At 42.4% G+C, this 63,007-nt stretch overlaps 1 long non-coding RNA gene and 1 pseudogene across 1 annotated transcript, besides 2 other annotated features; both read left to right on the plus strand.

Moving 5' to 3' along the window:
* Window positions 2,577-6,208, plus strand: CBX1P3 (chromobox 1 pseudogene 3; annotated as a pseudogene).
* Window positions 33,174-33,869: an enhancer, noted in NCBI's record as "OCT4-NANOG-H3K27ac hESC enhancer chr1:203954123-203954818 (GRCh37/hg19 assembly coordinates)". NCBI's record gives its function as "activates a minimal SCP1, AML or CMV promoter by ChIP-STARR-seq in naive and primed H9 embryonic stem cells {active_cell/tissue: H9 hESC(naive and primed)}" and the evidence as "EXISTENCE:reporter gene assay evidence [ECO:0000049][PMID:30033119]".
* Window positions 44,716-45,279: an enhancer, noted in NCBI's record as "NANOG-H3K27ac-H3K4me1 hESC enhancer chr1:203965665-203966228 (GRCh37/hg19 assembly coordinates)". NCBI's record gives its function as "activates a minimal SCP1, AML or CMV promoter by ChIP-STARR-seq in naive H9 embryonic stem cells {active_cell/tissue: H9 hESC(naive)}" and the evidence as "EXISTENCE:reporter gene assay evidence [ECO:0000049][PMID:30033119]".
* LOC105371689 (uncharacterized) lies at window positions 44,965-57,109 on the plus strand. The gene is made up of 3 exons (XR_922443.4): window positions 44,965-45,021; window positions 53,761-53,881; window positions 56,047-57,109. It is a non-coding gene; the product is annotated as an uncharacterized LOC105371689 (long non-coding RNA).
* Window positions 57,110-63,007: the final 5,898 nt, after the last annotated feature.

The following is a 63,007-nucleotide window of genomic DNA, read 5'->3' on the forward strand; positions in this document are numbered from 1 at the left end:
TGAGAATAGTCCATATTCCCCACAATCAAAGTGGAGCAACTTTACAATACACAGGGCTAGGGTAGAGTACTAAGAAGGACTGTCTCAGTAGTGAAGTCAATTTCACTGCAGAATAAAGGCTGCTCTAATTTCACTTAAAAAACTAAAAACTGGCCAGGCATGATGGCTCATGCCTGTAATCCCAGCAGTTTGGGAAGCCAAGGTTGGAGGGTCACTTGAGCTTAGGAGTTCAAGACCAGCCTTGGCAATATAGTGAGACCCCATTTCATAAAAACAAACAAACAAACAAACAAAAACCTGAAAAGCGATCATTGAAATGACCAATATGTTTGCAAATAATAGCATCCCAGAATGAATACAATAACATTTTAAAACTACAAAAAAATTCAGCACCCATGAATATAAAATTCAGTTTGTCATCCAATAAAAAATTATCAAGCATGCAAAAACAGCCCATAATGAGGAGAAAAATAAGTCAGTAGAAACAGACTCAGAAATGACACAAATGATTGGCATTAAACTAGCTATCATAGGCCAGGTGAGGTGGCTCACATCTGTAATCCCAATGCTTGGGGAGGCTGAGGCTGAAGAATTGCTTAAGGCCAGGAGTTCAAGACCAGCCTGGGCAACACAGCAAGACCCCATCTCTACAAAAAAATTTTTTTAATTGGCCAGGCATGATGGCATACACCTGTAATCTTAGCTGCTTACCTAAGCAGGAGGCTCATGTGAGCCCAGGAGTTTGAGGCTGCAGTGAGCTATGATTACATCACTGCATTCAAGTCTGTACAACAGAGCAAGACTCTGTCCCTAAAAATATAAAATAACTATCATAAATATATTCCATGTTTTCAAGAAGGAATTAAGAGCATGCTGAAACACATGGAAGGTTTTTTTAAAAAAAAAAATCCTTATAGAACTTACAGCAATATACTGGATGGGATTTGTATTATTAGTCTACTAGGGGTGGCATAACATAATACTATGGACTGAGTGGCCTAAACAAAAGAAGTTTATATTTATTTATTTATTTTTTTTCTTGAGACAGGATCTCACTCTGTCATCCAGGCTGGAGTGCAGTGGTGCAATCATGGTTCATGGCAGCCTCGACTTCCTGGGCTCCAGAGATCCTCCCATCTCAGTCTCCTGAGTATCTGGGACCACAAGCACGTGCCATCATGCTTGGCTAATTTTTGTATTTTTGGTAGAGATGGGGTTTTGCCATGTTGCCCAAGCTGGTCTTGAACTCTTGAGCTCAAGCAATCCACCTGCCTCGGCCTCCCAAAGTGCTGAGATTACAGGCATGAGCCACTGCACCTGGCCAGAAGTTTGTTTTCTCACAGTTTTGGATGTTGGAAGTCCAAGATCAAGGTGCCAGGGTTGGTTTATCATGAGGCTTCTATCCTGGGCTTGTGGACTGCCAACTTCTTGCTGTGTCCTCACATAGTTGTTTATCTGGGTGCACACACACAGAGGTGTCTCCTTCTCTTCTCATAAGGACATCAGTCCTATTTGATTAGGGTGTACCCTTCTGACTTCTTGCAAACTTCATAGCCTCTATAAAGATCCTTTCTCCAAATACAGTCTCATGGGGAGTTAGAGCTTCAACATATGGACTTTGGGAGCCACAATTCAGCTTATAGCAGGATTAATAGCCGATTAGACACTACAGAAAAAAAAATGATTGCAGAATTTGAAGGCATGGGAACTATACAAAGTAAAACATGCAGAAGGAAATAGATCACAGAAAAAGGTACACAGAACATTGGTGAGATGTGTGAAAACTTCAACTGGCCTAACATGCACATAATTGGAGTCCCAGAAAAAGTGAGGGATAGGCAGAAAAAATATTTGAAAGACTAATAGATAAAAATTTTCTAAATAGGCCAGGAATGGTGGCTCATGCCTGTAATCCCAGCACTTTGGAAAGCTGAGGCAGGCAGATCATTTGAGGCCAAGAGTTTGAGACTAGCCTGGCCAACATGGCAAAACCCTGTCTCTACTAAAAATACAAAAAATTAGCCAGGCATGGTGGCATGCACCTGTAGTCCCAGCTATGTGGGCAGCTGAGAAAGGAGAATTGCTTGAACCTGGGAGGTGGAGGCTGCAGTGAGCTGAGATCACACCACTGCACTCCAACCTGGGTGACAGAATGAGACTCTGTCTCAAAAAAAAAAAAATTCTAAGTTGATGAAAAGTATAAATCAATGGATCTAAGAAGATCAATGAACCCCAAGCTCAACTAACATCAACAAAACTAGCATGCCAGTATGCCATATTCAAATTGCTTAGAACTACTTATAAGAAGAAAAATTTTAAACTTAAAATCAGCCAAAGGAAAAAAGAGATCTTATGTACAGAATGTAAAAAATAGCAAAAGATTTTTGCTGCAAGTAATGCAAGCCTAGAAGACAGTGAAGCAATATACTTAAAGTACTAGAAGACAATTGTCAATCTAGAATTCTATTCCCAGAGAAAAATTTTCAAAAACATAGGACACAAGTTTTTCAGCATGCAAAAGCTGGAAGAATTTAACCAGCACACTTGAACAATAAGAATGTTGAAAGAGGGCAGGAGGCGGGCAGTGCAGAGTGCGAGGTTGTTTTGTTCGGCTGACGGGAGGGCCCTTGGCCAGGACCTGCAGTAGGCCACTTCAGGGAGGGGCTCCACTGTGGCCACCCAGCTTGCTGCTTTCCTGGGTGCCACTCCCTCTGCCGACCCAATGCAATGGGCCAGTAGCATGGCACTGATTCCTCTTGGACTCTTGGGCACTGCTCTGAGTAGTGTCACCCTTTACACCAGAAAGCTAGCAGGCACTATGAGGAAAAAACAAAACAAGAAGAAAGTGGAGGAGGCTCTAGAAGTGGAGGAAGAGAAATATGTGGTGGAAAAAGTTCTTGACTGTGGAGGGGTAAAGGGCAAAGTGGAGTAGCTCCTAAAGTGGAAGGGGTTCTCAATGAGGACCACACATGGGAACCAGAAGAGAACCTGGATTGCCCTGACCTCATTGCTGAGTTTCTGCAGTCATAGAAAACAACACATGAGACAGATAAATCAGAGGGAGGCAAGCGCAAAGCTGATGATTTGAAGATAAGGTGTTGCGGGAATTAAAGGGACAGGAGAGACCAATGGGTGGCTCAGGAGGATTTATGTAGGTGCTCCGGCTCAGCAGATTAACCTCCAAAGGTTGAGCCCCAAACAAAGACAGGGCTTGACTTTTATACATGCAACCAAAAGGGGTTGGCCAGCTAGTGGTGCAAAACCTGCAGGGTGGCAAGCAAGCTTACAGAAGCAGAACAAAGGCAGTTTATCAAACAGAGACAGGTGTTGCAACTCAGGCACGTCTTGTGACCTTTACCATACTGCACAGATGGGAAAACAGGAACTTACAAAATCCTTACCAACTTGCAGAAATAGTTACAAAGATAGTTAGGAGAGCAGAACAAAGAATAATGGTATGGGGAGATAATTTTAAAAAGGGGAAACTGATAAGAACTTGTTTTTCTCATCCCTGCTCCTGGAGCCCATTCCTTCTGGGCCCCGGCTCTGCTGATAGCACTATGAGAGCCCTCACAGAGCCTTGCTTATTGCTGGGCCTTGGAGTGAGTCAGCCTGTACAGAAAACTTGTTTTCTTCTCTCTCTCTCTCTTTTTTTTTTTTTTTTTTTTTTTTTTACATCTCCTGCTTCATAGGGAGAGGAGGGCAAACCAAAGAAGAAGAAAGAAGAGTCAGAAAAGCCATGAGGCTTTGCTGGGGGTTTGGCGCCAGAGCAGATTATTGGAGCTACATACTCCAGTGGAGAGCTCATGATCCCGATGACATGGAAAAACTCTGATGAGGCTGACCTGTTTCCTGGCAAGGAAGCCAGCATCAAGTGCCCACAGGTTGTCATATCTTTCTATGAGGAAAGGCATTCCTACCCCAAGAAGGAGGATGAGAAAAAAGATGACAAGAATTGACTCTCCTGAGTACCAGCCCCTGTCACATCTGAATGTGGGTTTCCAGTGGGAAGGGAAGGAGTTCTACTTGTCTTGACAGCATAGAGGTGGCTTGAGAAGATGTCCTTTGAAGAGCCAGTATAGTTTCTGTGCCCTGCAGCAGCCCAAGTGCTTTAAAGCCATTCCAAGCTCTAGAATTTGCACACCCATCCCAGTGGAGGGGAAGGGGGATAAGTGTTTCAAGGCAACCTTTTCTTCATTTTGCTGAGAAAAGCAAAGGGCCTTCTATGAAGGACAAAACTTGCAGAGTTGGGTGTGTGGGAGAGCAAACAAAAATACTGTAGATCTTCAAAGAGCATCTCCACAACACACAGCCTACCTCCCAATAGTGTCAACTGCATTTTTACAGCATAGCATGTGTGTAGTTTTTGGCTATTACTGGTGTATTATTTGGGGAGGGAGGGATGGAGAGAGGAGGAAGGGAGATGGGTAGCATCATTTTGATTAAAATTTGGGGCTTGATAGGGGAAATGGTGAAGCAATGGAAAGAACAGACAACTAATGATTTCCTTCTATGTCTAGAATATTTTACCTTTGAAAGAAATGTCATTAGCATCATAAATAAGGACTATAATTAAAAGCTGTGAATGCCTAGGCCCAGGGCGGGTCACCAGGCAGGGGGCTGGAGCGTGACCCGCAGCCTGCAGGACCTCATGCCACCCGAAGGGCTGAGCCTGACCCCATGAGGGTGTCCTGTCCCCTGACAGGGCCAGTGCAGTTTGGTGTGTTCCTCCGCCTCACCAGAAGACCCTGAAGAATTATTTTTCATTATTGATTTTCCAATCATTTGACTAATAGTCTCTATTTAAATAAAGTTTTTAAAATGAAAAAAAAAGCCATGAATGTCTGAAACCTATATAAGCCAAGGTGTTCCCTGCCTAAACCTAATGCTGTTCCCCACAAAGGATAAGCTAGTTGATAAGTTACCAAAGTTGCCATTTTAGAGATGGAAATTGACTGAGGAGGGAAGGTCTTTTATTGGAGAGTATATAGTATGAGCAGATCATTCTGTCTCAGAGGGGTTAATTCCTGAAATTAGACAGAAGACCCTTTTCTTTCCAATAATGAAGTTATAAATATCAGCTTGTTGAAGCCACTGGCTGAGGTATTGGGGAAGGGGAAGAGGGTGGTAGAGGAGATAAGACAGTAGGGAAAGACAAGAGCCCATACTCTTAGTGGGGAGAACTCTTGGAGCAGTTCTCTTTTTGGATCTTTGAACTCTGAAACCGTTGGCGGCAGCGTTCAGTCACTGACAGCACAAGTTCCACTGAATTGATTCGAGTTGAGTGATTTCAAAAGCCTTGGTCTCAGGAGATTTAACTTTCCTACTGGGCAGTGGTTCACTTTAAAACACAAAAAAACAAATAAAACCTTTTTTTTTGTTTTGTTTTAGATGGAGTCTTGCTCTGTTGCCAGGCTGGAGTGCAGTGGCATGATCTTGGCTCACTGCAACCTCTGCCTCCTGGGTTCAAGCAATTCTCCTGCCTCAGCCTCCTGAGTAGCTGGGACTACAGGTGCCCGCCACCACGCCTGGCTAATTTTTGTGTTTTTAGTAGAGATGAGGTTTCACCATTGTTGGCCAGGATGGTCTCGATCTCTTGACCTCGTGACCTGCCCGCTTCAGCCTCCCAAAGTGCTGGGATTACAGGCGTGAGCCACCGCACCCAGCCAACAAAACCATTTTTTTTTTTTTTTTTTTTTTTTTTTTTAAGACGGAGTCTCGCTCTGTCGCCCAGGCTGGAGTGCAGTGGCACAATCTTGGCTCACTGCAAGCTCCGCCTCCGGGGTTCACGCCATTCTCCTGCCTCAGCCTCCCAAGTAGCTGGGACTACAGGCGCCCGCTACCACGCCCGGCTAATTTTTTGTATTTTTAGTAGAGATGGGGTTTCACCGTGTTAGCCAGGATGGTCTCGATCTCCTGACCTCGTGATCCGCCCGCCTCGGCCTCCCAAAGTGCTGGGATTACAGGCGTGAGCCACTGCGCCCGGCCAACAAAACCATTTTTTAAGAAATCCTAAGAAGTAACTGATACCTAAAATGCTCTGTCTTGAGTCATGAGATCCATCAGTTCTTGATATTGCCTAGACTTGCATCTAGAACTACATTGTAAAATCTTTTTAGGCATGTGTTAGATTTCTGTGAAAACTTTTTTTAAATGTAAACTTCATACCACGCTGTCAGTTTTTGTCTTAATAAAACTATAGGTTTATTAAAAGAAAAAAAAAAGAATGTGAAAGAGCCCAGGCATGGTGGCTCCCACCTGTAATCTCAGAGTTTTGGGAGGCTGAGGTGGGTGGGTCGCTTGGGCCCTGGAATTCAAGACCAGCCTGGGCAACATGGTGAAACCTCGTCTCTACATAAAATACAAAAATTATCCAGGCAAGGCATGGTGTTGCACACGTGTAGTTCCAGCTACTTTGGAGGCTGAGGTAGGAGGATCATCCGAGCCCAGGAAGGTCAAGGCTGGAGTGAGCCATGATCACATCACTGCACTCCAGCCTGGGTGACAGAGTGAGACCCTGTCTCAAAAAAAAAAAAAAAAAAAAAAAAAAAAAAAAGAATTTGAAAAAAGTCACCAGGTAGAAGCAATATATTGTGGGACAAAAATCTGAATCTGGCTGGGTGTGGTGGCTCATGCCTGTAATCCCAGCACTTTGGGAGGCTAAGGCGGGTGGATTCACAAGTTCGAATCCGAGCTGGCCAACATGGTGAAACCCCATCTCTACTAAAAATACAACAATTAGCTGGGCATGGTGGTGCACACCTGTAATCCCAGCTACTGGGGAGGCTGAGGCAGGGGAATTGCCTGAACCCGGGAGGTGGAGGTTGCGGTGAGCTGAGATCACACCACTGCACTCCAGCCTGGGTAAGAGTGCAAGACTCTGTCTCAAAAAAAAAAAAGAAAAATCTGAATCTACCCCCAAAACATGAAGAGCACTGGAAATGGTAAATATGTGGGCAAATATAAAATAATTTTAAAACTTATTTTTACAATTTTTAAAAAAGGTGGGGCCAGGCATGGTGGCTCACGCCTGTAATCCCAGCACTTTGGGATGCCGAGGGCAAATCATGCGGTCAGGAGTTCGAGACCAGCCAGCCTGGCCAACATGGTGAAACCCTGTCTCTACTAAAAATACAAAAATTAGCTGGGTATGGTGGTGCATGCCTGTAATCATAGCTACAAGAGAGGCTGAGGCAGGAGAATCACTTGAATCCAGGAGGAAGTTGCAGTGAGCCAAGATGGTGCAACTGTACTCTAGCCTGGGTGACAGAGCAAGACTCAGTATCCAAAAAAAAAAAAGGTAACTGAGTATGAAATTAAAAATAACAAACTGAAATGTGGATCTTATAACATGTACAGACATTATATGACAGCAATAGGGCAAAAGCCAAGAGAGGAGAAATAGAAAAGTACACTGCCATGTGTTCTTATACTATTTGTGAAATAGTATAATTTTACTTCAGAGTAGACAATGGTAAGTAGAAGGTGTATACTAAAGACCATAAAGCAGCCACTAAAAACAAAACAAAAAAACAAGGAGAAAACTCAAAGTAGTATAGCTTATAAGGCAATGAAAAGGATAAAATGGAAGCATAAAAAACAATCTAAAAGAAGACAAAAAAAAGAGAGACAGAGAGAGAACAAAGAATAGATAGAACAAATGGAAAGAAAATAGAGCGAGTAGCTTTACATTTTACAATATTAATAAACACTTTCAAATTAAATCTTCTAAAAAACAAAATTAAGTCAGCTGGGTGTGGTGGCTCACGCCTGTAATCCCAGCACTTTGGGAGGCCGAGGCAGGTGGATCACCTGAGGTTGGGAGTTCAAGGCCAGCCTGACCAACATGGAGAAACACTGTCTCTGCTAAAAATACAAAATTAGCCAGGCGTGGTGGTGCATGCCTGTAATCCCAGCTACTCAGGACTGAGGCAGGAGAATCGCTTGAAGCCAGGAGGCGGAGGTTGCAGTGAGCCGAGATCACACTATTGCACTCCAGTCTGGGCAACAAGAGCAAAACTCCATCTTGAAAAAATAATAATAATAATAAAATAAATAAATAAGTCAAATTAAATCCTCTAAACATCCTGATTAAAAAGCAGAGTTTATCAAATTGGATTAAAAAGGATGATCCAATTACATACTGTCTACTTTCAAGAAACTCTATTTATTTATTCATTTATTTTAATAACATCAACAGGGAAGAAGGAAACTCATTTTAAAATAAAGACACAATCAACCCTGTGTGAAAACTTGAAAAAATAAAATAAAGGCACAAATAGAATAAAAGTAGAAGAATATAAAATAATACAACATAGTAACAAAAAACAAATGAAAGCTGGAGATCTTTCCAACTTTCAGAATGGTAGACTAAGGACTTCCAAAAATTTGCTACTCTATAAAAGCAATAAGATCTTCAAAACCCATCAGAATTAATTTTTTTAATTTTTTAGACTCTAGAAATTAAACAGAAGTTTGCAGCAATGTGAGCAGTGTTTAGTCAAGAAAAATGACTGAATCTTGGTAAGAACTATGAGATTTGGTTTTTAAGCTTTTCCTAATTCTAACTCCTCTTCAAAGTAGCATTAAAAACCAATAGCCACACTATTACAATAGCTATGAAAAGCAGCAGACTAGCATCTACTGGAGGGGGAAGAATGGACTTGGAGCTCCAGGAAAGCCTCAATCCCAGAGGACTGTCATTATTTGACTTGTCTGGCAGCTCAATGAAAAGTTCCATTCTCAGAGCTTGTCTTTATTGGTCTAAATATTGGTCACAGCTCAGTCTCTCTGCATAGTCCTATCCATGTGACATTTATTGAAAACAATCATTGGCAGTTGTTTAACATCAAAGCTGCCAGAGGTGTTGTTAACAGTTGGGGATAAAAAGATGCTGATGAAAAACTTAAAAGGAAAAAAAAACTGAAGAATAAGATGTCCATTGGGAGATTTGGAAAGCTCTGATACAGTCCTAGGAATCTATAAGGCCATGCACATGATGTGTGCATGCCCAGAAAAGACCTGAGAAGACCCCAATGTCTTACCTCTGGCCAACCTTAAGGCTTTTCCTAAGCAAGAAATGAAGGCTAAAGAGAGATGTAAACTGCTTGAGAGAGAATCGAAACTATACCCCAATACCGAGTGAATCAACAAAATTTGGAAGACTTATTTATTCAAGATAGTTTAGGAAATCTGTGTTCAATCATTAACTGGCCATTAAGCTAATTGAACAGAGACTTTACATTACAAAGAATACAGACTTTACAGAATTAGTCCAGGAAAGTCACTAAACAAAATAATAGCAACAACTAGCAACAATAACAAACCCTGCTCCAGAGATCTATTATACAACATGGTGACTGAGGTTAATAACAATGCACTGTATTCTTGAAAATTGCTGAGAATATGCTATAAGTGTACTTACCACAAAAAAAAATCAGTATGTGAGGTAATGCCTATGTGAATGAGCTCTCAATTTAGCCATTCCACAGTGTATACATATTTCAAAACATTTTATACACAATAAATATATATGTCAACTTTTAAAAAATTAATTAATTAAAAAAGGAACAAATAGAAGTTCTGAAGTTGAAAAGTAAAATAACTGAAATGAAAAATCACTGGATAGACTTAACAGCAGATTTCAGCAGAATATGAAAGAATCCAAGAACTTAGCCAGGCACAGTGGCACACACCTCTAGTCCAAACTACCTGGTAGGCTTTAGCAGGAGGATCACTTGAGCCAAGGAGTTTCAGTCCAGCCTGGGCCCCTTAGCAAGACTCTATTGCTCTAAAACAAACAAACAAACAAACAAAAATAAGCCAAACAAAGGATCTGAGAACTTGAAAACAGAATAATTGAGGAGATTACTCATTCTGAGGAACTGAAGGAAAAAGAAAAAAACAAGGGCCTCAGAGATATATGGAAAACCATAAAGTGTGTCAACATACACATAATGGAAGTCTCAGAAGGAAAGACAGAAAAAATGGTCAGAAAGAATATTCAAACGAATAATGGCCAAAACCCTTTCAAATTTGAAAGAAACAAAACAACAACAAACAAAAGTCAGCACATCCAAGAAAATAAACTCCCAGTAGGATAAACTCAAAGGGATCCACACCTTGACATGTCATATAAAAACTTTTAAAAGAGACTGAGAATGTTGTCTCACACCTATAATCTCAGCACATTGGGAGAGCAAGGCAAAAGGATCACTTGAGGCCAGTAGTTTGAAACCAGCCTGGTCAACATAGCAAGACCCCCAACTCTACAAAAAATAAAAATATAAATAAATTAGCTGAGTATGGTGACATATGCCAGTAGTGCTAGCTACTTGGGAGGCTTAGGCATAAGGATCAATTCCAGACTAGAGTGAGTTATGATAGTGCCACTGTACTCCAGCCTGAGCAACAGAGCAAAACCCTATCTTTATTTAAACAAACAAACAAACAAACAAACAAACTGAAATTACCAAAAGACGAAGAGAGTCTTGAAAACAGCAAGAGAAAAGCAACTCATTACATACAAGAGTTCTTAAGTAAAATTAACAGCTGATTTCTCATCAGAAGCCCTGGAAGCCAAGGCCGGGCACAGTGGCTCACACCTTTAATCCCAGAACTTTGGGAGGCCAAGGCAGGTGGATCACCTGAGGTCGGGAGTTTGAGACCAGCCTGACCAACATGGAGAAACCCCATCTTTACTAAAAATACAAAATTAGCGGGGTGTGGTGGCACATGCCTGTAATCCTAGCTACTCGGGAGACTGAGGCAGGAGAATCGCTTGAACCTGGGAGGCGGAGGTTGCAGTGAGCTGAGATTGCGCCATTGCACTCCAGCCAGGACAATAAGTGAAACTCCATCTCAGAAAAAAGAAAAAAGAAACCCTGAAAGCCAGAAAGTCCTGGGATAACATATTCATTGCTAAAAGAAAGACTGTCAATCAAGAGTTCTATATTCAGCAAAACTATCCTGCAAAAATAAAGGAGAAATTAAGATATTTTCAGTTAAAGAAAAACTGAGAGATTTCATCGCCAAATATCTGCCCTATAAGAAATACTAAAGTTCCCTTTAGGCAAAATGGCAGACATATTCTACCTCGTCAGTAATTACACTGAATGTAAACTGACTAAATATTCCAATGAAGGCCGGGCACAGTGGTTCACACCTGTAATCCCAGAACTTTGGGAAGCTGAGGTGAGTGGATCAGCTGAGGTCAGGGGTTCGAAACCAGCCTGGCCAACATGGTGACACCACGTCTCTACTAAAAATACAAAACTAGCTGGGTGTGGTGGCACATTCCTGTAATCCCAGCTACTTGGGAATCTGAGGCAGGAGAATCACCTGAACCTGGGAGGCAGAGGTTGCAGTGAGCTGAAATTGCACCATTGCACTCCAGCCTGGGCAACAAGAACAACACTCCATCTCAAAAAAAAAAAAAAAAAAAAATTTCACTGAAGAGGAAGATATTGGTGGAAGGGATAAAGGAAGATGTGATCCAACTATATACGGTCTACAAAAGACATACTTTAGTTATCCTTTTTTTGCTGTTATTTCTTTTATAAGAGACATACTTTAGATTGAAAAACACACAGAGTTTAAAAGTAAAAGGAGAGAAAAAGATATACCATGCAACAGTAACTAAAAGATAGCTGGAGTGGCTATGCTAATATCAGACAAAATAGATTTCAAGACAAAAAATTGTTACTGAAGACAAAGAAGGACATTTTAGAGTGATAAGTGTCAATTAATCAGAAACACATGTCAATTATAAACATATATACACTTAACAATTGAGCCTCGAAATACACAAAGCAAAAATTGACATAATTGAATCAAGATATAGACAATTCAAAATAATAGTTGGAGACTTCAATATCCCATTTTCAATAATAGATAGTACAACAAAGCAGAAGATCAGTAAGAAAATAGGAGAACAGCACTATAAACCAAGTAGACTCAACAGACATCTATGGAACATTTCACTGAACAAAAGCAGCATGCATGTTGTGTCAAGAGCACATGAGACATACTTCAGGATAGAATACGTATTAGGCCTAAAACCAGCCTCTTTGAGAGAACACAGTGCACCAAGGAGACTATTATTATGACTATTGGGAGGATAATACCAAGAGTTTGAAGTATGCTCCTCACCCAAGGTCCCCATAAACCAAACTTCTTAAAATCAAATAGATCAAAGAATGATCTATTTGATGATGAGTCTACTCGCTTAACTAAGTGGTCTTTTCATGAATCCTTTAAAACTGAATTTATATAATCTACATTTGATGTATTTCTCCATAGGCCACAGGTGCCAGCAGCTGCACATCTACTTTTCTGTTTAGCCAATTCTATAATTTAACATAACTTTCACAAGAGAATTTAAAGTCTGTTGTGTAACTGTAGCCTTTACAATAGAATCTGCTAGAGAGCCTATCATGAGGGACACATTTCTAACCATTGCCTCTTTTATTCCAAACCATGGAAAAAGGGCCTAACAATTGATGCACTTCTAGAAGAGTGCCTCCTGGCAATTTCTCTTTAACCCATGATGTGGGATAAGAGGAGTAAATCAATGTTCTATTTCTGACTGATTATGAGGCAAGGTATGTACCATTAAAGTTTCTCACCGATATTGGGCCTTCATCTTTTATCTATCAAAGTATAAGTTTATCCATGTGTACGGCTGGCTGCAAAATCCTTCACAAATAAAAGTATACACCGTAAGTGCATGCAACAGACCCCTTTTTCATTTCTGTTGTTCATAGAGGCATAAACAAGGAAAAAAATATTCAAAGATAAGAGTCTCATGACAGTAGAAGTCTTGATCCATGATCTTAGGAAGAACTGTTCACATCAAAGATGCCATTTTCTTCTGGGGAGACACTTCCTTGGTTAGCTTTACCTTAAGGGTTCCAATGAGTGTACAGTTCCAAGAGTGTGGAGGGATCCTTCTCAGTTGTGAGATTATGAACCCAAGGTTCAGGATCCCCAAGTTTCATTGCAGTGTGGATGGCAAGGACAGTCCTTCTCTGATGCTCTCAGAAGAGCCAATCTTCGGGTTCTAGATTGTGAAGGGGCTGATTGTCCTCAGTGAACCAAAAAAAGCTTTTTTTAACCTGGTGAAAATACACTGTAGCATAATAATCTACTGTTATAACATCAGCCCTCTTGCATGGGAGAGCATTTATACAACTAGAAAACATGTATTAAAAATGATAATTGAATGGGCTGGGTGCAGTGGCTCACGCCTGTAATCCCAGCACTTTGGGAGGCCGAGGCGGGCGGATCATGAGGTCAGGAGATCGAGACCATCCTGGCTAACACGGGGAAACCCCGTCTCTACTAAAAAAATACAATACAAACAAAAAAGATAATTGAATGAAATCCCTTTATAAAATGTATAAATGGCCCATCCGGTAACCAAATATACATGAACCTTGATTGTTTTCCCAGGAATTTGGGTTTGACAAACCAAACATTAGTTATAAATGATTTTAGCAATTTATAAATTACCACACCAGTATATTTAATTTGGATTATTTTATCTTTTGCATGATGAGTCATGGAATGCAGAATACCAGTTATTTCTCCAAATTAGGTGCTAAGCACTAACTGATGGGTTATCATAGGTAATTTGACTTAGACCATGGATTTTATTCAAATTGTACATCTAAACAATTTCATTGTCAGCTTATTTAACACTAAAATTTGGCAAAGTATTTTCTAGGTATTCAGTTAATTTCTGTTCTACTTGGGTTAGCAGTTTTATAAACCAGTCAGTCTTTTCAGTCAGTTCCAGGAATTCTTACCCAGTTCAAATGATATAATTCTAAAGTTACTAGAAACCTGGATTCAAGAGTGCTTTTTAGGGTCCTTTCCATCCCTTCATGAATCTCCTAAAACACACCATATTCTAGGATTTTGCATGCTTGTGAAGTTTTCAGAAACTGCATCAGCATTAAGCAATAAACTGTGAAAATAAATTTAAGTAGTTATAGTTAAAGGCACAATAGACAATGAAATTTTGTTATTTCTGTGGTCTACAATAACTTAACATCATAACCATAATTATGATTGATAGCATATATTCAGACATATTAGAATTTTATAAATCCCATACGATTTTGGAACATAAATTAATGTAATTCACTAAAATATAACCTGAAGAAGGTTAAACATTATTTTTTATTTTGACAGTGCTTCCTATGTAACTTAAAATGTCAAATAGTCCTGTTACCTCTCTTTTGGATGTTTCAGGGGCCTTCTGTTGCATCCCAAAGTTAGAAGTCAGAAAAGGCAATTTTGAAGCTGAAATTTAATTTTGGGAAGGCTATCAAATATGTTAAAGGTTTAAAACACCTTGTGCTTAACCAGTTTGACGATGAGGTGAGATTCTTATAAATCTTTTGTAGCCCTTTACAATTTTTGTGAAAGAGGAGATCAGTGCTTTAAGAAAAGCCAGTTGTGCTTTTATTTTGATGTCAATTTACAGAAAAACTGAACAATACCCCTTTAAATTTAGTCAACATTTTCACACACAGAATTTTTTTTACAAGATTAATTTTTACAAACCTTCCACAACTTACTCAAACTTTTAGCTTTATCTTACCTAATTTAAAAATCCTTTAACCCTCTAAACTAGGCAAAAATTTACATTCCTGGGCCAGACGTGGTGGCTCACGCCTGTAATCCTAGCACTTTGGGAGGCTGAGGTGGCCAGATTGCCTGAATTCAGGACTTTGAGACCAGCCTGGCCGACATGGTAAAACACTGTCTCTACTAAAAATACAAAAAATTAGCTGAGTGTGGTGGCACGTGCCTATAGTCCCAGCTACTCGGGAGCCTGAGGCAGGGGAATTGCTTGAACCCAGGAGACAGAGGTTGCAGTGAGCCGAGATCATGCTGCTGCACTCCAGCCTGGATGATGGAGCAAGACTCTGTCTCAAAAAAAAAAAAAAAATTTACATTACCATGCCTTCTTATAGTCTTTTACCAAAAACACATTTCACTCTCCTCACACACCTTACACGTACAGTTATTTTTTTATTAATTTCAATTACATGTTATAATGGTAATTCTTAGCAACTTTTACTTTTGGTGTATAAATTTCCTTTCACAACTTACACAGACTATCTACAACATGCTTGGACTTTCTGACTTGTCCTAAAAATCCTTTTTTTTTTTTTTTTAAATGGAGTCTTGCTCTGTCGCCCAGGCTGGAGTGCAGTGGCGCGATCTCAGCTCACTGCAAGCTCCACCTCCTGGGTTCATGCCATATTCCCACCTCAGCATTCCGAGTAGCTAGGACTACAGGTGCCCACCACCATGCCTGGCTAATTTTGTTTTTGTATTTTTAATAGAGACGAGGTTTCACCATGTTAGCCAGGATGGTCTCAATCTCTTGACCTCATGATCCACCCGTCTCAGCCTCCCAAACTGCTGGGATTACAGGCATGAGCCACCTTGCCCAGCCAACATCTTTCTTTTTAAACAACCAGTTATTTTACTTTAGGACAAGATTTTACCATACAAGATTCTTTTTTTTTTTTTGAGGTGGAGTTTCACTCTTGTTGCCCAAGCTGGAGTGCAATGGCATGATCTTGGCTCACTGCAACCTCTTCGTCCCGGGTTCAAGTGATTCTCCTGCCTCAGCCTCCTGAGTAGCTGGGATTACAGGCGCATGCCACCACGCTTGGCTCAGTTTTTCTATTTTTAGTAGAAACGGGGTTTTACCATGTTAACCAGGCTGGTCTCAAACTCCTGACATCAGGTGATCTGCCCACCTCAGCCTCCCAAAGTGCTGGGATTGCAGGTGTGAGCCACTTCACCCAGCCACAAGATTTTTTCTTTTCTTTTTTTTTTCTTAGAGATGGAGTCTCGCTCTGTTGCCAGGCTGGAGTGCAGTGGCGCAGTCTCGGCTCACTGCAACCTCCACCTCCTGGGTTCAAGCGATTCTCCTGCCTCAGCCTCCCAAGTAGCTGGGATTACAGGCACGTGCCACCACACCGGCTAATTTTTATATTTTTAGTAGAGATGGGGTTTCACCATGTTTGCTAGGCTGGTCTTGAACTCCTGACCTCATGATCTGCCCGCCTCAGCCTCCCAAAGTGCTGGGATTACAGGCGTGAGCCACTACGCCCAGCCACAAAATTCTTTCTTATATAAAATACATTTTCTTTATAACTTTCTTTGCATAGCTAGGGGGCATGGCTAATTCCACATGCCCCAGGACTTATCTAGAATCTAATGTCTCCAAGCTAGGCAAATTGAACAATTTTGAAAAGTCAAAGCAGTTTATGACCTTAAAACATTTAGCAAACCTAGTATCTAACCTCCCTAATTTAGACCAAATGTCTTTATTTTTGCCAATAATCTTTAAAACTTTTTATTTCCCAAAGATTACTAAAGTTACATGAACTAAAAGGCATTATAGTTTTTATTTTTCTTTCAAAATATTTGATTTAAGTGCTTATTTTTCTTAAAGCCAATTAATTAGAGCTCTTTTATATAAACATTACACACACAACAAATATATAACTACACAGACAGACAGAAGAAGATCCAGTAGTTGCAGTAGTTGTAAGATTTTTCATTTACCAGTTTCTAAGTTTCTTTTTTTTTTGGATGAAGTCTAGCTCTGTCACCCAGGCTGGAGTACAGTGGTGCAAACTCGGCTCACTGCACCCTCTGCCTCCTGGGTTCAAGTGATTCTCCTGCCTCAGCCTCCTGAGTAGCTGGGATTACAGTTGCATACCACCATGTCTCGCTAATTTTTGTATATTTAGTAGAGACGGGGTTTCACCATGTTGGTCATGCTGGTCTTGAACTCCTGACCTCAGGTGATCCATACACTTCGGCCTCCCAAAGTGCTGGGATTACAGGCGTGAGCCACCACACCTGGCACCAGTTTCTAAGTTTCTTAATTGGATTACTGGCTTTACAGTGGAGTCCTTGGAAGAACAGGGCCAGGAAAGCATACAGTTTCTAGGGCCTAATATAAAAAGCAGGCACAGCCAGAAAGCAAAACATCTCCAATAATTAAGTCCCATTGTTATACCAGATCCTGGATCCCCTCCAAAAAAGAGGGCGTCAACCCATCCCCATGGGAGTCTTATTTCTCAGTCGGGGGTGGAGACATCTCCATACTTCTGTGTGGCCAAGAGCATGCTTCTCTGGTCCAAATGTGCAGAGCTGAGTATTTCCCCATAACTGTAACTAGACATCCCTAAAAGTATATTGCCTACTTAGTTATTACACAACAAAGCTCTCTCATAATGTGAAATAATAATTTCTGATACTCCCAAAGTAAAAAATGTCAGATAATGCAATGCAAAACAGAACACAGCCTTAGATTTTGAAAAGCATCTATCCACTTCCAATTCTGAAATCCCAGGAATTGGAAGCAGAGGAAAACAGAGGTTTTTCCCAAAACAGAATCTCTTGTATCTATTGTTTTTCCCAAGGAGTCCCAGGCTGTTAGAGCTTGAATATCCACTTTTAATTAAGCTGACTTTAAAAGTCCTTTTAAATTTCTTATTACCTGACTTTAGCCAGAACAAATGGCTGATATTTCTGGCTCTTAAACTTTACCAAAAGTAACCTCACAGGTGCTCTGATAAAGGAAAATTCAAGACAGTTTGTGGAGGGGAAGAGAATCAAAAAATGGCAAACGTTACCCAAATATCAACCAGAAAGTACTCATTCCCTAAGCTGGGAATTGAACCTGGGCCACAATTTTAAAATGGTGGAGACCAAAAGAAAGTACTGCCACGTAGTTACAAGGTCAAGCACCAAGGACATACTAGACAAGATAGAGACTTCATCCAGTTTTTTTTTTCAAGGACCTGCAGCAAAGTTTATTGCTGACCAGTTTTGCTGGGCCCTCCTGATGGGGTCCTAAGCCCGCATTCTATCCTAAGGTACCCCTCGTTATGACACAACAATATGGAAAGACACAAAAAGCACAATACAGCTTACGATTAGCCTCATGAATCATTTTTTCAATTAATCAAAACTTTACAGAGGAGATAAACAATGATTTTTACCATTCATTCAGCCAGTCTGCACAGAGAGAGAGAGGAAGAGAGGGGCCAGAAGCCTGACTAGTAAGAAATTCTTACCCTTTGGCCTGCATGCCAGGCTTCTGGGTTCCCTTTCCCTTCGTGGCCCTAGTGACCAAGATCTCCACACCATAGCCCTAGGGGCCAAGCCACATCATAAAGGAAAATCATATTTTTCTGTTTCAAGGAACCACAGGCAAAAGCCTCTGAATTTTGCAAGATGCCGCTCAACCGGTTGCATGGAGGCACCAAATATCAAACTGGCAAGGCTCAAACTTGACCCTGATTGGGCCCTGTCATCTTTAACCCATTTTAACCAAGAGGGACTTTACTGAGGGGAGGGTCTCTAACCCAATCCCATCCTTTACTCAGGTAAATGTACTCCATTACTTATCCAAAGTCAGCCTATTGGTGCTTCAGCAGTCTATTTCCTTTGGATCAGGATGGTAACTACGCTAAAAGGTTATCAGATTTAATATTTGAGAGTCTTTGTTTTAAAATGCACTTCAATGCATTGTTGTTCATTCAGAACATTCCATTGTACGTTGTCTTTAGTAAGATCTTGCCATTTCTGTAAGACTTTGCTGCTTTCTGTGCCTAATGCATAAGCCAGAAGGAACTCAGTTTTCCAGAAATTAAGGATCCCATTTTTACCTAAAATATTGGTTTTACTCTCCAGTTCCCTTGATTAACTTAGCCAATGGGTTTTTTCCTACTGCAAGAAAAATGAAACAAAGGGGTAGAACACAAAAATCCCCACAAATTTTTAAAAGCCAAATTTTACATCCCCTGCAATGTTACCATTTATTACCGGTTTCTTTCTGACCCAGTCAGATATAAGAGGCCTCTAACGGATCCAAGCCAGTTAATTATCAGATCAAATCCGTTCCTGGACTCAGTCCAGTTTCTGTTGCAACTTCCAAACCCAGTTTGGATCAGAAATTTGCTCAAAGAAATTCAGAGAGCTCAAAACACAAATCTGTGGAGCTCCAAAATTGAGATAACTTACTTATGATCCCTAGCTGCTCCAAGAGATCAATGTAGACAAGTGGGTCATGCAGGTACCTTGCTTGTTCACTCAGGACTCCTGGGTGTCGTGAGAAGCTCCACTTCAGACCCCACTTTTGACACCATCTGTTAAAAGAAAAACTTCAGCTGAATTAAATTTAAAGGAGTTTAACTGAGCAATGAATTATTTGCAAATTGGGCAGCCCCCAGAATCACAGAAGATTCAGAGACTCTTGGGTTGCCTTGTGGTCAGAATAAATTTATAGACGAAAAAGGGAAGTGATGTACAGAAATTGGGAGAGAAGTACAGAAACAACTGGATTGGTTACAGGTTGGCTTTTGCTTTATTTGAACACAGTTTGAACACTCAGCAGTCTATGAGTGGTTGAAGTATAGCTACTGGGATTTGCCAATGCTCAGCTATTGTTACAGGTGCATACTCCTAAATTAGGGTTTCAATCTTGTCTACCTATTAAGTTAGGTTATAGTTCGTCCACAAATACTCAAATATAGAAGTCTGGAGTCCTTCTCAGGCCACATAGTTTCCTTTAACAATATATACTATTACATAATACATAATATGTATAAAAAATATATAAAATGTATATTTTATATATAAATAAATATATTATATATAAATAAAAAATATATATAGGGTTTATTTTGTTCTCTCTTTTTGTTCTCTCTATAGAGAGAGAACAAAACAACACAAAAGATAGTGTGATATGGGCATGAGTACAGAAATATAAATCAATGAAATAGAATTGAGAGTCCCAAAATAAACCCATATATCTATCACCAACTGGTTTTTAATAAGAGTCCCAAAATTATTCATTAGGAATGAAAGAATATTTTCTTCAATAAATGGTATGGGAAAAGTTGAATAGCCACATGCAAAAAATGAATTTGAACCCCAACCTCACATCATATACAAAAATTAACTCAAAAAGGCTCATAGACTTAAATTTAAGAACTAAAACTATAAAACTCTTAGAAGAAAACATATGTGTAAATATTCTTGACTTTGGATTAGACAATAGGTTTTTGGAGATGACACCAAAAGTACAAGAGACAAAGAAAGAATAGATGAATTAAAATTCATCATACTAGAAACTTTTCAACCAGGCGTGATGGCTCACACCTGTAATCCCAACACTTTGGGGGGCCGAGGTAGGCAGATTACCTGATGTCAGGAGTTCAAGACCAGCCTGGTTAACATGGTGAAACCCCGTCTCTACTAAAAATAAAAAAAATTAGCCAGGCCTGGTGGCATGCACGTGTAATCCCAGCTACTTGGGAGAGTGAGGCAGGAGAATCACTTGAGCCCGGGAGGTGGAGGTTGTAGTGAGCTGAGATCATGCCACTGCACTCCAGCCTGGGCAACAGAGTGAGCCTCCATCTCAAAAAAAAAAAAAAAAAAAAAAGAAACTTTTGTGTTTTGAAGAATACCATCAAGCAAGTGAAAAAGCCAGGGGCTAAAGCCTGTAATCCCAGCACTTTGGGAGGCTGCGGTGGGAATACTACTTGATCCGAGGAGTTCAAGACCAGCCTGGGTAACGTAGGGAAACCCTCATCTCCACCAAAAAAAAAAAAAAAATTAGCCAGACATAGTGGCATGCATCTGTGTTCCCAGCTACTTAGGAGGCTGAGGTGGGAGGATTGCTTGAGACCAGGAAGTTGAAGCTGCTATGAGCTGTGATAACACCACTGCACTTCAGCCTGGGTGACAGAGTGAGACCTGTCTCAAGAAAGAAATAACAATGAATTATTAGAGAAAAGAAAGAGAAAAAAATAACTCCTGGAATGTGAGGAAGTATTTTCAAGTCATACATCAGTAAGAGGAGTTATATCCAGAATATTTGAAAAACGCTTACAACTCCATAATAAAAAGAGAAATAAGGTGAGTGTGGTGGCTTGGACCTGTAATCCCCACACTTTGGGAGGCCAAGACAGGCAGATCACTTGAGCTCGTGAGTTCAAGACCAGTCTGGACAACAAGGTGACTTTCCATCTCTATGAAAAATACAAAACTTGGCCAGGCATGGTAGTGTGTGCCTGTGGTCTCAGCTACTTGGGAGGCTGAGGTGGGAGGATACCTTGAGCCTGGGAGGTGGAGGTTGCAGTCACCAAGATGGCACCATAGCACTCCAGCCTGGTCAACAGAGCCAGACATTATCTAAAAAACAAAGAAAAATAAAAAAGACAAATAAGCCAATTTAAAAATGGTCAAAGGATTTGAACAGACATTTTTTCAAAGGAGATACACAAATTGTTGATGGGCTCATGAAAAGGTGCTCAATGTCACTCTGTGTCAATAGGGAAATATAAAGCAAAACCAGAAAGAGATACAATACCACTACACACCCACTAGAATAGCTATAAAGAAAAAGAATAATAGTAACAAGTATTGGTGAGGCTGTGGGTAATTGGAGCTCTTTTAAATTGTTATTAGGAATGTAAAATGGTGCAGTTATTCTGGAAAACAGCTGGACAATCCCTCAAAAAGTTAACCATAGAGTTACCATATGACACAGCAATTCCACTCCTAGGTATATACTCAAGGTATGTACCAAGAAAATTGAAAACACGCATCACACAAACAATTAAACATGAATGTTCATAGCATCATTATTTATAATCACCAAAAACTGCAAGTAACCCAAATGTCTATCAACAGATAAATGGCATATTCAGAAAATGGAACATTATTCGGCCATAAAAAGAAAAGAAGTTCGGATACATACTATTACATAGATGAACCTTGAATACATTATGCTAGCTAACTGAAAGAAGCTAGACACAAAAGATCACATATTATATGATCCTTTGTATATGAAATGTCCAGAAGGGCCAATTCATAAAGAGAAAAGGTAGATTAGTGGTAGCCAGGCTTTTAGTTAGGGAAAGTGGGGAGTAGCAGCTGATGTGGTTTCTTTTTAAGTTGATTGAAATGTTATGGATGACAATGCAGTGGCTCATGCCTGTAATCCCAGTATGTTGGGAAACCAAGGCAGGAGGATCACTTGAGGCCAGGAGTTTGAGACCAGCCTAGTCAACACAGCAAGATCCTGTCTCTACTCCATTCATATATATATGTTCATATATATGTTCGGGAATTATCACAAATTTATGTGATGGATGTGAACTCTGTGAATATACTAAAAGTCACTAAATTATACACTTCAAAGAGAGGTATGTGTGAATTTTATTTCAGTAACACTGTTACAAAAAAGGAAAAGTAAGCTCGAGTATCTATGTTAATATCCAACAAAACATATTTCAGATAAAACAATATGACTAGGGATAAAGAGGATCATTTCATGATAAAGATGCCAATTTATCAAAAGGGCATAATAATGTTAAATATTTATGTACCCGATAGCAGAGCATACATTAAGAAAATACTGATATAACTAAAATTAGACAAATCCACAATTATAGCTGAAGATTGTAATGCCTGTCTCTCAATGATTGATGTAACAAATAAACAGAAAATAGGTAAGGATGTAAAAGATGTAGCCTAAGCTATCAACCAATTTTACTTAATTGGCATTTCTAGAACACTTTATAGAACCACAAAATTGTTTAGTAAAAAATTTGGCCTTTCCCAAAGAGAGGTCTGGCCTTTGCTCTCAGCTTCTGGCAGGTAATCTGTGTCATACCAGATAGAAATGTCTTTGTTTAAAGCAGGGGCTGGCCACATCATATCTTGGGGTGGGGCTGGCCATAGCTAACAGTCTGAGAGTAGGGGCTTTGGCTGACCTGGTAGAAGCCAACCTGGAGACTGAATTCAACCATATGGGCAATCAATCATGTCTTTATGATGAGGCCCCAATAAAAACTCCGGACACCAAAGCTCAGGTGAGCATTCCTGGATGGTAATATTTCTTGTGTATTTTCACAAACCAATGATGAGTCCTGATTCCACAGAGAAAGGAAAACAGGAACTGCATGTTGGATACTTATCCTAGACTCTGTTTAACATGCTTGTATCATGCCTGATTTTAATCTGTACCTTTTCCCAATAATCACAGCTATAGCCATGAGTATATTTTTGGTGGGTTATCTGAGTTCTAGCAAGTTATCGAAACTTAGAGTGGTTTTGGGAACACCCTGAGCTTTCAGCTGGTGTCAGAGGTGAGGGCAGTCTTGAAGACTGTGACCTCTAACTTTATAGTTGACCCAAACCCTTGCAAGAATATTCTTTTTTATTTATTTACTTTGTAAAGGTAGGCTCCCAGTATGTTGCTCATGCTGGTCTTGAATACCTGGTCTCAAGTGACCCCCTTCCTCAGCCTCCCAAAGTGCTGGAATACAGGTGTGAGCCACTGTGTCCAGCCTTATTTTCTATTTTATTCATTTATTTTTGAAACTTCTTTTTTTTTTTTTTGAGACAATGTCTCGCTCCGTCACCCAGGTGGAGTGCAGTGGCATGATCTCAGCTCACTGCAACATTCATCTCCCAGGTTCAAGCGATTCTCCTGCCTCAGCCTCCTGAGTAGCTGGGATTACAGGCGTGCACCACTTGTATTTTTAGTAGAGATGGGGTTTCACCATATTGGTCAGACTTGTCTTGAATTCCTGACCTCATGATCTGCCTGTCTCGGCCTCCCAAAGTGCTGGGATTACAGGCGTGAGCCACCATGCCCAGCCTGAAAATTCTTTTTTAGCACACGTGGAACCGTATACCACAGACCATATTTTGGGACATAAAACAAGTCTTAATACATTTAAAATAAATCAAATTATATTAAGTGTGTTACTTTACTTCAGTGGAATTAAATTAGAAATCAAGATCAGAGTAAGGCAAAGAATCCTCCTAAACTCATGCATGACAGTCATGAAGTTCACCTTCCTCTGGAAGGGAAAGAAAGGTGGTGGGGTTTAGGGTATTGCAGTACTGGAAATATATGCATGTTAGAGTAGAAGGATTCCATAGGAGGTTGGTCTAGAAGCACAAAAATGTCGGGTGGCTTTTAGTTGAGTATAAGGCTTGAACAGCATGAGGGACCATGAGGTTAAGTGGAAATCCTAAGACTAAAGCATCAAAGGCTTCAGTTAACTTTGCAGCTGCTGTGACTACACACAAACAAAAAGGGTAGGCTTTTGCTACAGGGTCAAGTGAGAGGCCAAAATAAGCTACTGGACTATGATGTCCATTGAGCTTTTGATTTAGAAGCCTGCAAGATTCGTACTGATCTTTCATGTATACATAGAAAGGTTTATAGTAATTGGGAAATTCAAGGATAGGAATGTTTTGAAGGGAGTCCTTTAAGTTATAGAAAATAGTCTCAAGTGAACCCGTCCAGGGCAAGGGCTCAGGTATTTCTGCTGTTATCAGAACATTTAAAGGGACGCAAATTCTGAAAATTAGGAATGCAATGTCTACGGTTTTCTATGAGGCTGAGAAATCCTTGATGTTGTCTTTTAATAACTGGATGGGGGCAAGTCCCTAAAGTTTTTCAACAAAGAGGCTTTCCATCTCGTGTGATGTCATGGCCTAGATAATGGATGTGATAAACTTGGGAGTTTATTCTTAGAGACATTGTGTGCCTTGTATGTAAACACTCTCTGCAAATGGAGAAAATCAATTTTGGAAGCCTCTTCATCTGGAGAGCATAACAGAGGGTCATCATATTTTATAAGAATAGATTCCTAGGAGAATTGGATGTCTCCAAGGTTATTGTTGAGTTCTTGGGCGAAATAAGAGGATGCTTCTGTAAGCCCTTGGGCATCACTGTCTATATGTATTGTTGGTTTTTCCAAATAAATACTATGAGTATGTTTGCAAGGACATTCTAAAGCATGTAAGGAATAGGCCAATGACTATAAAGTAAGTAGCTGTTTCAGGGATTGAGGGTAGGATGGAATTGGCATTGGCAATTACAGGGAAGCAAGAAAGCAAATTATTAATAACCCTATCTCTTGTATGATGTGGCTGCTAAACCTATAGGCTTTTTTTTTTTTTTTTTAGATGAAGTCTTGCTCTGTTGCCCAGGCTGGAGTGCAGTGGCATGATCTTGGCTCACTGCAAGCTCCACCTCCCGGGTTCACGCCATTCTCCTGCCTCAGCCTCCCGAGTAGCTGGGACTACAGGTGCCCTCCACAGCGCCCGGCTAATTTTTTGTATTTTTAGTAGAGACTGGGTTTCACTGTGTTAGCCAGGATGGTCTCGATCTCCTGACCTCGAGATCTGCCTGCCTCGGCCTCCCAAAGTGTTGGGATTACAGGCATGAGCCACCACGCCCAGCCTATAGGCCTTTTTGATAGGCAGAATGCAGTTAATACAAGGGCTGGTGCAAGGAATAATTTGGGGTTTTTTTGGTTGTTTTTTTTTTTTTTTTTCTGGCAGCATACAGGATAAGACAGCCTAAAGGGCTTCTACATCCTCCTTTTTGTAGCAGTTTTGGGAGGTCATAACTAGATCAGTTGAGATCTTTAAGGATCTAGCCTTTGTTGTGTGTCCCACATCTGAATTGTCTTTGGCCCAGAGTTTATCACAGCTAGGTCCAAGGTTTGAGGTGTTTATAGGGGAGGCATCAGGCAGTGATTAATCAGTCTCTGCCATCATCAAACTATTGACCAAATTATGGTACTCCACTTATAACAAATTCACTGGAGTGAAGTTACTAAGCAGAAAAGTATATTGACTAGTGAGAAAGCCCAAACAGACAGGAAACAGCTGAGACAAAGGCAGAGACTGAGGTGTATTTGAGATTTCTACCACTGAAAACTTTTTGTTACTCCAAGGAAGAGAATGACAGAATGGTGGTATGGTTTACGGTAGAAAGTAAGCATTCTGTTTTTGCAATTGCGTGCAAATTTCTCCCTTTTGTGTTAAGGGCAGTTGTGGACAGACCAGAGCAGCTACTCCTGCAGAGCTGTCATTTGGCAACCAAACTTTGCTCTTTGTCTTTTCAGATCCTATCTTTTGAGCTAAGGTAGAGCAACTGTTCTTTCAGTGTCCCTTTTCCTTATACTATGAACAGGTGTCTTTGTCTAGACTAGACATAGAGGTGTCCTTGTTCTAGTTATTTCTAGTTGCCTAATCTAAAAAGTTTATTTATAAATTTTTTCTAAGTCAAAATATCACAGTATTCTGAAAGATCTTGTAATTTAGAGAAGGGGACATACTATCTTCTATTTTTAAACTAAACCTGCCACCTTGGTTTAGGACCATCCAGAAAAAATTAAATAAGACAGCTGTGATATCTTTGCCCTTGTCAAGACTAGAGAGCTCCTGGAAAGTGGTAGTTAAGTGATCTCTGAAATTAGGATAACTTTATTCTTTCTCTGTTTACAAATTTGATTTTTTTTTTTTTTTTGAGATGGAGTCTTGCTTTGTCACCCAGGCTGGAGTGCAGTGGCATGATCTTGGCCCACTGCAACCTCCACCTCCTGGGTTCAAGTGATTCTCCTGCCTCAGCCTCCTGAGTAGCTGGCATTACAGGCACCCACCATCATGCCTGGCTAATTTTTCTATTTTTACAGATTTTTTGTATTTTACAGATTTGACTTTTTGATCTTTTTTTTTTTTTTCTACAGGAAAGACTTCATGGAAAGCTGCTAAGAGATCTTGTCTCATATATATAATATATATATATATAGAGAGAGAGAGACAGGATCTCTTTAAAAAATCCTGTGCAATTGGCATCACAATGTATGTACGTATGTGTAAGAGGCTGGACCATGATCTGGAATTTCACTGAATGACTGGTGATTGCCCATACCCAAATAATGAGAACATGCAAGAGACAATAGTTGGTCCAGAAAATCTCAGCACTATACCCCACCATGCCTGTAAGAGTTCTGAATGGTGCAAGATAATCAAATCAATAGGCTTATACCAAGGACAATTAAAAAAAAGAATAGAATAGAGGCTTAGACGATGCTTATGAGGAGGGAGGGGCCGGGCGTGGTGGCTCATGCCTATAATCGCAACACTTTGGGAGGCTGAGGCAGGAGGATTGCTTGAAGCTATGATCTCAAGACCAGCCTGGGCAACATAGCAAGACCTCATCTCTACAAAAAAGATTAGCCAGGCATGGTGGTGCATGTCTTTAGTCCCAGCCACTTGGGAGGCTGGGGCAGGATGATGGCTTGAGCCCAGGAGACTGAGCCTGCAGTGAGCCATGATCATGCCACTGCACTCCAGCCTGGGGAACAGAAGACTCTATCTGGAAAAAAAAAAAAAAAGAGAGAGAGAGAAAGGAGGGGTGCATTTACCCAGAGCAGGACTTACTCAGCTCTGGAGTCACCAGTACTCTTAGGAGAGAAAACAGCAAAGTTTCTACCGAATTTTATCCATATTTGAGCAGAAGAGGGTCCAGGATTCAGGTCACAGCATCAGAAACCGTGGGAGAAAATGAGCCACCGCACCACGAAGCCCAAGCGTCCATTCAGAATGCTGCAGCCTGAGAACTGTTCTGAAGGGATGCTTTGCCTTGAGGAAGAAAGTGGAGATTGTATAGAGCTTTAGCCTAAGAAGGTCAAGTTGAAGTTCAACTAGTCTTGAGAATAGTTGGTCAAAAATGCTTCTTGGAAAAATGGTTTTTTTTTTTCAGTTTTTGGCTATTCATTGGGCAGTACAGCCAAAGAATACCAATATTTATAAGTAGCAGGCTACTGAGTGTGGTCTGAGGAATAGGACAGGTATAGCCTCTCAGAAAGTAGAATTTGTGACAAATGAATTATTATTTATTTTGAGATGGAGGCTCCCTCCCCCAAATGATTCTCCTGCCTCAGCGTGCTAAGTAGCTGGGATTACAGGCTCCTGCAACCATGCCCTGCTAATTTTTGTATTTTTAGTAGAAATGGGGTTTCACCATGTTGGCCAGGCTGGTCTCGAACTCCTGACTTTGTGATCTGCCCACCTTGGCCTCCCAAAGTGTTGGCATTACAGGCGTGAGCCACTGCACCTGGTGGACAACTGAATTATTTACCAAGGAAATTCAAACTCATGCTCTGATTAAGGAAACAAATACTAATACCATTGAGATTTGTAGGTGTTGTTATTATTATTATTATTATTATTATTATTATTATTATTATGAGATGGAGTCTCTCTCTGTCACCCAGGCTGGAGCGCAATGGCACTATCTTGGCTCACTGTAACCCCCACCTCCTGGGTTCAAACTATTCTCATGACTTAGCCTCCTGAGTAGCTGGAATTACAGGCACCTGCCATCACACTCAACTAATTTTTGTATTTTTAGTAGAGACGGGGTTTCACCATGTTGGCCAGGCTGGTCTTGAATTCCTGACCTCCAGTGATCCACCCACTTTGGCTTCCCAAAGTGCAGGGATTACAGGTGTGACCCACCACTCCTGGCCATGTAGGTGTTATATTTTTACCTCAGTATCTGTTCCTGCCCAGCAGGACCTGGGTACCTCATTTGCTAACAAAGTGTTGGAGCCGTACTGGAAGTTTCCTTTATTCCCCCTTTCTAAGAGGAAATCTTTATTTTAGCTACACTGATTTTCCCCATTTTTGTAAAGTAGGGCTATTTTTTTTCTTTTTCTTTTTTCTGAGATGGAGCCTTACTCTATCACTCAGGCTGGAGTGTAACAGCGCAATCTTGGCTCACTGCAACCTCTGCCTCCCAGGTTCAAGTGATTCTCCTGCCTCAGCCTCCTGAGTAGCTGGGATTACAGGTGCCCACCATCATGTCCGGCTAATTTTTGTATTTTTAGTAGAGACAGGGGTTTCTTCATGTTGGTCAGGCTGGTCTCTAACTCCCGACCTCAAGTGATCGGCCCACCTCGGCCTCCCAAAGTGCTGGGATTACAGGTGTGAGCCACTGCGCCCAGCCATAAAGTAGGGCTATTGCAAGTGGTTAACTCAATCACTTAGTCCATGTGGAGTTAAGAGTGCTAGGGCTGGAATCCTGGCTGTGCTAACTCTAACTGTGTGACCCACCTTATGGTTATGCTTGACCCGTAGTTGAAATTTTAGAATTGGAGCCCTAAGAGTTCTTTCTCAGCCTGTCTCTATGTTCATGTGTCCATAACTCATGAAAGTCTTTATGCTCATTGTATGAATGTGTAGTATTATCCTACCTCCAGATGGTGTTAATAATTTAGATTACAAAGCCTCTTGGAAGAATTCTATTTTGATTGGCTTAGAGATAAATAAGCACTTATATAAGTGAAGTGTTCCTAAAATTCCCAGAAATTAAGGAAATCTAACCTCTATTTTTTTTTTTTTTCTGACACAGGGTCTCACCCTGTCACCTAGGCTGGAGTGCAGTGGCACTATGATGGCTCACTGCAGCTTAGACCTCCTGGGCTCAAGTAATCCTCTTGCTTCAGCCTCGCAAACAGCTGGGACTACCTACAGGCAAACGTCATCACAACTGGCTAATTTTTGTATTTTTTGTAGTGATGGGGTTTCGCCATGTTGCCCAGGCTTGTCTTAAACTCCTGGGCTTAAGTGACCTGCCTCCCTTAGCCTCCAAAAGTGCTGGGATTACAGGCATAAGCCACTGCACCCAGCCTTCTAATATTTTTAATGTGAAAAAAGAAGTATTCTTATAGAAACTAACTCAGAAACATTTTAAGAACTCGAGTTAACCTAATTTAGATAAATCTCTAGCAAGCAAAACTAGTTTAATACTTTTGGTTTAGTAAAAACAGCTATATTTTCTCTGAATTACAGGCATTAAATATAAGTGTACATTTTTATTCTACTTAGGTATGCTCTTTAATTTATACAGATCTACTGATTGAAGAAGTTAGCCTTAGTTCTACGTAATGTTTAAGATTACAAAACATATAAATTTATGTTTAACCAAATAGAAAAATCATTCCGATAAGCTTTATTTTGACAATAATTAGCTTATAGTTTCCAAGATCTTTGGTAACTTAAAATTTTAGAGTGATTCTGAATTGCAACAATTAATGGATATTCATTAGGCATCTAGATCATTTCCAAGAAACACTGATTACTAAGCATAATTTTAAGTTACGTGCTCCTTATTTTTATATGCAGCAGAGAGAGACTTTATCTTTGGGTTTTTTATGAGTATGTTCATTTCTGCCACTTTGAGAGTATATAAATGCTGTTGTGTGACAGATAATGCACAATTATCCACTGTAGAGGAGGAAAAAACCCTTTTTGTCTACCCTCCTAGGTTCTGCAGCTGGGGCCCCAGAAATTAAACTGAGGTAAGACAGATAAACACCAGAAAAACAAACAGAGCTTATTAACAAATGCAACATGGATACACGCAAGAAGAACTCAGTGATGAGTAACTCAAAGGGGTGTTTAGAACTTGGGGCTTATATAACATGTTAGCAAAGAACAATAAATTTGTAGAGAAGTGACAAGATAAAGGAAAAGCAATTTAGGGCTGAGTGTGGTGGCTCATACCAATAATTCTAGCACTTTGGGAGGTCAGGGCAGGAGGATCGCTTGAGCCTAGGAGTTTGAGACCAGCCTGGACAACATAGGGTCTCTACAAAATAAAAAAGTTAGACAAGCATAGTGGTACGTACCTGTGATCCCAGCTACTCAGGATCACTTGAGCCCAGGAGGTTGAGACCACAGTGAGCCTTGATTGTGCCACTGCACTCCAGCCTGGGCAACAAAGTAAGGCCTTATTTCAAATAAAAAAAAATGGAAAGGGGCCAGGCATGGTGGCTTACGCCTGTAATTCCAGCACGTTGGGAGGCCGAGGCAGTCGGAGTTCGAGACCAGCCTGGCCAACATGGTGAAACCCCATCTCTACTAAAAATACAAAAATTAGCTGGGTGTGGTGGTTGGTGCCTGTGATCCCAGTTACTTGGGAGACTGAGGCAGGAGAATCGTTTGAACTCGGGAGGCGGAGGTTGCAGTGAGCCGAGGTCATGCCATTGCACTCCAGCCTGGGCATCAGGGTGAGACTCTGTCTCAAAAAAACAAACAAACAAACAAACAAACAAAAAACACCAAAAAGAAAAGGAAAAGCAGTTTAGGCCTTTTAGGGATGGCAAACTGTGGAAAGGTAAATATATGGGGGAAACTAATGGATGATAAGAGCTATTTTATAAGGATTTCTATGTAGATTCCTCTCTGTGCCATTTCTGGGCTGTTAAGAGTCTAGAGTTGTCTCTGGTAATTAAGAGTTTCATAGTTGTCCTTCTATTGCTGGTGTGGGAGAGACAGACACCTCTACAAACGAAAATTCATGTCTGACTTTTAGGCAAATGAGGGGGAGGGCGAGAATTTTTTTCAGTGTCTGCTGTTTCTCAATTGCTTTCAGCTCAAAATAATCCTTACGCCAAAGTGGCATATTGTGGGGTGGCATATTCTGATCCCCTACATCACCCCTTAGTTTTCACTGTTAAATACAAGTTACTATGGTTAATTGTCTGGTGCATTCAGTCTTTCACACTTTAAAATATCTAGTATCTCTGAATTCATTCATGTCTTTTTATTTCCATCACAAACACCACCCTCCTTGTCCAAGCCATAAATCTTTTTCACCTGGTGTATTGAATTAGCTTTTTAACCATCCGTACAGTTTAGAGTAATATTTATAAAATTAAAGTCAGAATGTGATATTCAGTTTGTAACTGTCAGTGTCCCACTGCATAGTCTAACCCCACATGATTTCTCCAGCTTCATCTTCTGTCCCTTTTCTTCTCACTCACTTCTCTGGAGCCAGACATGTTTCCTTGGGTCTCCATGAACATACTCCCCAGCCCAGAGCCTTGGTGCTTGTTCTTCTCTCTACCTGAATGTTCTTTGCATGGCTGGATCCTTTTCATCATCTGGTCTTAGAGGAAATATTACCCTCTGTGGTATGATATGACATATCCCAGTTCCTGTCACAGGGCTCCTAAAATCCTTAGAACATCCTGAGTGATAGGGGTGCCTTCAGTTATGCATAATGAGCCCCCTTGGATCACACCTGGGTTCATGATAATGAGTGATTTGGGGTGAAGCCCCTAGATAGCCCAGGATGTGGCCAGTCACCAAAAAGACCCAATGATTAGAGGATTAGAAAGTTGGAACTTTCAGCCCATCCAACAGCCTCCAGGAAAGGGGGCTGGAAGCTAGATGTTAAGCTCTATAAAAACTCCTTAACAAGACCTGATGAGCTTTCAAGTTGCTGAACACGTGGAGGTGCCTTTTCCCCAATGCCTTTCCCTATGCACTTCTGCATCTGGCTTTTCATCTCTACCCTTTATAATCAATAGGCTTAGTAATAAACCAGTAAATATAAGTAAGTGTTTCCCTGGATTCTATGGCCTGTCCGAGCAAACTATCAAACCTGAGAAGGGGGATTGTGGGAACCCAGATTTATACCTGGTACATCAGAATCACAGGTCATAACCTGGGACTTGCAATTGGCACCTGAAGTGGGGCAGTCTTGGGAGACTGAGCCCTCACCCTGTGGGATCTGTTGCTGTGTCCAGGTATCTAGTGTCAGAATTGAATTGAATTATAGGATATGCAGTTACCATACACTGGAGAATTGATAGGGAGAAATGCCAACACAATTTGGTGATCACAAGTTAAGTGTTCTGAACTGCTTTGAGTGTGAGAGCAAGAAAATCCATTAGTTTGGCTTTTTATATCTAATAGACCTCAGAGACCTTCCCTGACCACCCTATCTACACTAGTTTCTCCCACATCGTATTCCGTTTTTAATTTTCTTCTTAGTGTCTACCAAGTACCATCATCTGAAACTACCTAAATCCCTTTTTACTTGATTATTTTCTGTCTTCCCAACCAGAACATAAGCTCCAAGAAAATAGGGACCTTATATTAATCATCACTGTTTCCTCAAGGCCAAGAATGCATCTGACCATAATAGAAGCTCAAGAAATGTTTGTTGCCAGGCACGGTGGCTTATGCCTGTAATCCCAGCACTTTGGGAGGCCAAGGCGGGCAGATCACAAAGTCAGGAGTTCGACACCAGCCTGGCCAATATGGCGAAACCTCATCTCTACTAAAAATGCAAAAATTAGCCAGGTGTGGTGGTGCGCACCTGCAGTCCCAGCTACTTGGGAGGCTGAGGCAGAAGAATCACTTAAACCCGGGAGGTGGAGGTTGCAGTGAGCCGAAATTGCACCACTGCACTCCAGCCCGGGCGACAGAGCGAGACTCCATCTCAAAAAAAAAAAAAATTAAAAAAAAAGAAAAAAGAAATGTTTGTTTATGGGTGAAAGAATATCAGCAACATTGCTGGATCTTACCATGTGTATTTCCAACCCTACTGAGGTGAAAAGCCAGGCCTGGGCCAGGACTGTGGGTCTTCCATTTCTTAGCAACCCCAGTTGTTTTCTGCTTAATGGCTTTAGCCTTCAGGCATAGATCCAGAACAAAAGGGTATCAAGGGAGTTGCAAGGAACCTATCTTCTTTAATCTCCCCAGGAATGTTGCCCCTGCCCCCAAACTGCATTCCAGTCTTAGCCTTGGAATGAGAGCCCTCTTTCACCAAAAGTGTGCATGACAAGAGGCTGTTTCAGAGGGTCCAAGACCAGGGTTTCCACAATTCTTAGTGTCTTCTCCATATTCCCAGTAAGTGTTTTAGGATTCCACATTTTTCCAGTCAAGTGTATCAACCATTTTTACACAAAAATGGAGCAAATTAGAGCACTTGGTTGGCTGCATTTGGGCCTTGCAAGTTGTTGATTGATTGATCTGGATTTCAGAATCTGGTTTGTAGTTCAGTTTTTTTCCCTGCTTCCAGCTTTGCACATTTGAACTGGAATTTGCCTTATTGTCCCTTGTCAAAATCATTGAACTGTTCTGATTAGCCTAAATCTCACTCAACAGATTTGTTTTCTGTTGCTATAATGGAATACCACAGACTGGGTAATTTATAAAGAACAGAGATTTGTTTCTTGTAGTTCTGGAGGCTGGGAAGTCCAAGGTGGAGGGGCATGCATCTGGCCAGGGCCTTCTTGCTGCATCAACCCATGGCAGAAGGCAGAAAGGCAAGTGAGTAGATATGAGCCAGCTAGAGCAGACAGGCCCCAACTCGCTTTTTATCAGGAACCCACTCTGGAGATAACAGCATTAATCCATTCATGAGAGCAGAGCCCTCATGGCCTAATTGTCTGTTAACAATCCCACTTCTTAATACCATGACGATGGCAATTAAATTTCAACATGAGTTTTGGAGGGGGCATTCAAACAATAGCAGTACTGAGTGCCTCTTACATGCCAGACACAGTTGTGAGCACTTGAAATGCACCAGGAAGCAAGAGACGCAAGTTGCTTGCCCAAGAGGACCTTCCATTCTAGGGGTATCAGGGTAGGTGGGTGGGATAACAGCAAACATAATAACTAAGTAAATTGTACAGGATGTTGGGGGGTGATAAGTAAGTTCTTTGGACAAAAGAAAAAGTAAATGGGGGTAAAAAGATTTGTGGGAGGTAGCAATTTTAAACAGAGGAGCCCAGTGTAGATTGTGATATTTGAAAAAAGACTTGAAGGAAGTAAGGGAATCAGACCTAAATATTTAAGAGCAGAGCATCCCAGGCAAAGAGAGTAACTAATACTGAGGCCTCAAGGCAGGAGCATGCCTGGTAAACAGCAGTGTGGCTGGACTGGGTGAATGAGAATGGTAGGAGACAAGGCCAGAGAAGTGATGGGGGTTGAACCATGTAGGGCCTTGTAGCCGCTGTAGGACTTGGGTTTTTACTCTCAGGGACATGGGGAGTTGTGGTGGGATTTTGAACAGAGGAGTGACAGGAGCCACTCTGTTTTCAAAGGATCACTCAGGCAGCTGTGTTGAGAACAGACTATGGAGGTGCAAGGGTGGAAGCTAGAAGACCTGTTACTATTCCAGCAATGCAGGCAAGAAATGATGGTGGTAGCAGGGAAAACAATGAAAATTGGTTAGATTTCAGATATACTCTGAAGAGAAACCCACAGGAAGAAATGGGTATGGTGTTTGAGAGAAAGAAAGGAGTTGAAGCTGACTTCAAGGTTCTCTCGTGAGCAGTGAGAAGGATAGAGTTGCCATGAACTGAGATGGGGAAGGCTGAGGGGAGCACCAGCTTGGGGAGTGTATTTCCTAAGTGGAGAAGTTGAGCAGGCAGTTGGATAGACAAGTCAGGAGCTCAGAGGAGAGGTCTGGGCTAGAAGTTTAGATTTGGGAGTTCTTGGCATTCATTAAGTATTTAAAGCCATAAAATTGGATAAGAGAATAACGGTAGAGAAAGAACAGAGGGTCAAAGATTGAGCCCTGGGGCATTGCAACTTTTAGAACAGTACTGAAGAATAAAAACATAATGTGAGCCATAGTGATTTAAAATTTTCCACTAGCTGCATTTTTGGTCTGTTTATTTTTTGAGACAGTCTTGCTCTGTCACCCATGGCAGAGTACAGGGACATGATCACAGCTCACTGCAGCCTCGAATTCTTGGGCTCAAGCAGTCCTCCCACCTCCGCCACCCCAGTAGCTGGGACCACAGGCACATGCCACCATGCCTGGCCAATTTTCGTATTTCATTTTGAGGCGGGGTTTTGCCATGTTACTCAGGCTAGTCTTGAGCTCCTAGGCTTAAGCCAACCTCCTGCCTCCACCTCCCAAAGTACTGGGATTACAGGGATGAGCCACCACACCTGGCCTAGAAGCTGAATTTTTAAAGGAAAAGGAAAATTAGGTGGGCATGATGGCCATGCACCTGTAGTCCCAGCTACCTGGGAGGCTAAGACAGGAGGATCACTTGAGCCCAGGAGCTGGGGGCTATAGTGAGCCATGATCACACCATTGCACTTCAGCCTGGGTATGAGACTATGTCTCAAAAAAATGCATAAATAATATAAAACTTAAAAATAAAGAAAAAAGAAACAGGCAAAATTAATTTTAAACTTTCTTTTATTTAACCCAAGATATCTAAAATTTTACCATTTCATCATGTAAGCAACATAAAAATTCACAATGAAATATTTTACATCCCTTTTTCTCCTAGTAAGTCTTTGCAATCTTACGTGTACCGAACACTTACAGCAATCTCAATTCAGGCTAACCACATTTCTAATGCTTTATAGCGATGTGAGGCCAGTGGCTAATTCGTTGGACAGCTTAGATTGAGAGGTTTAGGAGAAGATAAACTAGCAAAGGAGATTGAGAAGGAGGAAGCTGTGAGGTAGAAAGAAAACCAAGACACCGCAGCATTCCAGAAGCCATGTGGGTAGAAGTGGTGGTAATCTGTAGAAGTTCTTTTCTGATGGTTTCCATTTTGTTAGTGAAGGAGCAAGGAAGTTTTCCTGCCCAGGGTGAGGACGTGGGAGGAGGTATTGGAGGTTTGAGGAGAGAGGACAGGGTATGAAATAGGAGAGTGAGGTGGGAGAGTGAATACACCAGGGAAGTAAGGGATGGTTGCTGGGCAGCAGGAAAACTCACTGAGATTGAGATGCATGAATTTAAAGGGAAAACAAGGCAGTGAAGCTGAATGTTTTTCTCTAGCCACAAAGATCCAGGAGGTAGAGATGGAGACTTGGATTTCACCAGGGTAATGGTTTTATGGCCTACTTCTTGATGCCACTGTGTTTTGGTTAAATTTATTCTGATTGCAGATAACAGAAATCAGCTCATACAAAAAAGGAAATTTAGAGAAAAAAATTTAGAATTTAAAAAAAGGAAATTTATTGGAAAAATTCTGGATAATTTTCAGAAATAGAAAGGTACCCAGAAAGTCAGGAAGCAGCAGGCAGTGGTCTGCACTGAGCTGCAGGTGCCCTCTCAGCATGCCTGCCTCTGCCTCCTCTTTTGCATTTCTAGCCACTACACCCCACAAGATGACCCCGCCATTGCCAGTTAGATATCACCTCACCCCCAGCCTCAGAACTCACAGTTGTCTTTGAATTTATATTATTCCATGGGCTGAATTTTGTCACCCCACAACTCATACGTCGAAGCCTTAACCCCAGGGTGATGGTGTTTGGAGACAGAGCCTTTGGGAGATAACTAGGATTAGATGAGGTCACTAGAATGGGGCCTACATGATGGGATTACTGCCCTTATAAGAAGAGACTAGAGAGCTAGCTTTCTCTCCACCAAGGAAAGGCCACAGGGAGAAAGCAACCATCTTGCAAGCCAGGCAGAGTGGCTTCTCCAGGAGCCAAGTTGGCTGGCACCGTGATAGTGGACTTCCAGCCTCCAGAACTGTGAGAAATACATTTTTGTTTAAGCCATCAAGTCTATTGTATTTTGTTATAGCAACCCACACTTACTAAGACACATTACTAAGAGAGAGAATCTGATGGAACAACCTTGGGTCAAATGGGGTGTAAGTCAAGGAAAAAGTCATAAGGGAAAGACAATGGTTAATAGTTCAAAAGATTGTTTTATATATTTGCAAAAACAGCTTCAAAGGCTGACTCCTAATGAGTGTTCAAATGAACTTTCGTAGAATATTCAGTATTAAAGGGTAATCAATATATATAGTCTCTCTCTATATATAAAACCACAACTCAAATATAAAGTGAATGCATATCAAAGATTTTATTTAACTCATTAATTAGTGAAGGGATCAGTAAAATGTTTCAACCAGTTCAAGAGAGAATTCAAAGATCACACATATAAATAGGCCAAAAAATGCATTTATAAATAGATGCAAAACTGGCTTTTTGTGGGGATGGGTGAGAGAAAAATCAATTGCCCCTCCACTAGACAAGATTCATTTTCATGTGTATAAAGCAGAATTATTTGCATTGCTATCAGTTGTTTACAACTTACAGTGTTGTAAAATAGCTTTGAGACAATGAAAGGTGCAAGTCCCATAGAATCAGATAACCTAGAAGGGTGAGCTGTACGTAAAGCATGGTTTTTCACTGAAGACATTTAGTAATTCTTTGATCCATTTCACAGCCTTTCACAATTTTTTTCTGACAACTAAAAATACCTGAGTCATTGGTAAGCACCATTTCTTCACGATTCCCTCACTGTCCATTATTTTTATGTGCTCAATATTAGTTGGAACCTTTTCATTTTTAAAAATGAAGTTTTCTATTTAATTATTTAAAGTTATATGGCACTCAGAGTCATAATTACATACAAAAAATATCAGATACCCAAATTCCTTGTAATTGTGCATAATTTTATCCTGTTAAGCCCCAAAGCTGTATTATCTCATCCATTTTGGTCTTTCTAAACCATATTAGATCTCTGCCTCATATAAAAAAAAAATGGAAAAGACTATTAATGATATGAGCAAATGCTCACAAGGTTAATATTAAACCTCAAAAAGCAGGATAAAATTGTGTTCTAGTGGATCTAAATTTTCTCCTGTGTCTTTTTTGTTTTGAGAACTTTGAAAATACAAAACATAATTACCTATATTTTTCCACCCGAGAATCAACAGCTGTTAGCAGTCACATTGTGCCGGTCTTTTTTCTTGTTGTATTACTATTTTCAGATTATGCCCTTTCCTGAGAGAATCTTATGCACCCCCCTCATTGCCACGTGACTTGCAGGACACACCCCATTTATGGCGGGTGTGGCCATCTGACTTAGTTTTGTGGGCTCTGTGCTACTTCCTAGCTGATGCTTTGGTTCTGCCACCTTTCATTTCCCTCTGCTGTGAAAACAGCGTCTTTGTAGTAGAAGCGTTTGCTTCCACTTAAATCCCAGAATAAAGAAGACACGTCGAGCAGAACCCTGGCCAATCTGCAGCTGGGTTGACCAGAGCAGTAAATACACCTGTGTGCATGTAAGCCCTTGGGGTGTGTGGAGGCTGTTTGTTACTGTGACACCACCTAGCCATGTATTTCGTTTTTAAAATGAAAGATGTGGCCGGGTGTGGTGGTTCACGCTTGTAATCACAGCACTTTGGGAGGCTGAGGCAGGAGGATCACTTCAGCCCAGGAGTTCAAGACCAGCCTAGGCAACATAGCGAGACTCTGTCTCTACAAAAAATCAAATAATTAGCCAGATGTGGTGATGGACACCTGTAATCCCAGTTACTTGGGAGGCTGAGGTGGGAGGATCACTTGAGCCCAAGAATTCGAGGCTGTAATGAGATATAATCACATCACTACACTCCAGCCTGGGCAGCAAGAGTAAGATTCTGTCTCTAAAAAAAAAATTACAGATGTGTATGTGTTGCATTTTGATTCCTACATTTTCTCCTTCAGAATTCACTTTTCTTTTTGTTCAAACAGTTCTTTCAGTGAGAGTCTGTGATTAGTAAAATTTCAGAGTTTGTGCGTCTTACTGGGCATAGATTTTTACATTTAACATTATTTTATTTCAGCATTTTCAGGATTTTATTCCGTTGCCTTTTGGCATCTGCTTATGTATGAGAAAGTCGGGAATCAATCCGATTTTTTTTTTTTTTTGAGACAGGGTCTCACTCTGTCGCCCAGGCTGGAGTGCAGTGGCACAGTCACAGGTCACTGGAAGCCTCGATCTCCTGGGTTCAAGTGATCCTCCCACCTCAGCCTCCACAGTAGCTGGGACTACAGGCACACACCACCACATCTGGATAATTTTTAAATTTTTTGTAAGCCGGGCACGGTTATTCACACCTGTAATCCCAGCACTTTGGGAGGCTGAGGCGGGTGGATCACCTTAGGTCAGGACTTCAAGACCAGCCTAGCCAACATGACAAAACCCTGTCTCTACTAAAAGTACAAAAATTAGCCAGGCATGATGGTGGGTGCTTGTAATCCCAGCTACTTGGGAGGCTGAGGCAGGAGAATTGCTTGAACGTGGAAGGCGGAGGTTGCAGTGAGCTGAGATCTAGCCATTGCACTCCAGCCTGGGAAACAAGAATGAAACTCCATGGGAAAAAAAAAAAATTTTTTTTTGTGGAGACAGGCTCTCGCCATGTTGCCCAGAACTCCTGGGCTGAAGTGATCCTCCCTCCTCAGCCTCTCAAAGTGCTGGGATTACAGGCCTGAACCACCTCACCCAGCCCAATCTGATTCTTGTTTCTTGGTAAATAATCTGTCTTCCCTCTTTAGTAGCTTTTAAGATTTCCCTTTCTTGTTTTCAAGTGTGGCTATGAGTTTTTAAACCTATTCCCTCTCTCATTTTATGTGTTTGGAGAAGGAGGAGGTTTCAACTTTGCTCCACCTGCTGTCTTGACCCAGAACTTGGTTCCTGCATGACTAAATGGAGCAGACTTGCTTTGATGGCATATACTCATTATTTTGAATCATCCACTTTTGTGTAGTGTTGCAAAAACCTCATGCCCCTCAGGCCCTGATAAAGTTTATATACCTATTTGGATTTAAGTGTCATTAACATTGGTGAATGTCTGTGTTTTTTTTAGTTCTTGTGTCTTCTTCTTCTTTTTTTTTTTTTTTTTTTTTTTGAGGCAGTCTTGCTCTGTTGCCCAGGCTGGAGTGCAGTGGTGTAATCTTGGCTCACTGCAACCTCCTCCCTGGTTCAAGCGATTCTCCTGCCTCAGCCTCCCGAGTAGCTGGGATAACAGGCACCCACCACCAAGCCTGGCTAATTTTTGTATTTTTAGTAGAGATGGGGTTTCGCCATGTTGGCCAGGCTGCTCTCGAACTCCTGACCTCAAGCAATCCACCTGCCTCGGGCCTCCCAAATTGCTGGTATTACAGGCATGAGCCACCACGACTGGCCACTTGTGTCTTCTTTTAGAGTTTTTCCCCTTCTCTTCTTTCTGGCTGTAAGCTGCCACTTGATTCCAATGTCCATATACACATCTATAGCAATATTTTGCCTGTTGCTTGGGCTCTACGCTACTCAGAATGATTCCTCCTGCTTCACTGCACAGAACAGATGTACTGTCTCTATGTCTATAGCTCCTGCCTCCAAACTCAGCTTGTGACTTCACTTTCAAAACCCACAGGATTACTCACGTGCTCTAGCAAACAATGGAATATCTCTTATGATTCCTTTTCTTTTTCCAACTAGTTCAGCAAACAAAGAGATGATATAGAAATGTATTTCTTTATTGATAGAACTCATGTACTTCATTAGTGAGGCATTGTACTTGACTTCTAATAACAAAGGCCTAAATTAAAGGACTTAATCTAATAAAAGCTTTTCTCGCCCTGTATAAAAAACTTCAGAGGTATGCAATTTGAAGCTTGTATTGTGGGCTCCTCAGTCATCTGGGCTCAAGCACTTTCTGTTTTTCTGTTTGGCCTTCCTTAACACAAAAGTTTCAAACTCAGTGGCCCTTTGTGGTCACAAGATGGCTGCTGGAGATCCAGTGATCATGACCAGGTTCTATTTATTTATGTATTTATTTTTATTTTTATTTTTTTGGGATGAAGTCTCGCTCTGTCACCCAGGCTGGAGTGCAGTGGTGCGATCTCGGCTCACTGCAACCTCTGCCTCCCAGGTTCAAGCAATTCTTCTGCCTCAGCCTCCTGAGTAGCTGGGATTACAGGTGCATGCCACCAAGCCTGGCTAAGTTTTGTATTTTTAGTAGAGACTGGGTTTCACCATGTTGATCAGGCTGGTCTCGAACTCCTGACCTTGTGATCCACCTGCCTTGGGCTCCCAAAGTGCTGAGATTACAGGCATGAGCCAATGTGCCCTGCTGGTTCTTTTTATTTTTTAAGAGATGAGGTCTTGCTACGTGCCCAGGCTGGACTCAAACTCCTGGGCTCAAGCAGTGATCCTCTTACACGTGCCGCCATGCCTGGCTGATCATAACTACATTCCAGACAGGACAAAGAGGAAAGTGAGAAGGGTGAAAAGATATGCCTACCACCAGAGTTAGCCCCTTTTAAAGTTTCCAGATGCTCTACCTCTTCCACATATATTTCTTCGGCCATCTCTAGCTGTAAGGGAGATACTTTGTTATCTCACATAAATGGAATATATTTCTTTATGCCATTGCTTTTGATTAGTCTGCAGCCTATATTAGCTTACGTCCTTGTTCTCAGCCATATTCTAGTTAGATGAGATATGACTCAATTTTTTTTTTTTTGAGTTGGAGTCTTATTCTGTTCCCTAGGCTAGAGTGCAGTGGCATGATCATGGCTCACTGCAAGGCTGGGCGTGGTGGCTCACGCCTGTAATCTCAGCACTTTGGGAGGCCGAGGCGGGCGGATCACAAGGTCAGGAGTTCGAGAACAGCCTGGCTAACATAGTGAAATCCCATGTCTACTAAAAATACAAAAAAATTAGCCAGGCGTGGTGGCGGGCACCTTTAATCCTAGCTACTCAAGAGGCTGAGGCAGGAGAATCGCTTGAACCTGGGAGGCGGAGGTTGCAGTGAGCCGAGATTGTGCCACTGCACTCCAGCCAGGGTGACAGTGCGAGACTCTGTCTCAAAAAAAAAAAAAATTAATAATGGCTCACTGCAACTTGGAACCCCTGGGCTCAAGCAGTCCTTCCACCTCAGCTTCCTGTGTAGCTGGGATTACAGGTGCATGCCACCATGCCTGGCTAATTTTTAAGTGTTTTGTAGAGGTAAGGTCTTGCTATGTTGCCCTGGCTGGTCTTGAACTTCTGGCCTCAAGTGATCCTCCCACCTTTGGCCTCCCAAGTGCTGTACCAATTTTAAAAAGAAATGTAAATGTTTTTATTTTCATGGCCCTTGGCTGTTTTCAAAGATCATATCAATAACTGTAAAATGGATAAAACACTCACCATCAAAATCATTGAAGGTAGCTAACTTGAAATGCCATCCAGGAACCACTGTAGAATTGGCAACATTGACTCACACTCTTCTCAGTTAGTTCAATTCCACCTTTACTGGGTGCCTATAGCGCTGGCCAGGCACCAGTTACCTGTGGTGAATACAGGAACAATCAAGATTGCCCTGTCCTTGAAGAGTTCCATTTTAGTGCCTTACAAGTAACTGAAGGCAGCGGGAAGCCACCAGTGGTTTTACACAGAGCCAAAAAGTGATCACCTCTATATCTTTGAAAGACAGCTCAGACTACATACGGTGAGTGGGAAGAGTACAGAGGATTGAGGCAGGGGATTTTGTTCTAGAGGCCAAATATTGTTCTGCATTGCTGTGTCATTGCTGTCTGTTAATTGCACCCCACGTTCCGCACCACTTGCCTCATCTATCCCAGAATCTTATCCCTCACCTTTAGATTTTTCTCACCTCAAACCTTCAGTTCCATACCCACCCTACCAGAAGTTCAGGGATAGTCAAAGTGGCTTTCTGAGATCAAGAGTCCACAATGTCTTCATGAATCCATTCTTTGCACATTTACGAAGCTCTGCATATGCTCTGGGCTCTGCGCTATGGGCTAGAGTTGCAAAGGTGGATCAGACTCAATTCTTGCTTCCAAGGCAGGGACAAAGTTTTTTGCTTCTCTTTCTACTTGAAGAGTATTAAGAATCTAAACTGATCTTGGCTAGAGAAGGCAGATAGAGGAGACGGGTGGAGCAAGAATCAGAACAAAAAATGGGTAGCCTGGGATTGATAGCCATGAAATCAGGAGGGCAGATTTGTCCTCAGGGCCCAGTAGTACTTTTCTCTGAAGCCAGAGACGGCCTCCTTCCCTTCCTTTTTCCCTTCTTGCTCCTCTGGTCTCCTCACAGCCAAGCCTGGCTTCCATTCAAACTTTCCGGAAATCCCCTACCCAATTTCCAGCTTTTCAAACAATGACTCTCTGGAGAATATTCCCATTGTCCTTGGAATTAGAACAATGAGAGAGTAGAGCCTCCTCTCTGGCTTCAGACTACATCCCTGCTCCCAGCCAGCCTCCCACCAAAGTAAAAGCTTCCTCGACTCTCCAATCGCTGTTCCCATCTGTAGTGAGGCAGAAAGACAGGGGAAGTATAAGAAAAAGCATTTTCTACAAGTCAACCCAGCCCCTTAAGCACTACCTGGTGCCTTTCTTCTCCCAGCTAGAACTGAGAAGAATCTCTCTACAGGACTGGGATTGGACACCTGCCTATGCTCTGGGTTGGCAAGCAAGCTCCGGGTTTGACTGCTGTGTTTTCTAAATCTCTCTCTCTCTCTTTCTTTTCTTTTTTTTTCTGAGACATAGTCTTGCTCTGTCGCCCAGGCTGGAGTGCAGTGGCGCCATCTCAGCTCACTGCTGCAACCTCCGTCTCCCGGGTTCAAGCGATTCTCCCACCTCAGCCTCCTAAGTAGCTGAGATTACAAGCACCCACCACCATGCTGGGCTAATTTTTGTATTTTTAGTAGAGATGGGGTTTCATCATGTTGGCCAGGCTGGTCTCGAACTCTGGACCTCAAGTGATCCGCCTGTCTTGGTCTCCCAAAGTGCTGGGATTACAGGCGTGAGCCACCGTGCCAGCCTCTAAATCTCTTTTGATGCCTCAGTTTCCCCCCATCATTGAGGTGAGAGGACCCAGAGGCCATTCTGAAGGGATTGGCAGTCTAATTTTCCTCACTGCCTACTCCTCTTCCACTCCCTACTCTGACCCTAGGAGACTCCTGTCCCCTTTCTACCCAGTTCAGCCAAAAGCGCTGCTGGATGGGGAGGGTGCAGGCGGGGCTTTTCTTGCACCATCCTGGCGCCTGACTGGGTCAAGTTACTGGAGGCAGTCTGGATTTGAATGTGCAAATAAACAGAGGTTGCTTTGATCCTTGAGGCTGACAGGGAGGGGGAAGAAAACGGAGTGCCCTGGTCAGAGAAGTGCATGCTGGGCACTTGAAAGAGGGTTTGGGGGATGTGGAGCATGAGCTTGTCCTTATTCCTTTGACTGGACCAAAAACCTAATTTGTTAAAAAAAAAAAAAAATAGAGAGATCTTGAAAGAGTCAGGGACCCACATCAGACATTTCAGACCTCCTCTGGGAACCAAATATTCCAATGGCCTTTCTGCCTTGTCACCAGGAGGGGAGTGGGTTGCTTGAAGCCCACCCTCCCTCAAGGCTCTCTTGCCTTTGGGACATCTTGGGTGCCACTTGGGAGAAGGAGAAGCAGGATGGAACTATGAGGTGTGTGTGGTTCGGGGTGGGGCTGTAGGTTGGGAGGGGGTAGGGCCTATTGTCTCCCTGGGCACCAATCCACAGCCACAGGCAGGCTTAGAGACGGAGAGACAAAGGAGGGAATGGGAGAGCACAAAGGGAGCGGGAATGAAATGGTAAGTAAAGGCAAACAAAAGTGAGCCGGGGGAGACAAAAGCTGGGAACAATATTCCCCAGGCAATAGGCTCGGGAACAATAGGGACACTGACAGCCCCACAAAGACACCAGTGTCTCCAAGTAGACGTTATCTCAGGCAGTGGTTGGCAGCCCCACTCTGGCTGCAGCTATTTTCAGTGCCGCTTTTGTGCCATGCTGAACAATATTCCTTGCATGGCTGCTGATAGAAAGATGAGAAGGTTTCTGTTTGATTCTTCTCTTCCTTCCCTCCCCCCTCCCCTTTTTCCAGCCCCCACCAGCTCCAGGCAGTCTGAGCTCAAGTCTCTGGCCTGGTTAGGGGTGTGTGTGTGTGTGTGTGTGTGTGTGTGTGTGTGTGTGTGTGTGTGTTGGGAAGAGACCAAGTGGGGAGGGTCTCTATCTGGGCTTCCAGTTGCCCTCAATCTTATCAGGGCCTCCATGGAGGGAAGCTAGTAGAGTGGAGATTAGGGCTGGGCCAGTGGGGCTGAGAACTGAGGTGTGCGAGGAGGATCATCAGGGCAGTGGATTCTGCCCTTGCCCCAAATCACAAGACCAGCCTGAGTGAGTGACTATAAAAAGCCCTGCTTAGCAAAGGTTTTGCCTGTTGCTTGGCTATTCACATACATAATAGCCAAGGCCATAAGGGGTCCACCCTGTCATTCCACCCCTTCCTCCTTTGTGCCCACAAGTGTTCCCCACTCTACCCCCATAGCCACTGCTTTCTCCCATTCTTGTTTGTAGTTTTACCAGCCCCTTGACTAGCTCCCAACTTCCCTCCCCACCTCCGCCACTGCCAGATGAACCTAAGAGATCGGGGAAACTAGTCCTAGCTTGGGAAAAGACTGGTATGCACTGGCCCTTCCTTAGGCCTGATGGCCACTCCCACAGGGGTGTCCATGATCTTCATCCACAGTGCTGCTATTCCCCACCAAGTATCTCCCCTGTGTTCCTCCCTAGAGGAACTCTGACCCTAGAACATTGAGTCAGAGGTGTCCTTTCCCAGGGCCCCCTTGTGCATACGGCTGGTGTACTCTTAGTTTTCTCAGTATCTTAGCCCACTATGGCTGCCCCCGTGGGCTTAGATAAACTTTACAGTTTTTCGTCTAGCTGGTCTTCTTCTCCATATTACTATTCTATTCAGGTTATTTTGCTAGGTGGCTAAACTACTAAATTTCAGTTCTCTGACTTCCTCAAAAAAAAAGAGACCAAATTTCTTGGGAAGGCATTTATATAAAAATTTTGGCCAGGTGCTGTGGCTCACACCTGTAATCCCAGCACTTTGGGAGGCTGAGGCAGGCGGATCACGAGGTCAAGAGATCAAGACCATCCTGGCCAACATGGTGAAACCTCATCTCTACTAAAAATAACAAAAATTAGGCCGGGCATGGTGGTTCATGCCTGTAATCCCAGCACTTTGGGTGGCTGAGGCGGCCAGATCACGAGGTCAAGAGATCCAAACCATCCTGGCCAACATGATGAAACCCCTTCTCTACTAAAAACACAAAAATTAGCTGGGCGTGGTGGCATGCACCTGTAGTCCCAACTACTGGGGAGGCTGAGGCAGGAGAATCGCTTGAACCTGGGAGGCGGAAGTTGCAGTAAGCCGAGATCATGCCATTGCACTCCAGCCTGGATGACAGAGCCAGACTCCGTCTCAAAATAAATAAATAAATAAATAAAAATACAAAAATTAGCTGGGCATGGTGGCATGCACCTGTAGTCCCAGCTACTCAGGAGGCTGAGGAAGGAGAATCACTTTAACCTGGGAGGCAGAAGTTGCAGTGAGCCAAGATCACACCACTGCACTCCAGCCTGGCGACAGAGTGAGACTCCGTCTCAAAAAAAAAAATTTTCAAGCACAATGCTGTCCTGAGTCTAGACACTCAGGTTGACCCAGAAGGTTGAGTCATTGTGTAATCTGTGGGACTTGTGGCTATTTGTCCAGTGTTTTTTTTGTTTGTTTGTTTTTTTGTTTTTTTTTTTTCGAGATGGAGTCTCATTCTTGTTGCCCAGGCTGGAGTGCAATGGCATGATCTCAACTCGCTGCAACCTCTGCCTCCCAATTTCAAGTGATTATCCCACCTCAGCCTCCCGAGTAGCTGGGATTACAGGCACCTGCCACCATGCCCAGCTAATTTTTGTATTTTTAGTAGAGACGGGGTTTCACCATGTTGGCCAGGCTGGATATTTGTCCAGCTTTCTAAATATAAGTTCGCTTTTTGAAGGCAGAAAACACTTTCATACCTCTATTGGCTACTTCATGGCATCATGGTACACAATGAGTTCTTAATGAACACTTGCTGAATTGGACTGAATTTAGAGAATCAGAAGGGACCTTAAAGCTCATCTAATACCTTACTACTCAAAATGTTGTCTCTGGCTCAGCAGCATCAGCATCACCTGAGAACTTGATAGAAATGCAGAATCTCAGACTTCCTGAATCAGCATCTGCATTTTAACAAGCTCCCCAGGTAATCCATATGCTCCTGAAGACACAGACAACTGGTCTAGTACAGCTACTGCCTCCCTGCCTTCCCCAAACTACTACCTGTTTTATAACATTATCACCATCCATCACCTAGAATCTTAGAAACCATGAGCCAGACTAGGCCATCCAGCTGGCAACTACAGAAAGACCTCGGTGGACATGAGCTTACTATCTGTGGTAACAGTCAGTTCCATGGTTGGAATAAAATCATATGGAACAGAATTAAATTTGCATGAAACAGCCTTGGGAATGGGACTTTGCACTTAGTATATACTCAATCAAAGACTGTTGAGGAAAAGGTCTAAATAATCTATTATTACCTCTCTTGAATGATTACTATGATAGTTCATTTTATGTGTCAACTTGACTGGGACATGAGGTGCCCAGACATTTGGTCAAACATTATTCTGGGCATGCCTGTGGAAGCATTTCTGGATGAGATAAACATATGAATCAGAAGACTGAGTGAAGCAGATTCTCTTCCCTAATATGGGTAGGCCTTATTCAGTCAAAAGCCTGAATAGAACAAAAATGCTCAGTAAAAGGGAATTTTGTCTGTCTGACTGCTTGAGCTAGGATATTGGTCTTCTGCCTTTGGACTCTAATGGAAACATAAGCTCTTTGTGGGTCTCAATCTTGACTTTTGGACTTGAATTTACACCACTTGCTGTCTGGTTCTCAGGCCTTCAGACTTGGACTAGAACTACACCATTGCTGTCTTAGGTCTCTAGATTGCTGACTGCAGATTTTGCAAATTCTTAGCCTCGATAATCACATGAACCAATTCCCCTAATACCTCTTTCTTGCCCTGTTTCTCTCTCACATCACAGACACACACACACACACACACACACACACACACACTGTTTGTACTGTTTCCCTGGAGAACTCTGGCTGATACATTTTTTTGGTAGTGAGACATGAGGTAGTGCTGTAACAAATATCTAAACATGTAGAAGTGGCTTTGGAACTGGGTAATGGGTAGAAGCTGCAAGATTTTTGAAGTGCACACTAGAAACATAGATGTTAAGGGTAATTCTGGTGAAATGTCAGACAGAAATGAGGATCATGTTACTGGAAACTGGAGCAAAGGAAACCTGTTATAAAATGGTGAAGAAGACTGGGTGTGGTGGCTCACGCCTGTAATCCCAGCACTTTGGGAGGCTGAGGTGGGCAGATCACTTGAGGCCAGGAATTTGGGACCAAACTGGCCAACATGGTGAAACCTTGTCCATCTCTACTAAAAATACAAAAATTAGTGGAGTGAGGTAGCACACACCTGTAGTCCCAGCTACTTGGAAGGCTGAGGCATGAGAATTGCTTGAACCCAGAAGGCAGAGGTTGCAGTGAGCCAAGATGATACCACTGCACTCCAGCATGAGTGACAGAGAAAGACTCTGTATCAAAAACAAATAAATAAATAGAGTGGTGAAGAACTTGGTTAAAGAGGGTTTTGTGAAAAGTAGAACTTGTGAGCAATATAACTGGATATTTAGCCAAGGAGATTTCTAAGCAGAGTATTGAAGGAGCAACTTTGTTCCTCCTGACTGCTTACAGCAAAATGGGAAAGGAGAGAAATTAGTTGAAGAAGGAATTGTTAAGCATAAAGGAACCAGAAATAGAGGATTTGGGAAAGTCTATCCATACTGAAAAAAAAAAAAACAAGAAAGAAAAAAGAAAAAGCTTATTCTGAAAAGAAAACTGAAACTAAAACTATTTGATAAAGAGGTCATGAGTAAGACTCATAAACTTCATCAACCATCTTAGCAAAAGCCAGGAATAGAGATGGAATTATACCAGCAAAGACACTGACAGTTTGAACCAAATAAAGTGGAAAGAGAAAACAAGATGAAATGAAAGAAGGCTATTGGACTTCTTAGATCCTTATTCTGCAAGTAAAGTGAAGAATGACCTCAAAGGTGATTCAGATACCATCAGGGCTGCCTCCTTGGTTTCAAAGTGGGGGGGTGATTGCCTCAGTTTCAAGTGGCCAGACAGCCACTGACTGAAGCCTTGTGGGTGGGGCCACACTGTGGAGCCCTGAGGGTGTAAATCCCTGTGGGTGCAGAGCTGTGGAGGCGAGACTGCTTCCCTAGTAGGTCCTAAATGTGGGACAGACTCCCCAGTGGGTCTGAAAGGCGGAGCATTGAGCCAAAGAGCATTATTCTTCAGGCTTAAAATTTAGTAGAATTTGACTTGCTAGATTTTGGACTTGCTTGGGATCATCATCCCTTTCTTCCCTCCAGTTTCTCCCTTTTGGAATGGGAATGTCTATCCTATGGCTGTCCACCATTGTATTTGGAAGTATGTAACTTGTCTGGTTTCACAGGCTCACAGCTGGAGAAGAATTTTGCCTGAGGATGAATGTACTGCAAGTCTCACCCATATCTGATTTAGATGATATTTAGATGAGACTATGGACTTTAGAATTGATGCTGGAATGTGTTAAGAGTTTAGGGAAGATGTAAATATAACAAAAGTTTAAAAAAGAAGATGTAAATATAATAAATTTTTTAAAAAAATTTTTAATTGGTATACAAGCCAGGTGCAGTGGCTCACGCCTGTAATCCCAACACTCTGGGAGGCCAAGGCGGGTGGATCACTTGAGGTCAGGAGTTTGAGACCAGCCTGGCCAACATGGTAAAACCCTGTCTCTACTAAAAATACAAAAGTTAGTCAGGTGTGGTGGTGGGCGTCTGTAATACCAGCTACTTGGGAGGCTGAGACATGAGAATCACTTGAACCTGGGAGGCGAAGGTTGCAGTGAGCCAAGATCTTGCCACTGCACCCCAGCCTGGGTGAGAGGGCAAGACTCCATCTCGAAAAAAAATTTTTTGTTGTTTTTTTATTTGTTTTTGTTTTTTGAGACGGAGTCTTGCTCTGTTGCCAGGCTGGAGTGCAATGGTGTGATCTCGGCTCATTGCAACCTCCACCTCCCAGGTTCAAGCGATTCTCCTGCCTCAGCCTCCCCAGCAGCTGGGACTACAGGCACGCACCACCACACCAAGCTCATTTTTGTATTTTTAGTAGAAACAGGGTTTTACCATGTTGGCCAGATGGTCTCAATCTCTTGACCTCATGATCTGCCTGCCTCGGCCTCCCAAAGTGCTGAGATTACAGGTATGAGCCACTGTGCCCAGCCAAAAAATATTTTTTTTAATCAAAATTAAAAATTGGTGTCCAAGAAGATGTAAGTATAATAAAATTTAAAAATAAATTTAAAAATTTTTAAAAAGATTTTTTGAGGCTGTTGGGATGGAATAAATATATTCTACATGCAATAAGAACATGAATTTTTTTGTGGGGGTCAGGGGCAGAATGCTATAGACTGAATTGCAAATGTTGGAATCCTAACCTTCAGTGTGACTGCATTTGGAGTAAGGAAATAATCAAGATTAAATGAGGTCATAAGGGTGGAGCCCTGATAGGATTAGGATCCTTGTAAGAAGAGGCACCAGAGAGCTCACTCTTTCTCTCCCTGCCATGTGAGGACATAGTGAGAAGGTGGCCATCTGTAAGCCTGAAAGAGCCCTCACCAGAAACCGATCCTGCAAGAACTTGGTCTGGGACTCCCAGCCTTCAGAACTTCGAGCAATTAAATATCTGTTGATGAAGCCACCCAGTCTGTGGTATTTTGTTATGGCAGCCCTAGCCGACTGATATACTCCATAATGATGGAAAGAAGGAGAGGCTACTAAGCCTGAAGCAGGCTTGCACAGGGTGGACTGAGGGCTCTGAAGGGCCTCACAGTAGAGTACACACAGAATCTCATTATTCTTCCAAAGTAGAGGTGGTAATATTTCCTCTTTTCCTTTGATGTCCTTGGCACAAACCAAGACAACAGCAGAGTGAGCCATGTGGAGCTGCTGTGTGCCCCACACAAAGCAATTCCCAGGCAGGGATAGGTACCCAAGACCATTACAATTATCCCAAATCAAAACTCTTTTCTTAGATTTTGCTGCTATTGTTCCGATAATGGTGGTATTTTCCCCACTTTCGGAGGTGGGGGGCAGGAACTTACCAATGAATAGAATCAAATTTTTACAATTAGAAATTAAAATTTTTTTCTCCCATAGATTAGCAGAAAACAAAACACCTCTATTGGTGCTCACTTATAACAAGCATCATTCACGTGGTTGTTTGAAACCTAATGTGTTAAATTGTATCAGGGCCTGTAAAGACCATCATGACTACTATATACTCAACCAATCCAAACAGATTTATGAAACATTGCAGAGTGTTTATTTGACTGTCTTTCTCTATCAAACCAGTCAATTCCCTCCAATAAAATAAATAGCAGTGGTAATTTCTGATCTATGGACAGTCATGTTTTGGGAGGAGAGGAGAGTGGTTGGGGCTGGTAATCTATTTTCTAGCCAAACTGGAAAATCAGCTTTTCAGAAGTTTCCTCCTGACTCCTCCCACCCCCACTCCCCACATCAAGGGAGGGCAGAGAAGGAAAAAGATATTAAGGTTTGGATTAAACCACCATTGTGCATATTTATAATTCATTCTGAACAACAGAGGACAAGGATAGAGGCTTTAAAAAAAATTCAGTAATCAGCAGCAGCGACAGCAGCCCCTGTGCTCTTAGCTCTCCTTATCCACATAAGACAGCCTTTGGACAGGCCTGAGATAACAAGAGCCTTGTGTGCTCTATCACCCCTTCAGCATGTTCATATGTGTTTTCTGACATGGCCTGAGCATCCCAGACCAGCTGCCTCTGATGCATGGGAAGGTCCCTTGGCTGATGCATGCACAGTGCGAGCACAGAGGAGGGCACCATCTTCCAGAGTGAAAACAATCCTGTGGGCCAGTCGCGGTGGCTCATGCTTGTAATCTCAGCACTTTGGGAGGCTGAGGCGGGCGGATCACCTGAGGTCGGGAGTTCGAGACCAGCCTGACCAACATGGAGAAACCTCATCTCTACAAAAAATACAAAATTAGCTGGGCATGGTGGCGCATGCCTGTAATCCCAACTACTCAGGAGGCTGAGGCAGGAGAATCGCTTGAACCCAGGAGGCGGAGGTTGCGGTGAGCCGAGATTGCGCCACTGCACTCCAGCCTGGGCAACAAGAGCAAAACTGTGTATCAAAAAAAAAAAAAAAAATCCTGTGAAATCGAGGCAGCCAGTGCCGCACAATGGCTCAGAGTTCCTGTGGAAGTTCAACACAGGGGAAATTAAATTACTGCAGAGGTGGTGTAGGATGGGGAGGTGGGTGCTTACTCAGAGAATGTGAGGGAAATCCCAAGGCCTCTGGGCTCATTAAGGCTTAGTCCATTCAGGCTGCTATACCAAAATATCATGGACTAGGCAGCTTATAAACAACAAAAATTTATTTCTCACAATTCTGAAGGCTGGGAAGTCCAAGATCAAGTTTCTGGCAGATGCAGTGTCTGGTGAGGCACCGCTTCCTGGTTCATAGACAGCTGTTTTTTTGCTATAACCTCACATAGCAGAGTGGGGCGACGGACCTTTTTTGAGGCTTCTTTTATAAAGGCACTAATTCCATTCATGAGGGCTCCACCCTCATGACCTAATCACCTCCCAAAGGCCCCACCTCCTAATAGGATAAACTTGGGGGCTAAGATTTCAACAGTGGCTGGGTACAGTGGAACACACCTATAATCCCAGCCACTCGAGAGGCTGAGGTGGGAGGATTGTTTGAGGCTACAGTGCACAATGATCCTGCCTGTGAATGGACACTGCACTCCAGCCTGGGCAACATAACAAGACGCCATCTCCAAAAAAAGAAAAAAAAAAAAAGAAGTAATGAAGTTTGAGGGAACACAAACATTCAGATCATGGTAGGAGATGAGGAGAGGGTGACCAAGAGAGAAAAAGCCTTTTGAGTTGTGGAAGGTAGAGAAGGGATTCCAGTTTGTGCTGGTGAATGTGCAAAGCGCATGTAAAGTAACCATAGGCTTGAGCTCTGATTTTAGAATTAATAATACAGTATGTTTTTGTTTTGTCACGGACTCTAATTAGACCTCTAGAGCTAGTTATAGCATCGTTGCACCCTCCTACCCTTTTGATATCGTTTGGATCTGTGTCCCCACCCAAATCTCATGTTCAGTTGTAATCCCCAGTGTTGAAGGTGGGGCCTGGTGGGAGATGATTGGATCATGGGGGTGGATCCTTCCTGAATGGGTTAGCACCCTCCCTTTTTGGTCCTGTTCTTGGGACAGAGTTCTCATGAGACCTGGATTTCTCTCTCTTCCTCCTGTGAAGGAGCCTGCTTCCAGCCATGTGAAGATGCCTGCTGCAGCCTCGCCTTCTGCCTTGAATAAAAGCTCCCTCAGGCCTCCCCAGAAAAAGATGCTGCCATGCTTCCTGTACAGCCTGCAGAACAGTGAGTCAATTTAATCTCCTTTCTTTATGAATTAGCCACTCTCGGGCAATTCTCTGTAGCAGTGTGAAAAAAGACTAATACCTCATCCCCTGACCACATATCCTCCCCTCACCCAACGCACAGCTGGAATCAGGTGTGTTGTCAGCCTCCCCTGTAAAGGTTCATTTCCAGTTGGTATACAGGGGGTTCACAGAGACTGGCATCTGAATGATACTGCCTGGAATGAGCAGTGATGGGGCCCAGTTCATTTCCACTTCTCAAATTGATGCTCCATCAGTGAGGCACAAAAGTCATCCCCACTCCCTTCCACCAGTCCCAGACCATACTGTCTAGATGGCTCATTGCCTATGTAGTGGCTCTGCCTGATACCTTTGCAGGAGAAATGTAATGTTAGCCTACCTTCACTTTTAGGAGGTACTAATTTAGGGTATGATGGTGGACTAGGTATTCAATACCAAGGGCTATTCTTCTAGGTAAGAAGTTTTAAATTTTGAGTCAAAACTGTCCTTTACTTTAAAATTCTGTTTAAAACTCAGGCATTCTAGAATTAATTCCCTGATTAAACTGGCCAAGACATGATCATTGAACACTGCCCTATTCTTGGGACTCATTGCTTACTATTATCTTTGCCATATATATCTTTACTCTCAAGTTTTTCTTTCCTGTACCCATTCCTGGTCTGACTTTTCTCCACGAGCAATCCTGCGGCTTTCATTAGGCATTGAGCTATGTGATGAAAGAGGCCTTATCTAGTCCTGCCTCAGGAACAAAACCAATTTAAAAAATAATTTTCAACAGCCATTGTATGCAAGACACAGTCCTAAGATGAGGACTGGAAGATGAGCAAAGGATACAATAATTGGAAGTAGTTTAGAGCTAGTTGGAGAGATAGACATAGGTGTAATGTGAACTAATATTATGTGATGTCAACTTAGTAACTCAAGATGGCAATAAAATAGAAGTGAGAATTCCATTACATACCTATTAAAATGGTCAAAATCCAGTTACATCACCAAATGCTGATGAGGATGTGGAGCAATCCTCATTTACTGCTGGTGAGAATGGGAAATTGTATGGCCTCTTTGGAAGACAGTTTGGCAATTTCTTACAAAACTAAGCACATTCTTCCCAGATGATCCAGAAACTGCACTCCTTTGAATTAATACAAAGGAGTTGAAAATCGATGACCATACAGAAACCTGCACATGGATATTTATAGCAGCTTTTTTCATAATTGTCAAAACTTGAAAGCAACCAAGATCTCCTTCAGTAGGTAAATGGTTCAATAAACTGTGGTACAGCCAAACAATGGAATATTATTTAGCACTAAAAGGATATGAACTATCAAGCCATGAAAAGGAAAACTTAAGGCTGGGCGCGGTGGCTCATGCCTGTAACACCAGCACTTTGGGAGGCCAAGGCAGGCGGATCACGAGGTCAGGAGATCGAGACCATCCTGGCTAACATGGTGAAACCCCGTCTCTACTAAAAATACAAAAAATTAGCCAGGCATGGTGGTGGGCGCCTGTGGTCCCAGCTTACTTGGGAGGCTGAGGCAGGAGAATGGCATGAACCCGGGAGGCGGAGCTTGCAGTGAGCCAAGATCGCACCACTGTACTCCAGCCTGGGCAACAGAGCGAGACTCTGTCTCAAAAAAGAAAAAAAAAAAGAAAAGGAAAACTTAAATGCATATTACTAAATAAAAAGAAAACATGAAGGAAAGTTGAATGCATATTGCTAAGTTAAAAAAAAAAAAGCCAATCATAAAAGGCTACATACTCTATGTTTCCAACAATATGACATTCTGGAAAAGGCAAAACTATGGAGGGGGTGAATAGGCAGAACACAGAGGATCTTTGAGGTGGTGAAACAATTCTGCATGACACCATAATGGTGGATACATATAACTATACGTTTGTCCAAACCCATAGAATCTACAATACCAAGAGTGAACTCTAATGTTAACTACAGTCTTTGGGCGATAATAATGTGTTGATACAGGCTCAAAATTGTAGCAAATGTACCATTCTGGTATGGGATGTTAATAATGGGGGAGGCTGTGATGTGTGGAGGCAGGGGGCTTCTGGGAACTGTCTATACCTTCTTCTGAATTTTGCTGTGAATGTAAAACTGCTCTAAAAAAATAAAATCTATTTTTTTTTAAGTGAGAAGGAAGCATATGAATGTTCAGAGAAGATAAAGTCTATGTACGCCATAAAGGAGACAATGGAAAAGGGGCCTTGAAGTAAAGGTGGAATTGGCCAGGCAAGAAGGATAAAGAAGACTATTATAGCCCTGGAAAATAGTATAAACAAAGACAGTCAGTTCTGCTCTAAGTCTTGTTTTGAAAACATGAATTTGTTCCAACCCAATTCATATATTAGGGAGCAATCTAAGTGTAATACAGATTTTGCATTTGCTGGTGCATGGTTTTTCCCTGAGAAACACCAGATGAATGGAGAAAACTCTACTGAGCTGAACCAAACAGGGCAGAAGTACACAAAATGTACACAAGGACACCTCTCAAATTCCTACCACCTGAGTTTACAGGGTGTGTTAGAAACCCTCTTTCCACCACTTCATAGGAACTCATAAGCTGCACCCCTTCCAACGACCAGCTCCATATACAAAATTAATGTCTGTTTCAGGATACTCTGCCATATTTATTGCAGCATGTATCTATTTCTTAACCATTTAATGTGTGAACTGTGCTACAACTTTATTAGATTCCTATCTTTTTTGTTGTTATATTGACAAAACTTCTCAATGTTGTAACCTCTAACTATTTTTCCCATTAGCCCTATAGTTTTGTTTTTGTTGTTGTTGTTTTGTTTTGTGAGATGGAGTCTTGCTCTGTTGCCAGGCTGGAGTGCAGTGGCACAATCTCGGCTCACTGCAACCTCTGCCTCTGGGGTTCAAGCAATTCTCCTGCCTCAGCCTCCTAAGTAGCTGGGATTACAGGAGCATGCCACCACCCCTGGCTAATTTTTGTATTTTTAGTAGAGACGGGGTTTCACCATGTTGGCCAGGATGGTCTCCAACTCCTGACCTTGTGGTCCACCCACCTCGGCCTCCCACAGTGTTGGGATTACAGGCGTGAGACCAGACAGCCCTATAGTTGTTCTTGGCATGGTTTTTGCATAACAGGGTGATTTTAGGAGCATAGATGTTGTGCTATAGCAAAACTGACTGCAGGGGTTATGGAATAAAAATCTTGGAGAACTGTAAGTATTCATTCATTTATGTATTCATTTGACCAATATTTGTTGAGTGCCTCCTATATGCTAGACTCTGTTCTGAGTGATGGAGATATGGCAGTGAAAAAAACCGACATAAGGCCAGGTGCAGTGGCTCACGCCTGTAATCCCAGCACTTTGGGAGGCCGAGGCGGGTGGATCACAAGGTCAAGAGATTGAGACCATCCTGGCCAACATGGTGAAACCCCGTCTCTACTGAAAATACAAAAATTAGCTGGGTGTGGTGGCGCACGCCTGTAGTCCCAGCTACTTGGGAGGCTGAGGCAGGAGAATCACTTGAACCCGGGAGGTGGAGGTTGCAGTGAGCTGAGACTGCGCCAGCCTGGCAAAAGAGCAGGACTCTGTCTCAAAAAAAAGAACAGACACAAATTCCTGCCCTCCAGGAATTTACATCCTAGTTGGGGAGATAAACAAAAACAAGATAAATAAATGAAATAGGCTGGGCCGGTGGCTCACGCCTGTAATCCCAACACTTTGGGAGGCCGAGGTGGGCAGATCATGAAGTCAGGAGCTCATGACCAGCCTGACCAACATGGTGAAACCCCATCTCTACTAAAAATACAAAAATTAGCTGGGCGTGGTGGTGCGCACCTGTAATCCCAGCTACTCAGGAGGCTGAGGCAAGAGAATCGCTTGAACCTGGGAGGTGGAGGTTGCAGTGAGCTGAGATCGCCACTGCACTCCAGCCTGGGCAACAAGAGTGAGATTCTACCTCAAAAAATAATAATAAATAAAAATAAATAAATAAATATATAGTGTGTTAGGTACTAATCAATGTCAAGAAGAAAAACATAAAGCAGAAGAGTTGATATGACATGTCAGGGGATGGGTTTGGCTATGATGTCTGTATTAGTTATTGCTACATAACAAATGATCCCAAAACTTAACAGCTGAGAACAATAAGCATTTATTCTCTCTCATAGTTTTTTTTTTTTTTTTTTTGAGACAGGATCTTGCTCTGTTGCTCAGGCTGTAGTGCAGTGGCATGATCTTGGCTCACTGCAGCCTCCACCTCCCAGGTTCAAGCGATTCTTATACCTCAGTCTTCCAAGCAGCTGGGACTAAATAGGTGTGCACCACCATGCCCAGCTGTTTTGTATTTTTAGTAGAGATGGGGTTTCACCATATTGCCCAGGCTGGTCTGGAACTCCTGACCTCAAGTGATCCACCCACCTCAGCATCCCAAAGTGCTGGGATTACAGGCATGAGACACCACGCCCGGCCTCATATAGTTTCTGAGGGTTAGGAAGACAGGAGTGGCTTACCTGGAGTGGCTCTGGCTCAGGATCCTTCATGAGATCGTAGTCAAGGTATTGGCTGTGAACTTCCATGCTTACTCGCATGGCTGTTGGCAAGAGGCTTCAGTTCCCTGCCCCACCAGAGGACTGCCCATGATATGGCAGCTTGTCTTCCCCAGAGAGAAGGCTTCTGAAGGGAGAGGTGACCTGCCCAAGATGGAAGCTGCACTCTTTAAAAAAAAAAAAAAATTCTTTTTCTTTTTTACTTTTGTAGAGACAGGGTTTTGCCATGTTGCCCAGGCTGGTTTCAAACTCCACCTGCTTTGGCCTCCCAGTGTTGGGATTATAGGTATGAGCCACCACACCAAGCCCTGCAATCTTTTACAACCTGGTATCAGTGGTGTCATGATATGGTTTGGATGTGTGTCCCTGCCCAAATCTCATATGGAAATGTAATCCCCAATGTTGAAGGTGGGGCCTGGAGGGAGGTGATTGGATCATGGGGTGGATTTCTCATGAATGGCTTGGCACCATCCCCGCTGGTACTGTCCCTGTGGTAGTGAGTGAGTTCTCATGAGTTCTGGTCATTTAAAAATGTGTAGCACCTCCTCCCTCACTCTCTTGCTCCTGCTCCGATCATGGGAAGTGCTCACTCCCCCTTTGCCTTTGGCCATGGTTGAAGTTTCCTGAGGCTTCCCCAGTAGCAGAAAGCTGTTATGCTTCCTGTACAGCCTACAGAACCATGAGCCAATTAAACTTCTTTATAAATTACCCAGCCTCAGGTATTTCTTTTTTTAAATTTTAATTTAATTTAATTTAATTCTTTTGAGAGAGAGTCTCATTCTGTCACCCAGGCTGGAGTACAGTGGTGCTATCTTGGCTCACTGCAACCTCCATCTCCCAGGTTCAAGCGATCCTCCTGCCTCAGCCTCCCGAGTAGCTGGGACTACAGGCATGAGCCACCATGCCTGCTAATTTTTGTATTTTTAGTAGACAGAGTTTCATCATGTTGGCCAGGCTGATCTTGAACTCCTGACCTCAAGTGATCTGCCTGCCTCAGCCTCCCAAAGTGCTGGGATTACAGGCATGAGTCGTGGCGCCCAGCCAGGTGTTTCTTTATTGCAATTCGAGAATGGACCAATACATAGCCTAATAGCACTTCTGCTATATTCCACTGGTCACACAAACCAGCCCTGCTACAATGTGAGAGAGGACAGCATGACCACAAACAAGTACAGGTGTCTGGAGATGGGGATTGCTGGGAGCCATTTTGGAGGCTGACTACCACAGTCACCAAGGAAGACCTCATTCAGAAAATGACCTTTGGATTCACCCTGGAAAGATGTGAGAGAGCTAGCCATGAGGATATCTGGGGAAAGATCATTCTATGCAGACGAAACATCATGAGCAAACATATATGTCTGGCGTATTTGATGGATGGCCGGCGACAATGTGGCTGAGGCAGGGGGAGCAGGAGGGAAAGGAAGACAGGATGCCAAAGAGGTGACGGGCAGGGGAATGCTTTCATCTTTACATGTTTCAGAAAGACAAGTTATGAGCAGAGAACTGACATGATCTGAATTAGGATTTGATAAAATGCATCTAGTTACTATGTTGAGAATAGATCAAAGGGAAGTAAGTGCAGAAGCAGGACGACAAATTAGGAGGTGAGAGATGATGGTGGTAGGAAGTAGTCTCCCAGCCTGGGCAACAGGGTGAAATCCTGTCTCTACAAAAAATACAAAAATTAGCCGGGCATGGTGGCAGGTGCCTGTAGTCCCAGCTGTTTGGGAGGCTGAGATGGGATGATCACTTGAGCCCGGGAGGTGGAGGGTGCAGTGAGTGGAGATCACACCACTGCATCCCAGCCTGGGTGAGAGATTCTGTCTCAAAAATAAAGTAAAATAAAAAGTAAAAAGAAGTGGCCCAATTCCAGAAACATTTTGAAGGTAGAACAGATAATTTGCTGATGGGTTGAATGCAGGGTATAAAAGAGGAGTCAAAGATAACATGAGGTTTTTTGTCCATGTAAGTGGAAGAATATAGTTGCCATCATCTACGTATGGTAAGAATGAAGACAGAACAGTGTTAGGGTAAATAGCAGGTGCTCAACTTTGAATATGTTAAGTGTGAAGTGCCTATTAGATATCCAAATAGAAATGTTGAGTCAACAATCAAGGTGGGAGTTCTGGAAAGAGTTTGAGGTTAGAGATACAAATTTGGGAATCATCAGATATAAGTGGTATTTAAAACTTTGAGATTAGATAAAATCACCTAAGAAATAAGTGCAGATTAAACAAGGAGGTGAGATGTAAGGACTAAGGCCTGAGACACTCCAACAAAAAAAGAAAGAAAGAAGGAAGGAAGGGAGGGAAGGAGGGAGGGAATAAGGAAGGAAGAAAGAAAGGAAGGAAGGAGGAAGGGAGGGAGGGAAGGAAGGAAGGAAAGAAAGAAGGAAGAAACAGAAAGAAAGAAAGAAAGAAAGAAAGAAAGAAAGAAAGAAAGAAAGAAAGAAAGAAAGAAAGAAAGATCAAGAGAAAGAAAGAAGAGTGTGGCCAGAGAGATAGGAGTCAAACCAGGTGAGGATGGTGTCTTATAAGTCAAGTGAAAACGTTTTTTAAGGAAAACTTAGAGAGACCGCCTATGTGAAATGCTGCTGAGAGGATGAGAAATGCCCATTGGCAGCAGGATGTGGAGTTCATTAGCTACCATGACCTGAGCAGTTCTGATGGAATGGTAGAAGCAAAAACCTCACTGGAATGGGTTGAAGATAGAACGGAAGGTGAGAAATTGGAGACTGAATATTCCTTTAAATAATTTTGTGCGAAAGGAGGAAGGCAACTGGGTGATAACTGAAGAGAAAACAGAGCCAAGAGAGGGATTTTTAAAGATGGGAGATGAGATCTAATAGCACACGTTTGTGCTGAGGAAATGATGGGAGAGAAAAACTAATAAAGCATGAGACAGGAAAGAATTGCTGGGACGAAGTCTTGAGTCGGTTGGAGGGGACAGGGCCTAAGACACAATGGAGTGAGGGCTCCCGTCAGGGAGCACAGACAATAGCAGGAGAGCAGGCAGAGTGCAGGAGCGCAGGAGCAGACAGCTAGGTGGAAGTGGTAAGGCCTTCAACTCACAGCGAGAGTGAGGCAGGAGGTGTTGCAGTTTCGAGGAGAGAGGAGGAGATGTGAAAGTGTTGTCCAGGAGTGTAGGAGAATGAATCAATCAGGCAAATGTGGCATGATAGCTACGCAGCATTGAGGGTTCACATGAGATAAATGGTTATGAATTTAAAGCAGACCAGTCAGCATGGCTGTGTATTTCCTGGTCATGTTCAGCTGCATGGGGGTAGGTGCAAAGTAGTAGGAGAGTTGGATGCAAAAAAGCTGTGGTTTGGCCAAGTGAGTTTAATAACGAATAAGAAATGTTAGGAGCCATGAGCAGTAGCTTACGCCTGTAATCCTAGCACTTTGGGAGGCCGAGGCAGTAGGATCACTTGAGCCCAGGAGTTCAAAACCAGCCTGGGCCACATGGTGAGACCCTGTCTCTACTATAAATACAAAAAAATTAGCCAGGTGTGGTGGTGCACACCTGTAGTCCCAGCTACTTGTAAGGCTGAAGTAGGAGGATCACCTGAGCCCAGGAAGTTGAGACTGCAGTGAGCTCTGATCCTACCACTGCACTCCAGCCTGGGTAAGGAGAGTGAGACCCTGTCTCAAAAAAAAAAAAAAAAAAAAAAAAAAGGCCGGGCGTAGTGGCTCACACCTGCAATCCCAGCACTTTGGGAGGCCAAGGCAGGCGGATCACCTGAGGTCAGGAGTTCAAGACCAGCCTGGCTAACATGGTGAAACCCCATTTCTACTAAAAATACAAAAAATTAGCCAGGCTTGGTGGCACGCACCTGTAATCCCAGCTACTCAGGAGGCTGAGGCAGGAGAATCGCTTGAACCCGGGAAGTGGAGGTTGCAGTGAGCCAAGATTGCATCATTGCACTCCAGCTTTGGCAACAAGAGCGAAACACTGTCTAAAAAATAAATAAAGTAATAAATTAATTAAATACATAAAGATAAATAAAATAAATAAAAAAGGTGTTAGGACTCTTCTTATATATGTTCCTATAGCTATGAGGACCATTGTGCTGGTTTGCCCAGGATAGGCATAGTCTATATCTGTTTTCCCTAGGTAACTTTTTTATCGTAATTATTTTAGAGACAGAATCTCACTCTGTTGCGCAGGCTGGAGTGCAGTGGCTAGATCATGGCTCACTACAATCTCAAACTCCTGGCCTCAAGTGATCCTCTTGCCTCACCCTCCTGAGTAGCTAGGATTGCAGACATGTGCCACCATGCCCAGCTAATTTTTAAAATGTTTGTAGGATCTTGCTATGTTGCTCAAGCTGGTTTCAAACTCCTAGCCTCAAGCGATTCTCCAGCCTCAGCTTCCCAAAGTGCTGGGATTATAGGCATGGGCCACTGGGTCTGGTTTACAGTAATTATTGTGTCTCTTTTCACTATCAAAACATTTTGATTTGGATAATAAATGAAATGATCATTCATTCTACCTACAGCCAACATGGAGTCATTGAAGTTCTCCGGACAGAGAATTCATCAGTGTTGGACTTTAAAAAATTTTAA

Source organism: Homo sapiens, chromosome 1 (genome assembly GCF_000001405.40).
Source record: "Homo sapiens chromosome 1, GRCh38.p14 Primary Assembly".
Lineage (NCBI taxonomy): Eukaryota > Metazoa > Chordata > Mammalia > Primates > Hominidae > Homo > Homo sapiens.